The sequence below is a fragment of the Charadrius vociferus genome, unplaced genomic scaffold, assembly GCF_000708025.1.
Source record: "Charadrius vociferus isolate BGI_N301 unplaced genomic scaffold, ASM70802v2 scaffold505, whole genome shotgun sequence".
NCBI classification, from domain to species: domain Eukaryota; kingdom Metazoa; phylum Chordata; class Aves; order Charadriiformes; family Charadriidae; genus Charadrius; species Charadrius vociferus.
In genome coordinates this window covers 22,143-86,202 of record NW_009648645.1, presented here as the reverse complement: position 1 = coordinate 86,202, position 64,060 = coordinate 22,143, and the positions used below count along the sequence as shown (strand labels likewise).

General features: G+C 41.0%; 2 protein-coding genes across 2 annotated transcripts in view; both read right to left on the bottom strand.

The window, feature by feature from the left end:
• SMC5 (structural maintenance of chromosomes 5) overlaps positions 1-1,173 on the bottom strand; it is a 56,744-nt gene extending 55,571 nt beyond the window's left edge. Inside the window, exons 1-2 of the mRNA XM_009886407.1 lie at positions 1,120-1,173; positions 3-31 (exon numbers count right to left, since the gene is read on the bottom strand). Of these exons, the coding sequence (XP_009884709.1) occupies positions 3-31; positions 1,120-1,173 (83 nt within the window). The remainder of the gene's footprint in view (positions 1-2; positions 32-1,119) is intronic.
• Positions 1,174-3,368: 2,195 nt separating this feature from the next.
• Positions 3,369-33,192, bottom strand: MAMDC2 (MAM domain containing 2; the record flags this gene model as incomplete). Its single annotated transcript, XM_009886406.1, has 12 exons — positions 3,369-3,911; positions 4,243-4,327; positions 5,383-5,642; positions 9,274-9,426; positions 11,042-11,135; positions 21,380-21,645; positions 22,526-22,672; positions 25,556-25,649; positions 28,552-28,808; positions 31,059-31,196; positions 32,143-32,227; positions 32,927-33,192. Coding segments are annotated over 12 exons (1,907 nt in total), but the record flags the coding sequence as incomplete, so codon positions are not given.
• Between the last annotated feature and the right edge of the window lie 30,868 nt (positions 33,193-64,060).

Sequence of the window (64,060 nt, the reverse complement as noted above, 5' to 3'; positions counted from 1 at the left end):
ACCTCTCTGGGTTTCCTTTCTTTTTCTTAACCTTTAACAAAATAACAGAAAAAAACACTGTTTACAGGTGTTACTTCAGAGATCAGGGAGTCTGTGGGAAGGATGGATGCCCTTTAGAAACGATCCTAGAGTAGTGTGTTTGTGTGAAATTTTGGCACCTTGATTGCAGGGCAACTACTAGTGTCACTGAGACTCCTGCAGATCCCTTACCTTCCCACATGCTTTATTTTTTTTCTCTTTCAGACCAAGTGTTCCTGATCACAGAATCACAGAATTTCCTATATTGGAAAAGACCCGTAGGATCATCTAGTCCAATCATTAACCTAACACTGACAAGTCCACCACTAAACCATGCTCCTGAGCACTATATCTACACGACCCTTAAATACTTCCAGGGACTCCACCATTGCCCTGGGTAATGCGTTTCAATGCCTGATTTTCAGTAAAGAAATTTTTCCTAATGTCCAATCTAAACTTCCCTTGGTGCAACTTGAAGCCATTTCCTCTTGTTCTATCACCTGTTACTTGACAGCACAGGTCGACTCCCACCTCTCTGCAGCCTCCTTTCAGATAGTTGTAGAGAGCACAAATCGTCGCAACTAGCCAAAGCTCTTACGAGGGATGAGGAGGTTGATTAAGACTGCTGAAAGACAGAGATAAGAAACTACTTGAGCTTAAGTGGAACTAGGTAAAGGAATTGACCCATAACTAGAGTGATTTGTCCTAGAAAGGTTACAAGGAAAACAGTGTTTTTGCAAAATGAACCAGATACCTGACATGCGGAGGCTTGCAAGGCCACCTGTACCTAAGCAACTATACCTGTAATACCCTCCAGAGATCAAGACTGTCGCAGTAAAGGCATCAGAACAGCACCTTTGGGTATGGACGCAGCAGAATTGGGACCAATGAGGAAAAAGTCATTTAAGGCAGGTTGCTTCTTTGAGGGGAAGTTAGGTAGACAAAGGGAGGCGCAAGAGCAGTGAAAAGGTTGTTCCAGATAAAGGGAAAAAGGTGGGAGGAAAAATTAAGATCCGTTGAAGAATGAAGGGGACTTCTGCTCCAACAGTATGAGTGCAGATGCCCACAGATAATAAGGCTGATCTGCACGTCCAAGCCCACCAGGACATCAGCCAGCCTCTTTGGATAGCCCACTGGACTCTCCACCAGGTCCATGTCCAGAAGACTTGGTGTAGAAGAATAAAGAAGCCTAGAAATGCACCCTAGTGCATGTGGTATGGAGGGGAAAGGATAATAAAACTGAAAGTATGTCATTCATAAGACTTGTGATAATAGCTTTGTAATAGCTGTGTAATGGAATGCAAAATTGTGTCACTGTAAATTAGTCACATTGGCATGTCTGTTAGTTAATTAGAATATTAGTTGGTAATGTCTTACTTAATCAATAAAAGTTGTAGTCTCCTAAATCAGTTATGTCTCAAGCTTGCAGACCAAAAGGGTAGAGTTGGACTCATTAAGTAACACTGACTTCCAGCTGAAAGAGAAAGAGGCAGAACCATTTCAACATGTTCCCACTGGAGACTGCTGAAGAGATCTGTTTTTCCCAGAGTTTGTCAGAGAGTGTTTTCCAGGATCTGGTGAGTATGGATGCTGTTAAGAGCTGGAAAAAGGAGACAGCAAAGGCCACAAAGTAGGCAGTGTTTGGACCAAGAAGGGCTCTTGAAAGAAGAGAGGGTTTCCTATTTGGACAGAGCTGGTGGGATGTTTTTCATGTCCATAAAACTGAAGTTTGCCAGAGGAGAAATCTTAATGCACCTTCCCTAGTTTTCAGATGTTTTGCAGCCATTCTTACACTAGTCTGTGAATTTCCTATTCTATAAACTGATACTCAACAGGCACTAAAGTAATGTAAAGCCACCTTTCAAATTCTCCCTCTGTTCTTTAACTCTTGCAGCAGAAATGGGTGGAAAGGTGCTCTTGTTCCCTACTGAAGGAAGAACTTAAGCTTCTTTTTTGCAGTCAGGACAGTGCTTCATGCCCTATGGATAAATACTACCCTTGGTGGTATCAGCAAAATCATCGTACAAGTGAGGTGTCTAGAGAACGCTCAATGGAGAGCAGAATAGAGTACTTCCATATTCGTGTCAGCCTAAATCTGATTACTTTGATGGAGTGAAGCAGAGTTGTATAAATTGTTAGAGATGGGAATCCAGTAGTTATTCTTAGTGCTTCATTTCATTTACAGAAAAGTCCCATCAGAAGTATGGAGAACCACCAAGCCTGATGATTTTAACCACTTCATTTTCACTTGTTTTCTGCTTAGATAATTTGTTCTGAATGTTGATACCAAAGCATAAGCTTTACAGAACAACTGAAAAACTATATTGGCTCTTAGGAAATAGTGTATTGTTTCTGGTTGCTTTCATTTTCAGAATAATAGCCAGAGTGATGCATTCAAAACCAGCTGCCACTGGGGACTGTAAGTAGCTAGGGCAGCCAGTTAAGATGTCAATTCATTTTGTCTCTGTCTCTAGAAAATAATAAGCTGCTTCAATCTGTGTGGTCAAATAAACACATTAGTACCAAATGTATTTAATTGAGCAATCTCTTCAATTGTTTGTGTCACCAAAATGAAAACTTACTAAAGATGCAAGGGGCTAGATTGTCACAGGTGCTGTTGATCCTTATAGGCCGTTAGGAAAAAAAGTATACTTTGTTCTGAAAGGAGCAAATGCTGTACTCACTTTTCAGGGCTCACATCTTGTAGCACCAGCTTGAACGTGATGGCTGTAAGAATAATTGTTTTGGCTCAATACAGGAACTTCCTGCAGCAGATCAGATTGCTTTCTGTCAGCTGTCTTAGGTGATGTGACCCACACATTTCATTCTCTTTGCATTCAAAATATTGAATTCAGGCTATTATATTAGGTTCAGTTGTTTCTTGTTACACTGATAACTATAAAATCTACAGCAGAGCAATAAGATGATTTTCCAAGTTACATTTTATTAGGAAGTTATAATAATTTCAAAACAAAACCCTACACACAAACACATATAATCTAAAATTAACAAGTTGTGTGAATTCAGTTTCCTATAATATTAATGCAAGACATCTGTGGTAGCGTAAAGCATAGGTACATTCTCTGTGAGTGTACAAACTGAAAAAATCCCCAAGGCTTGTATGCCAGAAAATACATGGCTTCAAAGAGTTTCATTTCAAATAGTTCAAAATGTCAGCAGCTTACACTGAATTATACTGGAACAGTAAAAGTGAGTTGGTTATTGGCAAGGACAACAAATATATTTGTTATAGTAAAAGAATACAAAACCATAAAAAATTGCCAGCAGAGTGTTAAGAGTTTCCCAGAGAGATTTGTCATCATGAATAATTGCACTTAACATGTTGGCTATTACTAGTAGCTAATACTATTTTCTTTATTATTTCAAAATATTTATAATTTCCTTAACAAAAATCCATTCTGTACCCAACACAAAACATTCACTGAATGCAGATTTAAGATAACACAATATTGGATTTTAATTGTGCACCTTTACTTTCCTCTTTTTACCTATATACCAGAAAGGTCGGGTTTGTTTTTTATTTTAAAAAAGGCATTAAAAAGAATGATCTGTGCAAAATGGGAAGCCTTTATATAATAACTGATACCTCATGCAAAAGAGAAAAAATATATAAAAAAACAGTCTAAGAAGCCCTGAGTCAATAATTTCATTGCAAAGGCAAGGAACATGAGTGCTCTGAGTTCTTCCTATACATTGGTGCATATTCAAACCAGTCCAGTATTTCCTTAAAACGTATTTTAAAACAGACAGTTTGTGCAGTTTCTCACATACAAATCTTCTATGCACTTCATTCCTTTCAGCAGACTGTATTTAATACTCAATTTCGTTTAAGCTGTCAGGATAGCCTGATGAGAATTGAATTTCTTCCACTTCTAGAATACAAAGAAGAGGGAAATACTGTAATCATTTTTATTTTTATCATATATAAGAATGCATAAGACAGAATGTAATTACCACGCTGGATTTAAATGGGACTGCCATATGGTTTTTAGAAAGCATTACAGCATCTTTACTAGTCCAGATTCTGAGTATGGTCTTGTGTCTTATTAGAAAACAAAAATTCTGCACTAACTCAGCAGCATGATACTAAAGTCAGATCGGTTCAGTGATAAATCAAGGGAAGAAGTACCACCTGCCTAATTACAAAAAGCACCACGAATTGCTAGGTGTCACCTGAAAGAAATAAAGTATGTTTAAACTTACCCAAACAGGGTCCTGCCTGGAACAGAATATCGTCAATAGCAGTGTCACTTCTCATTGATACACCGCGGATTGCCTCAAAAATAATCTGTGAAGGTAAGAGACAGCTTTTCATGAATCCCGCAGGAGGAAGGACTAAATACCCACGCAGTCTGTTCAAGGATCTAGCATGTCCTGAAAGCCTGCTTCTCAAAAAGAAACTTGTGTGCCCCACCAGTGGACTGATGGCCCTGCTCAGAGAATTTGGGTGTGTGCTATGCCAAAGGAAGCCAATTTGTTGTTACAGTTTGTTAAGAAATTGCTGTGTGTTATAGACCACTGATAAATTTTCTCTAGTCCTGTAGCACTTCTATTTTGCTTTTCAGCCCAAGTGTGTCTCTGTGTGTTGCCCATATACAAACAACCCTTGAGGGGGAAAAAAAGCATTACAATATTATGTTGTGGGCTTGCTGTTAAGCTAAACTTGCCTTTCAGTAAAAGGTTTATTTTTTCCTAATTAATTTCCAGGCTCTTAAGGCAAAGTGATTAAAAAAAAACGCACAACATCTTTGATTAGTGACCAGTGCAGTTTTTGTGCCCAGCGCTGTTTCAGTCAATAGCAATTTCAGCTTCCTCTTTGACAAAGAAACCGAAGAAGGCTTTGTCTCTGGCAATAAATACTGAAATGATGGCACTGTTGAAACCAAAGGCAGAGCTCTGGCTTTGCATCATCCCTTGCTCTTGGTGCCACCTCAGAAAGACCATCCTGCAAGAAGCAGCCATTTTATCACAGCTTTGTGGTTATATGAAATCTAGACAGGGCTTTAGACAGCCGTAGGAAAAGAAATTCCACAAGTGATCTAAATAAAAACTACCGTTACTGACAAGACATGATGGGAAAACAGCATTTAAATACTTAAAATAAACCCAAACCTTTGAATTAATGAACTATTTTCACACTTGCAGCCTATTCATGTCTTTAGTAATTCCCTCCCTACCTTCATTTGTAAGAAATTATACGTTACTTGAGCTTGTTCAGGTGTCCATTCAATGCTATCTACATTTTAAGATTTTTTTTATATATATACAACCCAAACTTGGATTCTAGCATGTAGTTCAGTTCAATATTCCATTTTGGCTGCTTTTTCTTTGTTTTTTTCTTACCTGGTAGTTTCTATCACTTTCATATTCTATCAGTCCCCTTAGCCATGAGATGCTTTGTTCCCCCGTCCTCCGCCACAAAGGAATCTCTTCATCATCACCTTCCTTTTTTAGATAAACACTTAATAATCCAGTCCCGGCTCCATACATGTGATAGAAAAATGTCAAGCACTGTTTTCCAGAGGATCCTCTTAGTGATCTTGAAACTAGGTATGCTCTCTGCCCATAGACCATATTGGATGCCTCTATATACATGTAGTATCCTTAAAAAGATATAAAAGCAAATATTAGGAAAGTAGAATACATTCTCTCAGCCTGTTAATTACGCTCAACATGCTCATTATATAAAAAACTATGATTGAAAGTTCTGATAAATATTTTTATGCCGTAGACCGTTACATTTGTGAACTGTAATATTTGTGAAATTGTAATAATTGTGTAATGTAATAATGGTAATATTTGTGAATGCTAATGTGATAACACTTAAAAATTTGTTTATATCTGAAGAAATACGTAGCAACAGAAAGGAATACAAAGTAAGAAAAAATCAGCCGTTCTTAAACCAGGAACGCACTCTGACAGAGGCTGATTAATTGGAATTCAGAGACAGCTGCAGGTACATCTGCGGGTATCATTTAGGCAGTGGTTGGAGCTGATGCTATTAACAAAGCAAATGAATTGAAATACCTTTTTTAAATCACATATGACATCAATAATATTTTTCTTTCTGTGATCAAAGTGTGAAGACACAAGTGAGGAAAACTAGACTCTAGAATCCGTGAAGGAATGAAAGATTGTCATGAACTCTGATCTGTGGAAAAATTAGTCATTAATTGGTGGCAGGCAAATTACGGCCCCCTGCCCTCCCCCCCTCCATCATTCAGTTATTTCCAAGTGGAGCAAACTGAGGTCTGTCTTAAGGCTGAGGAGCATCCCCACGTCCCATCTGCTGCATATGGCAGCTCTTCTGTGTCTTGGGACGTACACTCTGCCAGCAGGCAGTGAACTCAGGTCTTGCAGCAGCTCTTCGTGCCCACTGCTCCCTTTTTGGGGTGTTGGAGAAAACAAGCTGCCCTTCTGCCACCACAAGTCCTGGTGGTGAGATTGACCTCAAGGGGAGAGAGGATTCCTAAGGATCAGTGAGGCAGGAGGAAAGCTGAGAGCAGCAAGAGCAGCCAGTGGATACTCGGGTTGTCCCATGATACTCAGAGTCCTATCATCTACACAAACCCATGCTGAAGACATCCCCTCTAAAGCGGGTTGTAGTTTGGTGGTAAGCAGCAGTAGAGAGAAAGGATGAAAAGGAAGATTATCTGCAGCTGTAGGTCTGTAAAGAAGAGATAATTTCGTACAGTGTGTTGGAGAATTCCCAAGGCTATTTATACCAAAACTAGTGCAAGCCATTGCGAGGATTTTGATGTTCACTAGGCTTAAAAGCTCCTTCAGTTAGAAATCAAAACCTACAGCTCATACTACAGTATAATAAATAACTTGCCTTTAGTTCTAAAGCCTGAAATTTATTATAAACTTGTTGGAAAGACTAGATCAGCTCTTGCTTTTGTGAATTCAAATCCTTGTATTTCTCAGCACATCTTGCTGCAAAGAGAGGTATGAAATAAGGAATAAATATTGTTGTCACAGGCCAGACTTAAAAGATTCTGTTGCTTCATCACTTCTTAAGTCAAGCTATCAGTCTCAGATCTCAGAATACTTAGTGATCTACATAAATTGAAAATTGGTCTAAAGTCAGTTTCTGCTTTAGAAATCAGAAAATTGTGCTAACATCCCATTCCTTTTCTTGAGCAAGAAACTCTTCAAGTGTTGCTCCTACTGTAAGGAGAAGATTATTGTCCTTGGAAACACAAGAGCTGGAATATAGGGTATTTGAAAGAGGAAGAATAAAATATATTATCTAGGGAATAACCAGGGGGGGGAAAAGTATCAAACAAACCTGAATGTTGAATTCTTTTACGGAATTGAGTTTGGTTACCTACCAAAACAGCCAGCAACTTTAATGTAATGTCCTTTTGGATTATATCTTGTAGAAAAAGAAGGGTCTGCCAGACAATACAGTGATGGCCTACAAATGCCTCTCCAGGAGTCTCACACACACTTCAAAATAAAAATCCTCAAATGAACTTCAAAAACTGTTTGGAAAAATTCTCACATATTTTAAAGCTGGTGAACACACGTCTAGCTGATGCAGAAGAACTGGGCAGCACAGGTAACAAAGACAGACAGTATGTCATCTAATTCATTCTAATGATGTCATCTAATTTTTAAATGGAAAAGGGACAAGGATTTCAACATTCCCTTTTGAAAGTCATTCCACAGCACAAAGGTATCATTATTGGGAAAATTTTCTTGATTTGTAGATAGCCTAGGCTTTCTACATAGATAACTTGGCCAATAGATCCACTCAGAATATGGTCAGATTTTGTAAGTAATGTTTCTCATTTTTATTTCGTAACACATAAGAGACACTTCAAGATTTAAAACTTAACTTATCTCAGAAGGCTATTCATATTTCTACCCAGAATCAGTACTGTTTAGAATTAAGAATGGAAGAACATAGTTTCTCGGTGATCTGAAATTTCAAGCCAAAGAGAAACATTCCCATCTGTATTCTGAGTTCCACATGTAGGATTTTGGCCAGTCAGTCCCACACACCATGAATTTCCACCTCTCTAGTCAATTTCCATACCTTGCTCAGGATGCAGCTATTACAGAAATTTTACCAGGAGAAAGGAAAGGGAGATTTTGCTGAATGTGCACAAAGCCATCTTTTTAGATAAAGAGATCAGAAACAACACAAAACAGTTGTTATTTTATTAACGAGAAGCATTTGTTATTTTCTTAACTAGAAACAAAACAGTTTTCCAGAGTAAATTCAATTAAGCTTGCATAGAGCAAGACTTCATATGCACAGCTGAAATAACTATGCCTGGTAAGCTGCTTAACATGATTTACGCTCCATCACAGTTGACTTGACAGAGTAATAATAGCTTTTGGTGAGCCCTTTGAGCAGGCCAGCTGCTTTTGTAATCCAGCTAAATTTTTTAACAGACTGGATAGGTGGCTACAGTGAATAAGACAGCTTGTCCGCAACTGACTTTAAGACTTGTTGAAAGAATGCTAGCTGCTGTGGAGGAGGGCACATCCAAAGGCCCCAAAGGCCTTTATAAAACTATGTAAGCATTTAAAGTTCACAAGCCTTAGGGCAGTTTCATCCAACATACTGTGTAAGTCAGTGGAGTTGTTACCGAGGTCCTCTTCTGCAGGAACGTGAGCACCCAACACAGTGACACAGTTCATCATTTCCACTAGTCACCAGGTACTGCCCCCGGTGTGGGGGCAATTCTGATGCAGTTTTTTGTGCACTCGCTCATGATAATGGGGGCCCTACTTGCCTCAATATTTAAATTACAGAAGTGAGGGTATGGAGCAGATTTTTCAAGAGAAAGGGTCTGTGGCACCTCTTTCATTATCCATATTTTCTTCTAAGTTCGAACAGGAAGGTGCTGATGCAAAAGAGCCCCCAGCCACTTGTCTGCATTTTAGTTTCAGGGAATATTCATGTAAACTAGGGGTTTGGAAGAAGGCTTTTCTGCAGGGTCTGGAGAGTCATCCTGTCCTTTTATTTTTTCCCAAAGGAAAGGACTACTTTAGGACATGAAGACCAAATTACCGGCTTGGTTTGCAGGTAATTCAGATTAAACATCACATTCTCAAAACCATCCGTGGGTCCCTAAGAAACAAGTTTACTTCACTTGATTAATAACTGATCTGAACAGAACAGTAAAAACTTTCTCTGTGTTTTAGGTTATCATTTCAAAGTATTTTTGACTAACTATCAATCTCTGTTCTGAAAGTTCAATGTGGAGCTTAACTCACCTACCCCGGTAGTGTGGTCTCCTTTCGGCCCAGTGTAAGACGTGGGAGTTGGACCCCTCCTCCTGTGCCAACTCCCACGACCTCTCTTCTTCTGGGTAAACACACACTCATCTTTTTCAAAAGTACACTCTCCAGGATTGGGCGGCAATACATCTATAAGGAGAGGACGTTGTTTAAAACTGCAAATGTATTAGACGGGTATATGGAGAGATTAAACAAGCAACGTATCGCATTCACTCACCTGCTGAAATCACTTTTATCGACCTAGCTATACTTACAGCAATACGAGCTTACAAAAGGTAGCTTCAAAAAGATGTACGAAATTAAATTTCATTTTCTTCACAGCTTTGGGGAAAGCTGTGCCCTAGTCTGGCTCACTAGTATGTACTACTATTCTTTAAAACATCTCATACAGTTTATTATCTCATCAGAGCTCTTACTCCACAATGGGCTGTACCACTGTAATTTTCTTCACTACTGTGGCACCCCAAGCAGTTTAATGAGCTCCAGCATGTATAACATGCATATTACATGAGTCTTGTCAAAGATTGGAGTTTCTGCGATCTGAAATCAAAAGCCACATTTAGCTCTCTTATGTTCCCTTGGCACCAGATTCTAATACCACATACAACAGACCACAGAGCTGCAATTACCACAGTATTTTCATTATTTCAATGCTATGAGATGATGCAGAAGAAAGTTGACAATTCACATGCTCACCAGGAAGCTTCTGTCAGCTTTTCTGCTATAATCTGAATTTGTAGTTCAGGACTAGACACTGAGTTGCTTTCACATTTTGGAATGGAGGAAGCCTTGATACCTCACATACTCTGGGGCAATTTTCAGGCATTTTTTTTGCTGCTATCGCTGATAAGTCCCTTTCAAATTACTTTGGAACTACGTAAGACAATTATTGGAAATGCTTTAGAAAAATGGCATCTTGTTTTATACATGTGACTTCTCTCTGTTCTGTAATGGTTAGCTGCCTGAATGCATGAAATCCAATCAAAGGAGGTCATTAAGAAGTTCTTATTACATGGGAATATAAATGGCATGGTCGATCAGGCTCATCGCTATTTCACAGGCATGGCTTTATTCCGAAGAAGAATGGGATTACAGATTGTGCCTGTCTCGTGAGGGTGGTTTCCAAATTAGGATACAATTGTTGTATTGTCAAACCTCAAAAAAACCCAGAAGAGGGAGTTTGGGTGAGTTCAGAGAGGTTAGCATGTGCATGTCAGAGGGTAAAGCCTTGCCCAAAACCATTCAGTTCCTCCCACTACAGGAGGGAGAGTTGGGCTCATCGTATCTGTCTTCATTAGAGAACTGCAGTTCAGACAAGGGACTGTCTTGGCCATGCACAACTCTACTTCTGGACTAAATAGAATAATGCTATGTTTTGAAAATAGTGCTTTTGGGTCCATTCCTGTTTTCCTAAAAGCCATTTGAAAACTACTTTCCCCTCAATCGGACTGTTGGGGTTTTTTTTAAATTGTAATGCTCCAAAAGGAACGTTGACCTATAAATAACTGCAACAGAGCCAGTGAAGTCAATTAGGAATTAGCTAGTACCCCTATGAACAAAAACTGGTCCTTGCTGTATGTATGCTGCTGCAAAAATAGGATTTATGCAATATGTATTGGAAAAAAGAAAAGAAAGGAAACAACAGTGTGATGAAGGCAGCTGAAGGCTTGGAAAATGAAGGTATGCCATGAACTCTTACTAAAAAGGGTAGCAGCTGTTGGACAACAAATATACATGGTCTTACCAGCAGCCTGGCAGGTCCCCAGGCTCAATGACACATCATCCAGTGCAACAAGTCCACAGTCCCAGAAGCTTTTACACCAGCTGACAAAGACAACCTGCAATACATGAAAGAAGTTTCAGGCATCTAACAAAAGCTGGCATGGTTCAGAGTATGAAATCTTAGATTTTTCCGAATGTGCTAATAATTTTGACATCTACAGAACAGAAATAATGAATCCACTTTGTTTTAGCACGTACTAATTCTGCCAATGACTGAAATTTCAAATCCAGTGGGGTTTAGATGTATGTTTTCATTCAATAGAAAGAGTTTTCTCGCTTCTATAGGCAAATGATGTATGTCTGTATGTAGTTTCCATTTTATTAGGACAGTGTGTATTTTTTAGTGTATAAGCAAACATGATTCACTGAGGCTATTGCAGTTTCTCCCCCCAAAAAAGACAACGTGAACAGTTCAAATGTCCTCAGCTATATTATCCTTAGAACCAGGAAGTTTTACCCATGGAAAAATAAATTTGAAAGAGTAATGCAGAGTGATGGCCAACAGACATGACCGCAGCAAGAAAACTAAAGAACAATAGAGATGAGATGAAACTACTGCATAAAATGGGATTATTCAGAAATGACACAAGGCCATGATATCATACAGCAGGAGGCTGGAAAAGCTAAGCTTCATTCATAGTGTTCACAAGAATAGTGTCCAAGATGTTTCATTTGACTACTCATTAATTCTGCCACAGACTTTACAAGTCACTCATGAGATGACAAAATAAAATGTAAAGTAACTATAAGATTCCCAGCTGCTGTTCTCCCAAGGTTGACACAGATCTGTTTGAATTACAAATGACACAATAAGGTTTATTTTGTGAACATACCGCTGGCAGATTTCTTTGCCTAACTACTGCAAACCATCTGTCTGACCACTGGGGTTATGACCATAATTTGAGAGGAGCTTTTCAAAACAATTCCTTTGTGATGAGGTCTGAGCGAGTGACTGGAGACAGATGAGTGTCACTTCTAACAATTTCATATTCCGCAACAACTGTAAACACCTCAGTTACATATTTGAGGTTAAATGCTGACTGACAGTATCACACGGATACAAAAAGGTTGTTAAAAGTCATTCACGCATTATTTAATAAGTCCTCTTTTAACAGGCTCAGTAACACCTTCAGTATGTTCTTCAATTACACCGAATTTTGCTAGATTGCTTTGCTTTGTACTATATATTTACCCATCTCCTTATAAAACAGCCTGGGACATAACTCCACTTTAACCTTTGAAGCACGTATGGGTTATGCTGCCCAGGATGGAGCGATTTCCAGAACCATTTTCCATTCAGTGCCACCAATCCTGGTAACAGTGATGACCTGTCTTGTAAACTGTTACAGGTGTGGACATGAGGAGTGCCCCCGCACAGCACGCACAACTGCTCAGTGTACAGTAGCCTAAAACTGGCCTCTTTTTTTTTTTTTTTTTTTTTTTCCTGTAGAGCTGCTCTCTATTTTTAAGGTTTATCAGGACAAAAATTGTTTCCTACTTTGTAAGTTCATTCTCACAAAACAGGCGCAATCTATTAAAAAATGGTAGCATCTCTTGGAATAAAGAATACAATAAATACTGACGTTGGGTGGACGTCATTCACCAGACTTTTAATAAATGCATTCTGGTGAACATTTGTAATAAACTAAAGACATATTATAATCCTAAACCCAAGAATCTTCAGAAAACCACACATGAAAGGGTGAGGTCAGTCCTCGTTTGTGAAACAACATTTCCACACTGTAGAATCATGTTGTAAGTGATGTTTTCCTATTGACATCATTGGGAGCAGGATCAAGTTCTTTATTCTTAAATTGCAATAACTTGTTCCATACAAGGTATGTAATTACCCATTGGATCCTGAAGAAAGCCCTCCATTTCAAAAGCATCACAACAATAACTGGTGGTCTCTCAAAGGCCATTGAACCCATAGCCTTTGTACAATCAAAGGATTGATCTGTTTCAGTGACACTTGTAAACTTGTTCAGCTTTGTCATCTGTATGTAGCTTTAGCATTACTAATTCTCTGCTTGCTTTTTGTGGTGTTGAGTGACACGCTGCCATGAGCACAGGGGTGGAGTGAGGGAGCTTGTGTTTGGGAATGTGGAGTTTCCAGTATTAGCTATAGCAAATGTACCGAAATTGTCCATTGTCCCCTCAGCTTATTTTGTTGTTATATTCTTGATTTAGTTTTAAGCAATGGGGTAGAACATATTTTTATTCACAGGTCAAATTTATTCACTCTTCTTTTGTCCTAAATATCCTTTTTTTTTTTTTTTGTCATAAAGGGACGTCTTTGACTATTTGAATTTTAGCTACCAGATTTTTATCAATTTGGATTTACTCAGCTACTTATTTTCACCCCACATCAGATCCCTGAATCCTTTCTATAGTCAAGATAGGACTAATCTCATGATGCTTTACATTTGTTCTTGTTTTGAATGAAAATATTTCCGAGGTTAACTATTCCAAAGGAAATTTTTATGAAGTTATCTCATGCCTTGGAGAAGAGAATAGAGGAGTCTTTGTGCTCAACTCACACTTTCTTCATAAAACATGACAGATGAACAACATACTAATTGTTTCAAACTAGGTAACAAATCTTCCTGGACTTGCATGCTATCTTGGAGGCTAAATTGAAAACATTATCCAATGCAGGCAGTTGTTGCCCGTGTTACTGAAAAATAGAATGTATTTTCCTCTCATGTCTCTTTTTGTTCCAATAAGAGGACACAGCCAGGGCATTAGTTTCCTTCCAAATCATTGCTCTGATTTCTGGAAGCTGCTTTGGTTTATTTTCCAGCGCTTAATCAATGTTCCTGGTTTACAGCCTCGAAGTATCAATAATTATCATTTATCCTGGATTATATCAGTAATGAGCAATGCCAGATGAGAACATCTGGTAGAGCAAGTGGGGTTTCACTTCTCCCATGACATGTTGGGTTGTGCTGCAGATACTGAGTGAGGCAGAAGGGACTTCTCATCCTTAGCACTCTGCATCTCTACAAGTAGGTGTGAGCTAAAATGCATGCATATGAAGTTCACCTGCTGTTGGAGGTAAGAAGGAGTAGGACATGCAGCAGGGTACCTCCATCAAGAAGTGTAAGGAAGGACTAAAGGGGAGGCTTGTAAAAGGATGCCCCCCAGATTCCTATGGTTCTGTGTATTTTCTTTCCTACTTGTTTATCCCTCAAAATATATCTCTTCCTCAATTAGAGAGCCAGAACAGCTAAACAAAAGAAAAACCGTGACAGCAGCCAAATCTGGTGACTTAAAAGCAAGCTATGCCTCTGCAGTAAATTAATTTACCTTATTCTATCCTAGTGAATATTCCTGGGTTTAAACTACATCCTGTGTATCAGTTTAGACACAAAACTCAGACTGTCACTTAGATATATATTTAGGCTCAATTTCTTAAAGGAGAACGGCAGTTATAGTGGTGTCTGAGGTGCATTTTTGTGAGAAGAAACTGTTGTAATTTCCATACAGTGACACAAAACTCTGTTACGAAATCCAAAAATAATTCAAGCACCAGAAACAAAAGTGTAACATGACACAAAAAAGCAGTCAAGATGTTTTCACAAAACAGGGTTCCTGACTTTTCAGACAGTTACATTAGTATAGAGCCCTATAAGCGTGTAAGCCAGGGACCCATCACTGGCACAGGGAATGGGAAAACCAATCTGATTGACCCAAGGCTGTTCAATACAAATGTTATCAAGTTAGCCCAGATTACTTTTAACTAGTTTAATTAAACCAGATTTTAAATGGATTGTTTTTCTTTGGCTTAAACAGTCAGAAATTCATTTATCAAGAACGCAAGAAAGATATTAAGCCAAAATTAGAATGTCTGCAAGCTTCTGTCATATAAAATAAATGGATTTAAAATGGCATTCGCCCGGCAAGTTCAATTTCTTGCCATGTAAATGCAATGAGGTTCTGTGGGAAAAATAATGGATTATGAAAGCTTCTACATAAATAATTGCATAACATTGGTAATAAGTTTGTGACATTTGAACAAATATTTTTGAAAACTTTTCCTGTCCAAGGCCAAATGGGTTGCAGAAACAAACAATGGAAGAGAAACATAAAGCTAAAAGAACAACCTCGGGCCACAGGCTGTTAATGCTACATCTATATTCACTGGATTGCACTGTCTAGTAGAGAATACTGCCTGCACGGAAATGTACATAAGACACTGATATCCTCAGCTGTCCCCCAGGGCCCTGCTAGATTTCCACAAATCTGCTATTATAGCTCTATCTTCTTTTCAGTGCAACAGTTTCCTTGGCTCTATTTATAAGAGGGAAAGGTTCTTGCCTTTAGACTGAGGACTCTTGTCAGATGGTGTGGCATCATAGTATCACAATATTAACTACCCAGAACAAAGGTTGAGAAAAAAAAAAGGAAATGTCAGTTAAGTATCCCACATACCGAAAGGAGGTATGTAATATTTCATGCAACGTATCCCCTTGCTTAGCTGCTGTGAAGATGCAGGCCACATAGGTAATATTTTCTAACCTGAATAATTTTTACAGTTTCCAGTAGGTTGTTTCCATAACTGTGTATCAAACACCACAGAGAGTGGGGTACACATTTTGCATGCACTAATCCTACTATATACAGGCCCTGATGTTCCTATTTTAAATAGGCATTTTCAGTGACTGTTCTTTAAGAAATTTCTTGTTTTACAGGTGAGAGAAGGGAGGACAGAACGGCCATACTATAAAGCTGCAGCTCATTCCAACCTCTTTAGGTTGCATACCTTACTGTGGGAAGACTGATCAAGGGTTGTGTCAGAAGAGCACCAAAGCTCCTTTATTTGACACAAGTGAAGGTTTTTCAAAGGACAAGGAGGAGATGAGGACTAGGATGTCTGCCCTCCTGCACTTGATACCTGCCTGGAGAACTGTGTCCTTTACACTAGTGACTTGGTCACAGGGATCTAGGACTTCATCGTATATCCAAGATTGCGTTGGTCATTTACCTATGTCTTTGGTGGACAAATGGGAGACACAAATTTCTCAGCAGCAAAGAGAAATGCTAGAATAATTTAATATTGAGCATTATCACAGTGATGATGTGAGAACAAAGGTCCAAAGACCCTCATATCAAGCTTTAGGAAGGCAGAGGAGTGACAATGGATCTTCAGTGAAAACAGTACAAGAAACAAATCAACCATAAAGCTATTTGTGCCATTATATTGAGTTCATCCCCCAGAGAGCTAGAGAACTTGCTGAACTGGAGGTCACACCTGTACCACTGTGTTTATGGTCACTGTGATGTCTTTTTTGCATGAATTTCCCTAATCCCCTTTTAAATGCGTGTATACTATTGGCCTCCACAGCAACCTGCAGCAAAGGATTTCAGTGTTTAGTCATTCCCCAAAAAAGCCCTCCCTTTTGTTTGTTTTAAAACATGTAAATATTGAAGCGCAACACCCAGTCACTTGATTTTGATTTCTCACAACTGCAACTAAAATTAGTTACGGAGGACGAGTGAAAACTAACAGATGAACTCAAGAAAAGAGAGTGAGGAAAAAAACCATCAGAGACGAAGAAAAGTAGACTGAAAGACTTAAACCCCAAGAAATGCTGCCACTACTCTGATGAAAGCACGGTGGACTGTTATGATGCCAGCTGCCTTTCTGAGGATTTTTTTTCACCTCTGTGGGAGGCATTCAAGCACGAGGTAACATTGCAAAAATTCACATGAATGGGTAAACAACTTCTTTCCTTTCAAAAACCTGATCTTCAGAATGGTGAACCAAATCTAGCAGAAATGAACAGAACTGATGTAAGTAGACCCAACTGCACTCAAAGCTTCATTTTAATCTAGGCATTTTGCATAAAAGAAATATCTTTCTATGGTGGCATATACGCACAAACACACACACAGAATTAAAATGCAGATTCTTGCTTCACAGTGCATGTGAGCATCTCCAGATTACGTATGACATATGTGAATTTTTCCTTCAGTTACCTCTGACATTTTCCTGCCATGTATTGTCCTGGAAGATCAGTTCCAGTATATTCAATCAGATTAAAAATAATCTTCATATTTCGGACTCAGATTTTTATGCTGCCCTTTAAGAGGCTTATTCAACAAACCATGAAGGGTTTCATTTATTTTAATAAATGTTAGAATATTTTTTTTCATTTCTTCTTTGTCACATTTATTCCCTGGGCACTACACAGTATGAGAACAATACTGTATGTGTATAGGATCACTTACACTAACTAAAAGAGAGAGTGCCTCAAGTACAAATTGACAAATCAGGATTTTAAATTTCTTGCCTTCTTGCTAGCATTATATAGCATATCTATTTGCAGTATGTACACATATATACATATATATATGTATAAATATTTATGACTTGATTAGCTGGATCATACTACCTAACCTTTTCAACATAGTAGTTTCAAAGTGTCGTATTAAAGCCTGTTGGCCAGCTTCACGTTTCCTGCTCACAGAACTCAAGCCAACAATCTGTGCCAGACTGCAGTTAGCTAATTCAAAAGGAACTTGCAAAAACCATTACACAAACCAAGGGATGAAAATCTAAGCCTTTTTCTTTTCCTGATGCAAACAAATACCTTATCAAAATGAAAACATATCAGATGGGGTTTTGTGTTGTTTTCAAAGCCTTGCAAGTAGTATTCCAAGTAGAGGAAAGATGACGGACATAGGTAATCAGGTATTTTAGAACAATTGTTTTCTCACGGCAAAATCATTAAGACCTTCAGGACTCTCTGGCCAAAGCAGCATAACGACTGCCTCGCTGATTTTACTGGCCATTAAGGAACTGCCAGGAGACTATTTACTGTTTCCACAGGCGCTGACCCAATCTACAAGTCACACCTAGTAACCAAGAACTCAATCAGCCCAACTACTGTGCATGCCTTAGAACATCTTATCATCCAAGTCTAGACATGATGCATCTCAGAAAACAATATGATAGGCACATCAGCCACCACATCTGTATTACAGGAAAGGTGGTAGCTCTATCTTATTTTGAGACCACCTCACTCAATTAAAAGACTGTTTTTCATTTGCTTATAACATTGCCAAGATGCAATGATTTCAGCTCAGACTTTCCATGCTGGGTCCTTGCTTCAGGCTTGTTTTGGACGATTTAAGCCAAAACATTTCCATCATTTCCGAGAACAAGGCTAGGAAAAAAGGTTTTATTTTGCCCCTATTTAAAAAATTCTTTGAAAAGCTTGGGCACTCCTAGGCTTTGGAGTAGGAGCACGAAATGTGTCAGGGTTCGGTCTTTGTGCCAGAACTGTGCTTTCTGTCAACTCATTAGTTTTTCAGAAACTAAAATTTGTAAGAACTGGGACAAACAGGGCACACAGACTGGGACATGGACAGGATTAGAGGGAAAAAAAATGGACTGTCCAGAGCTGAGGAGCCAGTAAAATGGGGAATCGGGGGCAGTTTGCTGCCTCTCGGGCAGGATAGATACGACAAAGATGCATCAGTGAGGAGGCAAGAGACTCAAGGGCAGGTTGGAGGAGACAGGACAAGAGAGGTCAGGCTTCAGTGACCTTGTTCCTCTCATGTTTCTCTATACTGTCTCTACCTCCAGAGCCTGAAGTGTAATCCCTGACTTGCTCGTTCCCAGCACTCCTTGCTGTAAGGTAAAATGTGCTCTGATGCACCTCCACGCTGGCCTGCATTGAAAACTGCCATTGAAATGAGTGTTCCTAGTCGGCTATTTCACTAGGTCCTAGGCAGACGCATTTTTACAGAGAGTTAACCTAAGTGTTTACACAATGCCACACGGTGCACCTTCATTTCCTTCTGTTGGCTTGGAAAAGAAGAAACAAACAAAATAAAGCACAAAAGGACTTTTAAAAGTATTAAGGTAGAAGAGTTGGGCATGAGATTGCAAGGAAAAGCCAGAATCAGGTTCACTGTGCCACTTCACTCAAGCCTGCTTGTGAATGTCACAAGCAGACAACCTGGAACTACACCAGTATTTCACCATTGCCTTAAGGCAAACAGACACACACTTTGACATCACTCCTCTTTTGTATGCTACCTTCTCAGCTGTAAATATACATGGATATACTTTTCCATACTGACACGCCTCAGAACATCACCCATTGTCTTCCATGTACTATTTGTCTAAGGAAAACTTTATAAACTGATTGTGCGTGTACATACATAGCCATGAGGAAAACCACAAAACTGTTATACAAAGTTCAGCACATAGCTTGTGCATGATTTATTATGGAACAATGGCATCTACTACACATGCAAAACTGCAGCTTAATCACCATTCTAAACCTAATTTAATCTTCCAATCTAGGAAAAAAGACAGTGTGGGAGAACAGGTTTAAACCAAGGCTTAGACAGAACTTCACACCCCTGCCCAAATGCATAGTTATTTGGTTTAAGGGATGTCTGCAGTATGATATTCTGAACACATGCCGAGTCCTTTAAAGCCCAATGAATCTCACTTTTTGTGATATTTGAGGAATATCAACATAAACATTTTGCAACCTGCTTCTGTGGGAAAGAAGGCTCTCCCATCACAAGACGTGAAGGACCCACTGAAGGTGTCTGAGAATTGCCAGAGGACAACAAACCCTCCTACTGCAAACCACAGGGTTTCTTCCCTCCTGCAAACCTTCAGGCTCAGAAGCAGGAAGGATATTCACTTCTTTATTCTTCTCTGTGCTGCTGTCCCCATCTGTTGCTGCCTACAGACAGACTGGTAACTACAGACATGAAAGCTGCAATTCACAGAAAGCTTTCCATCCCAGGCAAGCTTCTTCACAACTGTTTTAGATATACTAATTTCTAGGAAAACATAAAAATAGTTCTTCATAAATTCATATGGGAAAAGATTTTCCATGTAAATGTCAGATGCTAAAAAACCTGCCACCTCCAAGGCTATAAACCATTTTTAACAGTCATGCTCAGCTGTCATCACTACTCATACAGTGTATTACTCTACACAAGCTACCGAACATTTTTAGCAGTAATAAAGAAATACATAAACAGAAGATAGCAAAAGTATGTAATAAGCTTGCCCTTTTAACTAATAACTTTTCGTTATTCAAAAAAAGAGAAAAATACTTTTCTGCAAATATTATGGGATGATACTATGAGAGACTTTTCTATCATGCACTTGCTGGGCAGTAATAAAATTCTTTTTTCAAATTATTACATTTTATGCATAAAAAAATCTATCAATTTTTAAGGTATCAGATATCTGAGAGAAAACAGTAGCCAACAATTGGGACCAAAATTTTCATCATAAATTTCCCTTTTAACACAATTAGACAACTTTTTTTTTGGTGAACTTTTTCTTTTACAGTGTACTTACTTTGAAGAAAAACACTTTTTTTTTTTATTTTTCCAAGAAAACTTAGATGCAATAACTACTGCAATTTCAAAAAGTACTTTGTAGTGGGGAAATTGCTTAAGATATTTGTCTATAATTCAGAAATACCTGAGTTACAAGACAAACTTTTATTCATATGTTCACAGTACTATCACACTGAAAAAAAGCTGAATTTATCTCAGTGTCATCAGGTAGCAATCCATTGTTACTCCTTAGATGACTCACAAATAGTGGAAATCGACTACAGAAATCAGGATAACTGCAGAAGTAGCGCCTAGACAAATTTGTGTAAAAGTCAGCCTCTGTAAAAGGAGTGGAGGTGAGGAGTAACAGCAGCTTGAGGACTTACTTAGGAGGTGATGTGAAATATTATAGTATTCTTATGAACTTGCTTGGATAACAAATGGATCTTTCCAACCAGATGCTGCAAATACTTCAAGCTCTAAATTACACTGACTTCTGGCTTCATATTTTAAACCATTGGTTGAATTTAGGAAAGTAGGATCAGGTCCTCATTTTGACCAGAACTTACCAATACTGACATTTTAGATTAATTAAAATCTGTAATTAAGTACAGTGATGCAAATCATATAGGAGACAAACAAAAATGAGTGAACGTGGAGCCTGCTGAGAAATCGAGACACAACCGGCTCTCATTAGAGCTCCTCAAGTGAAATCTCCACAAATAGTGTGACTCCAGTTGAGGACACCAGGGCAACACTGCCCCGTTCCTGGTACAAAGTCCCTTTATCGGGGGTCCCATGGGAGCCAGGCTGAGAAGAAACACTCTGCTCCCCATCAGATTGCCTGAGGAACTCAATTTCACTTTGCAGGTATAGCTCTCTTAGGGTTAATCCCTGGATAACAAAGAACGCTGGGAGGAGAACACAAGGAAAATCTCCGTCCAGAATTCAGCATATTTGAAGAATTGGCTCTTACCTTGCAAGGCATAGGCTTTTTGAAGGAGATTTCAGCTTGAGTCCAAACTCCCTTTGGAGAGTCCAAGACGGACCAGATTTTTTCTTGAACGACATGATTCTCCTCAAAGATATAAACAGCAAGAGTACCACTCATTTGGAAAAACCCATATAAGGCATAAAAAAAACGCAGACAAAACTGCAAGTTTCCTGGCAGGGTTGGGCCATACAGACGTCCAATGTACCCAGGCTGTGATGTAAACTTTGTGTTCGCCAACAAGTAATAACCTGCAAGACAGCACAATTATTAAGTATTTCTAATACACAATTAGCACCGCTGATTTGTTATTAAAGCAGCTTCCGTTATTGCATCAGACTTTGGTTATAAACACGGTTTCTACTGGCAGGAAACAGATTATCACACTCTGTTTGAAAGGAAATAAGAGTTTTTCTAAAAGCATCCCCGCTACTTCAAGATAAAACTGGCACATGGCTAAGTTACCAGAAATAAGCACTTTTCAATTTCACACTGAAAAATTCCCTGGCCTGCTGGCCTCACTGGAAACCTGGCTGTTTCAAGGGTACTGCTCCGAGACTGAAGAATGAAGGACAGGGCACAAGGCCTACTATTCCCTGCAGCAAGTATAATGAGGTGAGACTTTAGCACATATGATTAGGAACCATGAATACTCTACGCAAAGAGATGTGTGAGTTTCAGAACTTTTTAGCAGGCCTTTCACTACGTGGCTTCACTACACAACATTTCACAGTTTTCCCTTAAAAACGCCGACTATCCTAGGCCTGGAAGAGCTAAGACCCCACCATTCCTCTATATGAAAATCAGTGCATTAAGCTACTATTATATTTGCTTGCATATTTTTGTAGAATCATCCCTTCAGTCGCTACAGACCAGTATAGTGAAGATAATCTGATTCACAGCCCTGTGTGACAATTCAACAGGTGACCTTCCCCCTTTACATGTTGGGAGGCACAGCCAGAGTCCCAGTTAAGACAGCGTGGTGTACACTGATTTTCAATGGCAGGGAGCTGCAGTGAGGCAATCTAACCAGTGTGCCGATGGCGTTATTTAATGTGAGCGAACAACGACACAACAGGTTAACCTTTTTATCCAGTTTGACTCTTCTAGTGAAAAGGAGCTTTGATTTACCAAACCCAGTAGTGTGATCTCCCGCTCTATACACATTACGCTTCACTTTCACTCTGCTCCATCCTGGGCCATCTTTGTGATCCTGGTAAAAATTACACAGATCTTCCTCAAAATTGCAGCCTGCCTCAGCAGGATTGAAAGGAGTTCCTAAAAGATAGATGTGTATGTTCTGTTAGGAAAAGCACAGTATAATAAGCATAGGTACTTGAAGCACAAGCATACCAAAAATAGTCTGTTTCATCGTTCTTTCCATTACAGAAGATGAGCATGTGCAAAGATGTTACACATATATAGGGCAAAGTCACAATATCAAACTATCAATTTTCTACTGCAAGTGGGTGTTATTTTACTCTCAGCTGGAGCTGTGATTTTCCTCTCACCATGGGCCCCACCATGTTCAGTCACCAAGACCTCGACCTCCAAATCTTGCAAACACTCCCTAATAGTACAGCTCGTTACTTAACTGTTTTCTAACATTTCCCTCTAACATTTCTAACAGCACCATTTACAGTGAAGTTGATTAAGAGCTAGGCTAAGCTCCCCAGCCCTGCTGATGGCTCCCTCTTGACCTGCAATGTGGAATTCATGGGTCAGGATTTGCTTTAGCCTGAAAAAAATCCCCCTGGTAAACGGGTGCTTTTAAGTAACACACTTCTGTTTCTTTAAAAGCCTTGGTCACTTGTACCAGATTCTGGGTGAAGGAGGGGCACCACCCAAAGCCATCGTGCAATTTTTGGAGTCAGGAGCTGGTGAGTATTGCTCCACGGCAGCACGCACGACCCTTCTGCACAGAGGCTAAGAGGGGCTTCCCAGCAAGGGCAGGGACACAGGCGATCAGCTTCAGGAGAAGCAAAATTTTGGCACTGGAGAGATGCCTGTGGTCTTTTCTGCCTCAAATAAGCCAAATCTAAGCACTGCCCGGGTGTCTTCCTCTGCCTACAGAGAAAAAGGAGGCAGCCCTGGCCTCCCCCTGCTGCTTCCCTAGCTAAATAAAATGCAGTTGGAGCATTACCAGGTCCATGCAGCATTAAAGATTCATCCTTTGGAGAGCAAGTTTAATACTCTGGTACCTTTTCCCTCCATTTGGCTAATATTGAGACCTTTGTTGACCAAAACTTCCAGAAAAATAAGGAAAAAACTTAATGCTGCTATATACACTGCTATGGCTGACTACAAGGAGAGTGAAAATCTCTTGTTTTTTAACATCTCTACTCACAACAATTGAGGATAGAAATAGGAGATAAGCCTGAAGGATTGACCAGCTTTGTTGTAGTTCAACAAAATATAATGAAAATGATTGGTATTAATTTCTCAAACAGAAAAATACCCCATCAAAACCTCAAAACCAGAGCGAGTAGGCAAAGCTCTAACTGAACCTATTTGTCCTGGTTTGAGGTAAAACAGGACCCAATTTTGTTCAGTAACTTTACTTCTTAGCTGGGCTTCTTCTGACTACTGAAATTAGCAGCATATTGTGCAGACAATATTCGCTCTCAGAATGGTAAGACCTATGTTTATAGCTGATGCCCAGGCATGGTATGCAGAGAGGCTCTCGCTTATACTTATTGCTATAACAGCCAAGGCCAACCAACTTTGTTATTTGCCCCGTTGGAGGGTCAGAAGTGGAAAAGTGTAGAGGGGTCCCACCTGTGGGGAGGTGTGGACAGGACAGGTGACCCAAAAGTGACCAACGGGGTATTCCATCCCATCTGCCTCATGGTTAGTATAAAAGCTGAGGGATCAAAGGGTCAGTGCTCTTTCTTCAATGGCCAACGTTTGAAGAGGGATAGGGGGGAGCATCTGCCAGTCCCATCTGGGGTCCCCCACTTCCCCAGTAGCTGATTTGGCCTAAACCACGACACTGTCAAATTTACCGGTCAGAGTAGACCTGACCTTGGGCCATGACAGCTTGACTAAATCAGGGTTGGGGCAGAAAATACTATAAAGTTTATCCCATACCTCAGCGCATATAAGCCATCTGAAAATTAAAATGGAAAGCACAGATGAGCACACAGCTCCAACCCATGGCATACTGCAATCATAACTTGGAATTTTTGTTGCAAAACAAAGCAAAAACAGAACAGGCATTGAGGACTTAATGAAGTCCTGAGCCAAGAGTCATGGATTAATAACATATCTGGAATCTACCTCCTATTGACCTTTAAAGGTCCCTTCCAGCCCAAACTATTCGATGTTGATACTTGAGCAGTGCAGGTAAAACTAGCAGAGAGTCCAAGCAGACAAAAAAGGGCAAAAGATCTGTTTCCTTCATCACTTCAAGACTTCAGCCAAAAGTTCAAACTTGTGACTGAAAGAATGGGTGAGCTCAGTGGGAAACCACTAATCTACTTTTGACTATTGCTACAGTAAAACCCAAGCAACCAGTACACAGGTACTTAAGAGGCTGCACTCAAAAATAACAAAGTCCTTCGTCCCAAGTGCCTCTACAGCAGAGGTCACGTGGATTCAGCTGACTTCTGCTGCTGTGAAAACCTACTAAAATCCTGACAGGCATGCCACTCTCTGAGATAAATAATACATCCTGGAACGGTGAAGGCAGGAAGGCAAGGCTCCCGTTTTGGCTCTGAAGAACACCTCAGGGCGTGTGGCATGGAAGAAGATATTCCCTACATTGACAATATTGAAAAGCCCAGGACATTTTCTTCCTCATACTGTCACACCTGGGAAAATCCCCCGCTCTGCAACAGGCCTGCAAGTGGTAATTTGTTTAAAAGCTGGGGGAGGACGGGGATGGATGGTGCAAAACCCACATTCAGTCCAGTGCTCCAGTTGCAGATCCTTGAGGCAAGGTGTTTGGGGGGAAAGCATTAAGGACTGGTTTCCGTATCAGATGAATGGCATTAGTGTTCATCTGCTGTTTTGTCGCCAGGAGGAAGAGGAGCCCAATGGCGCTGGTCAGTTGAGAAGGTAGCATCTGCACATCTCTACCAAATATTGCAAATAATGACAAATGGTTCAGAGGGGCAAAGGGGGAAAACAAGGAAGGTAGGTAGCAATAAGAACTCATACCTGTCTGATTGCTGCAGTAAACCGGAGAGAAAGAAATGTCATCAAGGGCAACGTAACCTCCCTTGGCGCTATTGAAAGCAACTTCAAATATTACCTGGAAATGATAATCATTTGTTATTCGTCTACCACATACACAACAATAATTTTGGTACACATCTTTGTATTACAGAATTCTGATTGGATGTCCCAGACAGACTCCAGGGCATCTCAGACAGCACTGCAGGTGTTGGGACAAATTAAATTTTGTCACTTATTAGGGATACAAATCAGAGCCTGACCCTGGCACCAGATCTTTGCCCAATCAAGGTCAAGGAGAAATCAAGGGGAACATAGCTCTTCTGCTATTTTATGAAACATTGGCTTTAAAGATAAGAGTAAGGCTACTGTACCATACAAAGCCATTATTCAGGGTCATCAGTCTGTATTGAGTATAGCTCCAAAGCTGTCTAATTATTAGTGTATCTAGAATCTATCTGGATCAAGAGCTAAAAACAAACTGTGGATTACTCTGCTGTTACAATATCAAGTTTTACTGTTTTCTCTAAACATTTGCAGATGCTGAAACCTGTGCCTTGGCATCAGCTGGCAGGAAAGATTTCCTTTTAAGATTGCTTAAGATTACTTAAGAACCAGAAAAGCTATTGCTTTTTTTGTTTACCACAAAAATCAAACAATGTTTGTACTTAACCATTCCCAAGGGACATAATTTCCTCAAGTGGAGGACAATCCATAACTCTTGAGGAAGCGTCTTAAAATTTCTCTTAAGTATCAAAGCTCTGAGTTACAGGAAAACTTTGAGAAGAGGCCTGAATTACAAGGCAGCCCCAGGGACAAAACAAGGATATAAGGACAAATGCTTCCAGAGTGAGGTCCTGTTCAGTGAAAGCAATGCCTCTGATGTCTTGCCTAGGGATAGGAGCCAAACTAGGAGAGCTGTGAAAGAATCCTGAGTGGTCTGCTTTAGCCAGATGAAACAAAGAGGAAGGCACTCTTGAAGCAAATGAAGAAATTATCTGCAAGATTTAATCTTATGTCTATAAAGTGATCTCTCAAATAATGACCGTGTTGGTTTACAGCAGAAGTCACCTAAAGAAAGAACTGAAGACAATTTTTCAGTTCTTCCCTCACACTGCATTCCTTTTTTTCTGGATTCTTTCTTTCCCATTAATTTGTCTAATCAGCTTTTAAAACTAATCAGAATAATGGTATCCATATTATGCTGTGGAAGGGAGTTTTACAGTTAGGTGATTTAGAAAAAAATCCTCCCCTTGGTTTACTTTAAAACTGCTACCTGGTAATTAAGAATTTGGAATAGCAACATAAATTATGAGTGAAAGGGAACAGTTAATCTTTTCTGTGTCAGTCATGATTTTCATGAACCTCTGCCATATTCTACTTCAGTCAATTTTTTTTTATGGGCTGAAAACTGTTATTTCATCAAGGTAACTTCTCCATAGTTTTGATTTACCCCATCTCCCTCTTGTAGTTCTAGGATATTCTTTTTTAACTGCGAGGGTTGGAGTTGCATACTCTGCTGAACACAGGGGTACCCTGTGCATTCATCCAGTGGTACGACATCCTCTGTTGTGCTGTTTATTCCAGTATAGATATTTTCCAACATTCTGGATGGTTTTATGAATGCCACTAAGAACTGAGAGGATATTTTCACAAAACTAATCAAAGTAATGCCAAGCTCTAAGTGATCATTCATTAATTTCCATCTGTAGCACTAGGACTGGTTTTACCCTTCCATGTTACCTTATATTTGTTGAATAAGTAATTCACTTAGCATTCAGTATTATGAGACCTTATTAGATCTAATCTCCTTTCCTGTACCATTTGAGGTCTGACAATTCAAATGGATGACTTGGTCACTGACTTTTCATAGTATAAAAGGACTATATAACATCTGATTAAAATTAGCTTTACCCCTTACAATTTCTGAAAATCTACAGGCTTATGGTGAATTAACAAATACCTTATGTGGAGTCAAAGCAAGTAGAATGAAAGCCAATTTATTTGTAATCCTAGTATTAGAAGTATATATATATGGAGAGATTATATATATATATAAAAATTACATATATCTATATAAAATATATATTATATATATGTACACATGTAAGTATATGTGTGCATATATAATACAGATACACTGTTTAGTCCAATCATCTAAGATATTTACATATGTATTAGATATAAGAATATTTTACATATATATAAAGGCATAATGCATATATGTGTGTACGTATATATACACCCTACATATATACATCCACACACATTTTTATACATATATATGTGTGTTTGTGTGTCTATATATATTCATACACAGATATATACATATAGGATGTTGACACCAATCTTCTAAGGTTTGGGATTTTTTCAGTAAACTCTGGGGAATAAAAAATTTAATTTCTTTCTGACACTTTTGAAATTAATTATAGTAACCATAGAGAGCTGGCTTTCACATCTAAGGACTAATGTACTATTAGGACCCATGTTTGGACTCTATCTCATGAAAGTACAGAAAGACTGAATTGCAGGGTCACATAAGGCAGAGAATAGAACTCAAATATTTTTTTTTAATTTTTTCTTCTGCAGTGGGAGGCACGCATTATGTTATGATACTCAGCATCCTCAAAAATGGATCATCAAGTCACAGAAATATGGGACTGACAGACCTTTGACATTATTTAGTAGGAACTGAAAGACCTCACATTAGTAGGACTCTGCAACCTCCCAAGGTATTCTGTTCAAGCACTTCACCACCTCACTTCATCTCTGCTGAAAAGCAAGCACCAGTATGGAAAGTGATTCCTCCTTGACCCTTGTTGTTTCCTTGGACTAAGGAAACAACAGATCACCAGTGTCTTTATAGCCATCATTCAGATACTGGACGTCCACAGCCACGTTCCTGACTTGGTCTGAGTCGGCACTGGTGTCTGATGAAACCTGGGAGTCGTAACTGGACTGTACAGGAATGATTGCGTTACCTCCATGGGGTACGGTGCATTGAAGTCAACTTCTGCTAGCGCCCAGTCCGCACTCAGTGCACTCTCTGTTTTCCAGATCTCCTCATAAAAGCCACTAGTGTCTCTCAAGTAAACGGTAAAAACGATGCTACTCTCCTGCTTAAGTTGATAATAAAAAGATAAGCAGCCAGACATTGGGGCCGTGGTCTTTGGTGAGATTAGCTGGGCCACTTCCTGAAAATGTTTGACGTAAACAGAGTCCACATACATGTAGTGACCTAAAAGTATAAAAGAAACTTGGTATAAAGACACTCTGCAAAGGACACAACTCACAAGAATTATCAGGAGATGGGCAGGGATGAGGCATATATCTTTACAAACTGGACAACAATGGTTGATTCCTAGGAAATTTTAGTAATTCTAAGGGATTTTTTTTTCTCCTTTCCTCAACTTTTGTACAACCCAAAGCTGTTTAGCTAAGACACCACCGGCAAAACAAGTAAGTCTCAGCAATTTCTTAAGTCTTTATTCGAGACCTTCATATTAAAGAAAGTAATAAACTCTCTGAATTTTGGGAGCCATTCATAAAAAAAGTGTTACAACTGAGTAAATTCCCTCCCTCCCAACAGCTCAGTATTTAGTCTTTTTCCAAATACAACTTTTACTGAGGCAACCCAAGTAAATGAACAAGACTGTGAGCTATGAGTTTCCTCATGTTTTACTCAGCAGTTCATTTAATGTATCAAATGAATTGGCAAATAACATTTATTCTGCACATTTCACTGCTTGTGTAATTCTGCTTGGTCTATCAAAGATTTGGTTTCAAAATGTTTTATCTTTACTGAATAGATTGCTTTTTCATAAAATCCATAAAAAAGACTTTTGGGAGAAGCTAATCAACAGAAAAATGCATTACAGATTAGTAGATGCCCTCCCCACAACAGCCGATACGACGAGCAGGATTTTCAAAGGGTACAGCTTCTCAGACTAATTTTGGGAGAGCTAGCTTGATTTAAACAGGACACATCCATGTGCACGGATATACTGTGCATCTGTAGTTTTTCTTCTACACTCCCAGGAACACAACATCAAACAGTGTCAGCTGATGAACGGAAAAATGGTTCTTCACAAGTAGAAAACTTAGAGGAGAATGAAGTGTCAAACTGATGAGGTACTTCAGCAGGGACACTGCAAACTGTGCCGTTAGGTTTGCATCTACACCACTACATTAATTAGCTAATAGTGTTCTCAAACCTGGAGACGTCACTTCTCACTTCACTCCAGTGGAAGGAGGCGAAAGGGCTTGCTTGGCTATGGGTGTTCTCCAGCCTGTTCGCTGCCAGGGGACTGGTGACACTTCAGATGTACTTGCCTGAGAACTTCTGGGCTTCATTTTTGCTCTTGCAGTTTTACCACATTTCATAGCTTAATTATGATTTCGCTGGCTGATGTACCTTCATAGCACAATTCTTGCAAAAAGAAGGCTCTTCTGTGACTTTTGGCTTCTTGGGGCCTTCTCAGTCAATGGTCAGCAGAGAGGTTTGGTGTGAAAAAGAAACACTGTGGCTACAAGAAAACAGATCCCTCCCAGTTGGTGGCATTTCCTGTCACATACAGTATTTTATTTATTAGGTAGAGCCACTGTCTGCTGTTGAAGTTGTGTTGAGTTAAACTTCCATCAAAATTTTACCAGCATGTAGGTGCCATGGGCTGACACTCTGTACTCAACTCACACAATTGTGAAATAAATGAAAAGGCACAGCGGCATGAGTTAAGGAAAGAGGATCAACCCTGCTTTCCATGATGCAATTCTTTGCACCATCACAATCATCACGTTGTCTGAGACGCGCAGTGTGCTGCAGCAGCCAGATCTCCTGACCGTCACTTGTCACGGTGCTTCATGCAACACTACATCAAAGGCTAAGACATCTCCCAACCCTTCTCTATGACTATGTAAAACATTCTCCGAACAAGGTGGCCTGGAAAAGTATTTCATATGGGGCAAGTGCTGAAAATCCTTTAAGTCCTTACGGCATTCTGCCTCCAATGGACTGTATTAACAACACCATAGTTGACCAAAAGAAACCAAACTCCTAAACTGTGCAATTTAACCCGAGATTCTCCAAACGTATGTCCATCCCTTAGCTTTCCTGCTCAACTTTCCCAATAGCCACTGGAAAGAAAACCCCTGCCAGACGTACAGAGCAGTGGTACAAGATTTTAAAACTTACTGTGCCCATAGTTTTAGAATCCACAGAAAGATGAATTTTCCCCCTCTCCATCCAAAATTTTATTCTTACTTTGAATAAGAATAAAACCTTACTATAAAGCTTACACAAAACTTGGTGTGAACATCTGCAAATTCCCCCCACCTTTTTCTAATCCCTTTTTTTCACGTAAGTAATTCTTACCCCACCCAATGCCAGGAGAAAGGAAAGAACTCACATAATAATTTGCAGTCTAAGAGTCATACATGGATCACAGACTCAAATCTTCCCCTATAATTCTGTTTTACATTTGTTGCTTACCCAGTTCACTATTAAGTGTGTGGTCTTTGGGCAGGATAGATTGAGAATTGCGAATGTTCCCTCCACCAACAAACCAGTTGACATTGGGGTTCCAGCGGTTCACAAAGCCACAAAGATGATTTTCTTCAAAGTCACATTCTGCAATTGCAGACATCACCAGCTCAGTGCACACATTTTCATGACAGAAACTGGAAGAGAGGCTATTGCTAAGTGCTGGCCTTGTTTTACATATGGCAGTGCAGATAACACCTATATTTATAAAAGTGGACATGGCACTTATAATAAATGGAAGAAAACTTAGCCACAGTTTTTGATCAATTTTTGATAAAATTCTCGTTTCCATCCTGTTCAGCCTGATCTATCTTTTTCATTATTTGGCAATACAGGAGTGCTGTAATTTAGAACCAAATAAAATAGATCTAAAATATACCACTTATGAATTAGTCAGAGCAGAACTTCCACTTGTAAATCAGGGACGGCTAGAAGCAAAGCAGGGCTAGTATTTCACAGCGGTAATGAGACTACTTCGTTTCCTTCACAGAGCCAAAGAATTGTGACAATTTGGTTGGACTCCATCAGAGCTCCGCAGAAATGCAAAGGTCTCCCGGCCTCCTAATGACTGAAATTTTTGAACTTCATCAGCAGTTTTTTGGCAAATGTCATGAGGAAATAGCAGTAAGTGTAAATATCAACAGAGTTTTGACTCTGCGGCCTCCAAAATGCCAGCGTCAAGAAGCACAAGCAGGCAGACAGCAGAAATAATGTCACAGCTGTTGTGTCCAGTATTTGCAGCAGTCTAGTTTTGTGAAAATATAACACTTGTTCCTGCTTGAACAATAAATATCTTCAGAATGAATTATTGTATGTGAAATGTCTATATATATCACAGCAATGGGTGAATAACAGTACATATTAGTGTGTGCAACCTTAGCTTAAAAAATATATCAAATATGACAGTCTATGTTTCAATAAGGAAAAAGCCATTGCCTTTTTTCTAAACCCAGAGCTTTAATTGAGTTTTAAAACTGCCATCAAGACATTTTTTCTATGCAGACAATATGGGAGCTGAGCAGACACTACTTACCAATACAATACCCAGGAGTTATTTTAATTTCAAAAACTGCTATACTGGCGGATTTATCTTGTCCCATTTCACCTTCCAGTATGAGCTACACAAAACAAAACAAACCACAAATTTTAGGGTTTCAGTATTTCCATTATCACCCTGGACATTTAAACAGGATAAACAGGAGAACAAAATAAATACATGTGGGGGACTCATCATCCTCACAGTCAGGAGCAATGCTTTTGCTGGAAGAGCTTTGCAGAATGCATTAAAGATGGAGTCAATGCCCTTCCTCGAGGACAGAAGGCATGCTGAAGGACAATGAGACAAAGCCAAAAAATCCCACATTTCATATAAGAGTATGGGGCTCCAGATTCCTCAGCTGTGGCTATAAAAAGCGTTATTGTGAGAGATGCGATGTGATGGGTCTTGGGTAGAAATAATCTCCTCTCAGCTTCTGACTCCTCCCAGAAGGGCCCAGAGGACAGGAACAAGTGAGTGCAGCTGCTGACCCAAGACCTGGCAGGTCCCGTACAGGACACCAGCAGCTCCACAGGGCTGCCACGAGCTGAGGCGTCCTCGCTGCATGGCTAAGCCAGCTGTGCTTTCCCACACATCTGCTGGGAAGAGCACTGACTGCCTGACTCGAGCCACCTCTGCTCACTGAGGACTGACTCCCATGTTGACAGCCCTAAAGGTGAAAGCCAAGAATAGGATCCAGAGCAGAAGTGTTCCAAAAGCTGTCCATACACCCCAACCCCTGCATCAGAAAGCCTGTGGCATCTTCTAAAGTCGGGCTTACCTTGTACTTCTTTGTGCTGTTCATTAAATCTAAGCTAGCTATAAGCCAGCTGTCTGAGGGCTCCTTGGCTGACCACAGCAAACGATCAAAGCTCTCTCCTTCCTGCCTCAGGTACAGGTTGAGCCTGGCGGGATCAGGCGAAGGCTCTGAAGTCGTTGCTATCTGATAAATCAGTCTGATGCAGCTCCACTCCTCAGAGTACAGCTCAGGGCTGGACAGCACTGCTTTCTCACCCTCGTAAGATGTATCCACAGAAATGTAATGTCCTGGGAACAGGCACACATCAGAATAATAAATGTCAGAGGCTTTGTTTTCACCTCCCTGGACAGAAGTACTCATTTACAAAGGAACGGTTGTTCTGGGGCTAGGTTGGGAGATTGAGACTGCCACTCATTCATTAAGCAAGTAATTTAGCCTTTTGATATCCCACCGTACCCACACAAACACCAGTTCATGTGTCTCACAGCATTTTTTATCTCAATTTTAAAATCATTGGAAAACTTCAGAGAAAGATGTTTTATCAGCGTAAAGCAGATTATTAAGTAAGTATTGCCCTCCAGAAGTGATAGCCGTAGACAGATGACTTGATTGACAAGATAATTTACACAGGCAGGAATACGCTGCAGGAATATTTAGTTGTTTTACAGATCGAAACTTTTTAACTTCACTTTTATAGTTTAGATTTTAAAATAATACTTAAAAAACACATTGCAGCCAAAAACTTCTAAAGCCTTTCTGGTTTCAAAGAAGAACATGAGAAAGACACTCTTAGGTAGTAGAACTAACACTTACAAATCTGCTGATTCAAAAAAGCGCTAAATGTAAAGCTACGTTACATTTAAACATATCAGCAGTCTCAATGGGATTATTTCAAAATTACTCTCTGGATGCATATTTTAGGAGCAGGACCTGAAACATAACCTTCTCTGTAAAAACAAAAGAAAAGATTCAATGACAAGCTAAAAATGCACAAGGAGGACAAAAAAATGCCAAAGAAACAACATGCAAAAAAAGGAGGCAACAGTAAATAAATCACAGTGAAACAAAAGCCTGGTCCTGGAAACTTTACTAACACATCAAAAACAAGATCAGGAGAGTAAAATGGGATACAAGAGTCACAGAAACCTGGAATGCAATACCAGAAACAAATGAAACAGAGAGAAAGAAAATTTAAAAAAAAAAAACCAACAAAACATGCTACGACATCCATGTCTGAAATATTATCCCATAGATGATCGGGAAAATTATTCTTTTAATCTAGTGGCAATGTAAATCAGACAAATCCCATTCCTGATACTAGTTCTCAGCAGCCAGTCTGCAGTCAAGATCTGTAAGAGCTGTCAAGGACTGTGTTGAGTTAGTCCTTCACCCAGCAGCACATCACACCTATCCTCTTTAGACTCCCCAGAGCATGTATTTCTTCTTTACTCTCATTTCACTTGACCACAGAGCTTGTCTCAGTTTCCACACATTTGTAAGCACTTGCTGAACTTAGACACATCAGCAGTCGGACTGATGTTAAATGTATTGCTTGCCTTTGAGGCACATCCTCCCCTCCCAAATCCTGCCTGAACCCTCCAACTCTACCAAGCCACCCTGGGGTGGCTTCCCAGGAGCTCCCCTATTGCCTTGTCAAACGTATTCGCTCCGATGTGGAAAAAGTCATCCACATGGACAGTCACTGCCAAGGCAAACAGCAGGTACAGGTCTTGTCTAGGAGGTTCCCGAAGTTCTCTCCCACACACCCCCAGGAAGACGCCAGGAGCAGGCAGCAGCTCTTGACAACACCTGCATCCTTGGGCAAGTGCATGTTAGAGCATCCCCCTGCATCTGCTCCCTCTCTCACCTGCAGATGCTGTGCACAGCAACCCATTTGTACTGTACATTTTTGTCTAACAGATGTAAGATAAATGATTGCTACTTACTTAGGGTGTAGATGCAGCCCTAAGGAGTATAAGGGGCTGTGTAAATACAGACAAGCTGCCTTTTCTTTCCCTTTTTAGGGAATGGAATTTTTTTTGCCTCTTACCATAACTTCTCTTTATATCTGCTGTGTTTGGTTTTAGTCTCTTGGAGGAATATACAAAATCACTGGTTAAGTACGAGTAACTTGTTACTGCAGCAGCACATGAAAGAAAAATAAATACAGGAATAAATGTTTAAAAATAGGCACCTAACATGCCTGCCAAATACTTAATCTGCCACTATGTAGAATGCGAGTGCATAAAACATCCACTCGCATACAGATATCTAGTTAGTTCATAAGAGTTACCATCCACAGCATTTATTTGCTGGCATGTGCTAGTCCAAGGTATGCATATTTTTTCACATGTGTGGAGGATAGAGGGAGATCACCAAAGCTCTATCAGAAGTTGAATGCTTCTCACACATTTGTTTTTAATTGATATAAGCGGCAATGTCCAGTTCAGATAAAGAATTTGTGTTCTTAGGCTAGTCTGAATTTGGATCATTTTGCTTACAAAGAAACCTACAATTCAGAATCCATGCCTGGCAATTTCAGTTTAGATTTCAGCCCTATTTTTGTCAGCATTTCATGAAAAACCCCATAGGAAACAGAGCCTTCTTACAATATTCATCTTTTTTTCTTTTTTTTTTTCCAGAAATAAATTAGTGTCGACACAGGAAAACACATTCACATGAAGACCTCAAATTACCAGCTATAAGGCCTAAATGCCTGCCTGGCTTTAAGACTTAATTATAACTAGACTAAGGTTCTTCTACAAAAATAGTGATTTAAAAGAGAAAGAAAACCTCTTAGAGTTTCCAGTCGGGATGATTATGTTACTATAAACTTGAGTCTGTCTTCTCTGTTTGCTGTACACTTGCTCTCACTTGGTCTGATTCCCTACTGAGCAAAGATCATGAACTCTCTTTTTAGTCTGGGGGGAATGTGGGGGGATTTGGGGGTTGGTTGCTTTTTTAAAAAAGATTAATTTGACCCATTCATTAAGTCTCCAGAAACAGAGTGCTCTCACCCCCAACCTGCTAATCAAATGATCTTCTGGAAGTTTAAATGTGTGATTGGCTCCACTGAAATCAATGGGAGCACTGATAGAGAGCTTTATGCATACGTTTAAATGCTTTGCTAATCAGGATCAGGCAGCCTGGCACTTTGCAGGATCAAGCCAGAAAATGCTAATGTTAAACTTCTTCCAAATGAATGCTGGCATTGACTGAATGGCCTTTATACAAAACTGTACTTCAGTAGCAGCAACAACATGCACCATTGCTGCCGAAAGGAAGGTCCCACAATGCAGACCTCAAGGACTGACACAGAGCAATTGTGAGAGCAAATCAATGCGAAGAGGGGGTTCCTTGGAGTAAAGAAGCAGACGACTTTCCACACAGTCGATGGAGAATTTGATGAATACACAGTGCTGCAGTCTGAAATCTCTCATTAAAAATCTAAAACGCAGCTTCACTTCGCAGCATGCCACACGATTTTTTTCCTCAAAATCCTCCTCCTCCAAATGCCCATAGCGCTTAATTTGGAGCAGTCATTTAGGAGTTATCAAGAGAGGGCTGCTCTTCTAAGTCACAGGAAAGCAAGAGAGGAAGTCACAGAATGTTAGGAAAAGCCTGATGGCACAGAAACACAAGCGTAGAATTTCTGGCAATTACTTGCTCAGGGGGTAGAAGCAGCCCTACGTGGTAGAAGGGGCTATGCAAATACTGGAAAGCTGCACTTCCTTTCCATTTTTAGGGAATGGCATGGGGTTTTGCCATTACAGCGATGACACCCTACAAGCTTCTTCATGGGCAACAAAAGCCAGGGATGGCGAACTACCTTTGATTGCTGACAGCGAGCAGTTCCCTGGTGAAGGCAAACACCTACAGCCAGGAGAAAGGATGGGAGAAAGGGGACTCTCAGATGTATTTCCCTCATCACTCACTCGCTACTCAGGCTGGCGAGTAATGCACTTTTCACCCACATTCCTATAATGCTGTTTACCTTACTGTATAACTTCACTGCCTTCTCCTTGACAGCTGAATCAAACTGTACAGGACCAAGCATGTGTTCATCTTACATTCCTCCCTGTCCAAGCAAAACATTGAGCCCATGGGGGATTGGGACCCAGAGTTTCAAAACTGTCCCTCCTCAAAACCACTATGCATTGCGGCGGTAAGACTCACAAAAACGAGAGCTTTCTGTATGCGTGTCTCTCATCTTGCTGCTGTAATAAGCAGTTCCGAACAGAGTCTCTCTCAATTACAGTTGGTGATACATTAACTCTATGAGTCATTCATCCAAGTTTGTCAAATCTGTATTTAATTTTTTTTTTTAAATTTACTTGCCAAATAGGCATCAGTACATCAGTCAGCAGTGATTATATCAACGGCTTAGGAAAGGGGGGGTCACAATCAGCAATGCTACTTTTTCCCCAAAACAGTGCAGAACCTACACTGATTGCTTTCTCTGTAAATAACTCAGACAAGAAAAAATGCCAAACACTGGGCTAATAAACTAAATCAAATTCCATTGACAAAATGAAAAAACCCAACTGGGATAACTAGAATTACCAGTTAGCTTTTCAACGATATATTTCCTCTGTAAAAGTTTGGAAGGGTAACCACAGACATGTTAGACCCTTCGTGGGGTTTATAATGGACACAGCTGTTTGCTTAGTTCAGCAACAGTGAAGCTCTACAAGAAAAACTGCATATAAGCCGTGAGCTCCAAGAGAAACAGTATTAAGGAAATATGAAACAAAAAAAGTTTGGCAATTTGCATTCAATTAGGCAATCATTTATACAGAAAATTTGCAAGAAATGTCCTAAAATTGCCACTCACGTTTGGATTTTCTCTGTATTTCCCATACAGAAATAGGAGAAAATATTACAAGGGTTTCTTAGGAGAAAAAATGATCTACTGATACCTTCTCTGGAATCTCAGTGTCTGGACTTTGGGTTGTTTTTTTTTAAAATATTCTACTACCAAAAAAAAAAAAAAAGGCAGAACAGCAGTTCATTTTTTAGGACCTGTTCAGCCTTCTTACATTTCCGAGAAAATTTAGTTAAAACTATTAACAGTACTGCCAGAGAGACAGAATTTTGCAAATTAAGTTTGCACAAGGAGGCTATCCCTGGGTACAGATGAGGTTCAGATGAAGGTTCAGAGTTCGATTTAGGAACACAGAAATACCTTATATGAGATTTTGGGTGAACCTGGGAGATGGCTTGTGGCCAAATAGGAAAGCTTCAAACTCAACAGTCTACTTTTCCTTCAGTTTCTTTTCAGTAGAAAGCAAACTTTTCAACTAAAGCAGACATTTTTTGCTGACAATTTGTCTTGAAAACCAGAATTGAATGGATCAACCTTATACATGTCCTATCTATGAGGTTTTCTGAAGATGATTCTTCGTCTAATCAAGAACAGTCAACGTGCACTTTGGCAAGGCTTTTTGGAGCTATAGGGTGAGGTGGTATTTTTTTCCAAATTTTTTTTAGGCAATGTCTTGGGAAAGCAAAAAATTGCATGAGTAAGTGACTTTTTAATTGGAGGGAAAGGTTTTGCCCTACAATTCCATGAAGAAAGTAAAAGAAATCCCCAAACCAATGAAACACATAAAAACCTGCACAAATACTTCAGCTGGGGCCACAATATTGTGCTGGGATTAGAGAAGCAGCTTGAACTGCAACTATAGCGGCAATTTTTAATGACAAGTCGAACGAATGCAGTTTGGAATACTTTAATATCTTTCAACCTACAAGCAGACAGCTGTTATTGGAGCTGGAGGTCTTTGCAGCAAGTTTTGGTCCACACAGCCTTAAAAGCTAGGCAGCATCGGGCTAGATGGCACCGAGCCCTCACCCCAGTCCCCATGCTGCATGCTGTGGTCCAGCTCCAGCAGGGTGCCAGTGCCAGCTTCCAGCTGGCCGCAGGCTTCCCCTTGCTGCCCTCGTCTCCTGCCGTGGGTCAGGTCCCCTCTGGTCAGCCTCAGCCACAATGTCACCAAACCCAACACTCATCAAGAGCCACCAAGACCTCTTGTGTGATCAAGGTTTTTCAGTAGCAGCAGTGCATCCCAGGCAGCTGGAGAAAGCATCGCCTCTTGGCACCACTGCTGGACCGGGGAAGGTCTATCCACCACCCAGACCCCTGGGGGATCTGCCCAACACACCCTTCCCCAGCTTGGTCAGGCAGACGGCGAAGTGCGGCAACAGCCATATACCCTTGTGAGAGACGGTGTTTAACCACTGCCCCTCGGCCCTTGGGAGACTTGTGGCAGGAGTTTCTCCACCCTCAACAGACAGATGCACGGACGACGCACACAGGACTGAGTGGCCAAACCTGTCCCATGTGAACAAAAGTAGAGGCTCAGTCCCAAAACACCCAGGGTGGTGCCATGATTAAAGCTACTTGACTCCACCGGGCATAACTGGTATTTTCATTCCCAGCAAGCCGCAGATGGCTTTATTTCTGGTAAGCCGTTAGATTCACACCAGAAGAACTGCAGCATGGTATATGCTGGGACCAATTAGCATTGTCATCATAGGAAAAAACTTTTTGGTCTTTAAACCTCCCTGTCTCCTCCGTGGTTTCTTAAAAGCAGCTCTGTGAAAATAGCTGAGGGACAGAGAAGCAGAAGGTTGTCTGCACTTGTCTGCAGCGACTGACATGCACTGCCAAGGTCAAGGCTTTTCTTCCTCTTGTGTCTACAGGGGCCCCTGAAGCCTAAACCTGTCACCTTTCTGTAGCAAAAGCCTGCAGTCCTGCCTGGCTGGTCCCAGCTGCCAGACCCCCCCTCCCTACCCAGGCCAGGAGGCCACCTGAGGACCCCACAAAATCTGCCCCTGTGCTACTCCGCTCCTTCAGGGGGAACAATGGGGTTTCCAGGCAACTTTCACAAAGCTGAGTAGTATTTACTGGAAAGAAAAGCATTTTGTAGAAAAGCACAGCCTCATGCGATGAACACACAGGTGGTTCTGGGGCAGTCACGCACCTTCTCCAGCTGGAGGGACAGCCCTGACAACAGGAGCTCCCCCGGCAGCTTTCTCTCCAGCTCACCTTACTTTTACAAACTGAGCCTCTTTCCCAGAACTGACATTTATCATTTGACCTTTTGTTTGCTGCAGCCAGCAGACTGGACTAGATAGTTCGTGTTCTCCAGCCCCATGGGGATGAAACTTCAAAGGGTCCTTTCCCAGCAGAGGACTTGGATTAACCACCATCCCCACCTCCTGCCCTGCCCCTTGCTCCCCCAGAAAGTTCAGGAAAACAGCTGGTAGCAAGCCTGTCAAAAACCATAAAAGTAACACAATTAGCCCTGAAACACTCTGTGACTGCAGCATCTGGTCGCAGCTACCTACCACGCTGGCCGTGCCTTCCAGCACCGATCTGTCAGCGTGCCTGTGAAAGCCTGGCAAAGGTCCATCCAGCTTGCGCTGCCGTTTTCTGTTTCTGATTTAGAGGACTTGCTCCACTGCTCTGGGGACGCTTCAACTTGCATAAGCCTTTTTGGCAGCAACCGGCTCCTCTCCTTGCTCTCCCTCTTGAAGTCCCAAGATCCTTACATCATGCACCAACCGCAGCAGATCTTCCGTTTGCTCCAAACACAAGCATGGGGGTTTGTTTTCTTTCACAATGACCTCACAGATTTTTCATACACTTTTCAAGTTTTCTTTCTGCTTGTTCCAACCAACCCGTCAGTCCCAGCGAGCTGTTGTTCAGACCACTCGGTTCTCCTTTTCACGCTGTTCATTACGTAATTTTGACAACTTTTTATCTGCTGACACAAAGAATGCCAGGTTCTTCTCCCTCTGGTTTTCCTTGCAACAGCTCTTTCAAAAAGCCATCTCCATGATTTCTATTAGCTGGCATACTTGAGCAGGACGTAGGTAAGATTTGGAGATACAAGGTTCTCTGCTGTGAATTTCTGAATTGGAAAGAATTCAGAAAAGCCTTTTATGTATTCTTTGGCATCCTAAATCGTTTTCCATTGTCCCCAGTGCATGAGGACTATTAAAGATAAAAACCAGATAAACTAGGAATCATCAGGCATCTATTTGTTCACAGTGCTCACCTCTTTCATTACTAGCTCTATCCCTTTGCTAAACCATGTTTCCACCAGGATGAAGCACACAGGGGAAAGCACTGTGAGAACTCTTCCAGCAGTGCTGCTTGTCCCAGCAGAGTGCATCACAGGGCTGCCTTGCTTCAGCAAAATAATATGAAATTTCACTCCTACAGTATTCCCTTGCATTATGTTGTCTACTTACTTTGTTCATTGCTCCTTTCAATTACTTATGTAGATGTGCATGGTGTGATGTGGAGTATACCTGTAACATATTACGAGCTCTGCTTTGTGTTATGCACTAAGTACGTCTCAGCCTGCCCAAGGCAAACCTACCCATCCACAGTCCACACAGCTTTAGCACTTTTGTGAAGAAAAATTCATCAGATTTGCAACTCAGACCAAACTCTGGCCCGCACCTCACAGGGGAACCGACTTGAGGAAGTTGGTGAGCCACACCATGAGACAGGAGGCTTTGTGTTGTGTTTTAAGAGAGGGAGGTTTCTGGTGCCATGTTTCTTGAATCAGAGTGGCAATCACAGCCATGAGGAATAAGAGTTTGAGAGAGAGAAGAGAGAGATACTCCAACACAACCAACCCTGATTTAGTTGCCACATGTCAGGATTTCCATTAATCTGGAAGATCATGCTTTTGTGCTTCAAAAGCAAAGACTTCTTCCTTGGTATGCTCCAAAGGGGTTAAACTAAAAGCCCGTGGTACTCACCATCTAAGCAAAACTCTGAAGCAAACCTGCTCTCAGCCAAGGATACGGGAATACTCCCGTCACAGCAAGCAGTGTCCTCAGGAGGGAGAGGACAAGCGAGTCTCGGAGCCAGGGCGAGCAGGAACAAAAGTCTGCCCAGCATGGCTTGGGTTAGGTGCACGCGGGAGCGGGGTCACAGCCTGCAGGGGGGTCCTCGGCCAGGCTGCAACGCTGTCCGTGGGGGAAAAAAAACCTCAACCAGTAGCCTTATGGAGCGCATCTGCAAACCACAGGGATGCACGCAGTGAAAGACTATAAAAGCAAAACTTTTCTACTGCATGGATCTGCTCTCTCTGTGTCTGCCAAATCACTTAGCCTACTGCGTTACCCCGAAAGACAGCTCATCTGCCTAAATGCTTGTCTGTCTCTCCCAGCTACATCAGGTCAACTAATAAAATGTAGCCTTTCCCCACCAGCCCCGTCCCTCCAAGGAAAGGTATAAATGTGCTTGGCCTATATAAACTACATTTACTCCAACACTCACCTGAGCCCTAGGTCCTAAATAGACGGAAATATTATTTGATTTAAAAATATTTTAAATATTTATTTGGTTTCACTGACTTCAGAAACTGAAATCCTGTGAGTCTGGTTTCCTGCTTCCATAAGCTTGGTGGTTTTTTGGTCTTTTTTTATATCAGGATCGTTAGCATGACTTGCAGTCTCATGGTGTGCTGATCACAGATCTTACATCACAAAATAACAGACAGAACTGCTAACAGATGAGGTACATGTTTATATGCATATCCTGAAATAGCTGGCTACAGAAAGTGCTTACAGGCGAGCTAATCAGATCCTGACAAGTGCTAGCAGTAACCTGGTAGAAGGTAACCTGAAGGAATCAGCCTAGCCACACCATCAGTTTCCAAAAGCTGTTGGAGGTCTCTGTCTCGTAACTTGTTTATGACCAGCTGCTGCTGTGGCAGCCTCTAAGCTGTTTACTGAATGGCCACTCTCGAGTAATCCACTCTAAGCAGGAGAGCGGCCGCAGTGACTCATCTTCTGCCCCAGCAAGCTTCATCCTGGACCAGGAACATGCAATGGTGAAGATTCAGCATCTGCAACCACAAAACCTGCAGCCAAGGAACACATCTATGTTGAACATCACAGCCACCAGGACCATGGCTAATATTTCCTGGAGCTCTGCAAAACTGCATCCGGCAGTCAGCCACTTCAAAGATCAACACTGGTGGCTTCAATTTACCAGGGATGCTGCTCGGTGTGCAGTCCTGTACATCATTCCTGCCTGGCAGGCGGCTGGTAGCAACTGAGGACGTGTATGAGTGTGTACAGACAGACTGGGCCAAAACCCACAAAACTGGAGAATGGAGTTTTTCAAGGGTTTATCAAAATAGCCCCAGGTTAGGTAACTGTAACTTCTAAAATATCTCACGCATGTTTTCAGGGAATGGAAAGGAGTTTTACATTTCATCCTGAAATCTATATTTGCCATTTGATCTTTAAGTATAACCTGTTCTACTGTCACATGCATTAGATATCAAAACCCCTAAGTCCAGAGACATTTACCAAAGGATTTTTCATTCAAATACAATGCATTCGGCTTCCTGTCTCTGCCCTTCAAGCAGAAAGTACACTTCAAATGATACATATCCATGCCCCATGGTAGAGTACACCCATTGGAAGCAGAGCACAGGGGCTCTGGTCATACCCCTACTCCTGCAAGGGATCTCCTTTTGACAATCACGAATGACGACTTCTGGCTGAGTACCATCAAACAGAAACTGTTAGGACAGGCAAAATTAAACAAGATGTTAATTTCACAGCCCAGGAAGCCTGGAATTCAACCTACCAAGGCTACTCTGAGCTTTGTTTTTTCTTCTTCAATCATTACCCTTTTTGTTGAGTCGATAATTTTAAAAATAGTAAATGCTACAAATTGAAAGGCAGGAATGACAGCTCGCTTTGTGTTTTTTTCCCCCAGAAACTTGCACATATTTATTAAACCCAGAATGACTTTCCAGTTTTTACAGATATTATAGAAAATTGCACATTGATAAATTTATTGCTGGTCTCAAAATTCAGAAGATCCCAAAGTATTTTACAGGATGCTATGGGCCTCTGTGGGGAGGGGCTGATGCCCTACGGCTCCCTCCCTGCCCTCTGCCTCAGTAGTCGCAGTCTCTAGGACCACTGGAAGGAGATCCAGTTGTGGAGGTTTGGCTCCCAGCAAGACATGTGGAATACCCAGACTGACGTTTGTAAGGAGCACTCAGTGTCAAAAGCAAAAGACTCCTCCTTGTGCAAACTCCAGTCCAAGGGAACAAGAAGGAAAGGATGCCAATAAATGTTATGAATGTTTAGGCATTTAGATTTAGGAACCAGTATTTTGCTTTCTACAAGGTATCTAATTGCTAACAGTAATCAACAGAGTTTTGATACATTTTAGCTTCCCTGGGTTTGTGTTTTAATTGAAACAGCCAGTCAAATTCTTCTTTGGGACACAGTCCAAGTCAGCGAACCACCTTATACTTTTGAATTCATCTCAGGCCATCCGATGTCACCCAGAATATGCACAGGGCTCTGCCATCTGTCTGGCCCTGTCCACTCTTCACACGTCTGTCATGTCGTGGTGGCCTCTCTGCTTCCCCTTGCTAGGCAATGGTCAACAAACGAATTCCTTCAGGCAGCCCCTTCACACGCTCCCCAGCTGCCCTGGGACACTTGTCATCGCAGATGCTCAGAATTTATTCTTAACACAGGCCCTACATATTTCCCTGCCTCTTTTTTTTTTTTTTTTCTAGATAACTTTGGAAGCAAAAAGCTACTGAAACTTTTGGCAAATTTTAGCACTTACTGCAACATCATTCCAGTGAATATCCAGTATTATCCTCAGGCATTTGCTTAGCATACCCCAGCTCAACTGGGGTATGCTAAGCAAACGAGACACATTTATCAAACAGAAATAGCACTTGAGATACAAGCTGGTCATTGGAAAAAATCTATCAATCTGACCCTGCCAGTTCATGACACTGTTTCCTTCAGGATATCCTCACTGACTCCCATTTCACTGCCAAAGTAAGTAAAAGCTTGTCAAAACTTTCCAAACTCTTAGAGTTTATGGGCCCTCATTAGATTATTTTTTTTTTTTCCCCTAACGGATTATTAAGGCTATTAGGCCTCACTCTACTTACTTTACATCCTAAATATCCCAGGGTGATCACACAGATGTTAATGAAGTTTAGGTAAATCCATAAAACACCATTTAGATTAGCTTACCTTAGTGCACTTGGGCTGCCAAATCTCACCGGACACTTAACGCTACCCAGAGGGAGCAGTTCCTTTGCAAACAAGCACCCCAATTCATTGCTCAGAAAGTAACTTAAGGATGCCAAAAGGCCCCTGCAGATCCAACCCCGCATCCTCTCAGCTGGCTGTTAGTACCCAACAGTGGTCACAGATGGACTCTCAGGGAAGAATTAAGTGTAAAACAAGCACATTGAGATACTCCCTCTTCCACCCTCCCAGTCCCTGCTGCCATTTTTCAGCGTGGAGGACTGCCTGAGCTGGTTGTGGTATGGACTGTATCAACAGATGAGCCCCACGGAGCAGCATGTGCCTTGTACTTATTCTAAATAAAAATAACCTGTGCAGAAAATAAACCCTTGCAGAAATAACTTTGCTCTATCTGGCAAGCTTTGTGTGGTCTCTCTAAAAACAGTACTTAGTCCAGTTTTTCTGAGAAAGCCTCTCAGCATCCCATTTGCCATAAAGTGTAGTTCAGAAGTTATTTGAGACAAGGCAAACGCTGGAACGCTTGAAGGTGTTACCGAAGTTCATACAGAGTCAAAGAACACGTTCAGCGCCGGTCCCAACACATTTTCTGTATGTTTACAGTTTCCCCAGGAACAGTGAATTCTCTGCCGGCAAAGTATTTTCTGCAAACAGGCAGCCTTCGGGGGGAAATGGGAGCCAGCAGTGAGCGCTGGGTGCATGCGAGCGCTCCCATACGCCGCTCGCCGCATTTTGACAGTGCCGGCTGGAGTCCTGGCATGCCCGGCTGGTCACTGGCAATGACTCACCGCTTTCGCTTCTGGTGTCAAGAAACAGATTTTCAAGTCTCAAATTGTCCCGGCAGCTGATCCCACCAGTTTTGCCTGTTACCCTGCAGAGTCAGAAACTCGCGCTGCCTGCAGAGAAAGCTCGTTGTTTGCTAAAGAAATTTGCAGTTGTGCTCGCCCAAGGAGTATGAATGGACATCTCTGGGATTACAGGGGCAATTAACTCCTTATTAAATGTTAACAAGTGTCTAGGCTAGCTCCATAACCTTTATTTTGGGTTCAAATTTCACACATATGCTGCCTGTCTCCTAAAAGTGAACGTGTAGGATTGTCTTTTCCAGCCTCTGCTCCAAGCTATAAACTCAAATAGCACTGACAGCTGCTCTGCAGCCCACACAGAAAAGACATTTGCCATGAAACATGTTATCGGTGCAACTTTATGACACAGTCCCCAGCCTCTCCCTTTACCACGCATACTCTGGTTTGAGGTAAAACAGAACCAATTTTCTGTTCAGTAATTTTACTTTGCAACTAAGCCTCTTCTAACTACTGAAATTAACAGCATATTGTGCAGGAGAAAGGTCCATTTCCACAGCACAGAGAGGGTGAAACTCCCAGAGCTGCTGCTCCTCCTCCACACCTCAAAAGCTGAGAGTAAAGTAGGCCACAAGAGTAGCTGCTTGCCAAGTTTTATCTTGGAAAAAAAGGGAAAAATTTTTGACCCTTTGGAACTTGGAAAAAAAAAAAAAAAAAAAGATAACTTTTCAATGCATGATACTGAAATAACCCGGAGTACTGAGCCAGTATTTCTATAACTGCGGTGCTCTGTGGGAGGAAAACAAAAGGTCTCACACACCAGTTTTCAAAAGTCTGGTCTCTTAACACTACCAAGAAGCTGATCCAAATGGACCCAGTATACCATAACCTTCTAAATCTTCACATTTGTTATTTAGGCAAAAGTAATTTCACAGGATCAGTGCAAACCAGAACTTTGCTATAAAGATTTTATTTCTTAATTTAAAAAAGGAAAATGCTAGTGAAAGGAAGGATCAATAAAATACATCATGCAAATAGGTAATTAAGTTTTCTGTAAATTTTTTAGAAGCCAAAAAGCACACAAAGCTTTAGACAGCAAGGGATACAGCAGGCAACACACAGAAAGCAACCAAGCAGGTATATTCATATACATGGTTATTTCATTGCTTTTAAAAGTGCTTTATTTTATTTTATTTTCCACAGGATTTTTTTTTTGCCATGCTGTTTTTTTTTAAAAATCCACATAAAAAAAGAAATCAAAGTCAGCAGTATCTTTTACATTTTGCAATAAAGGAATTGTTTCTTTGCTATGCTTCTGACTTGTGAGGCAAAGTATAGGGGTTTTAACAGTCAGGAAACTGGCCTCAAGAAATGCCCGTGGTTGTTCTTGCAGCCCTCTGGGGAGGAAAATGTCTCTGCTTCCCAGCTGTTCTCATACCCATGAACCAAGCTGTTTCAGGAGAATATAGACTGATTCCAGCAGGGGAAGCATACAACAAATTTTAAACCTGCTTCCCTCCTCTACGTCCCTCTGCGATGTGAAGCCCAGTCAGGAGAAAATTAAATCCACAGAGCCATACTTGAAACAGAGCTAACTGCAGAGCTCAACCTCTGCTCAGCTATTTCATGAAAGAACAAACCTGTTGTTACTTTTTTCTGTCTCTCTCCACACGTAATTCAGTAGTATATGAGAGCTTCAATCCCGCATCAGATATAAAGAAAAGAAGTTTGGTTAATCATGACCTGAGGGATTGCTGATGGACCACCGGATAGAAACTACAAGCACAAGCTAAATTACCTCTTATATTAGCCAAAAGCTGTGGCTGCCTGCCAGATGATGAGCAATGACCATATGGCAGAGAGGCTGGCAGATAGGCAAGTTGGTGACAGGCAGAGGGCTGCCAGCTACCGAAACACGCTGCACCTTGGTGTAGATCTCTTGGTGTCTAATGTTTGTTTGTGGGCATGGAGGAAATGTGTCAGAAGAAGCAGTTGGCAACCTCATTTGGACAGGAAAGGAGTTCTCCGGTGCAGGATCTGAGGCAGACATGCACATTCCCTATGACTAGTTTTCGTGGTGAAAACCCATGAAGACATTCCCCACCAAGAACTCACCTACAGAAGACAGTGCATAGGCTTGCAATTGCTGGTGTGACCTGCACACTGCACAAATGCAGTGTCTCCTGTCAGGCTCATCACCTTCTTTACTTGTTTCCTGAATCTCCAGGACATCCAAAATACCCAGCATCAAAATTTCCTTCTGGGCACATTTTCCCTTTGAAATTTATATCCTTTCTTTTCTGGGAAAAAGGGTACATAAAAATTTGATGGGACAATGAAATAGTTCAGTAAGTCCTTCTTATTGAAAAGCAATGGTGGGCCACTTTTTAAAGATGCTTAACCTTCTTGTGGGAGTTCCTGGTTGTATCAAAACTAATGTGAGAAGAACCAAATTGGCCACACTTTGACAGCGTGTGGTTAATATTATCATTTATTTCTTCTGCAGAAGCAATGATGAAGGACATTCCCATTGTAGCACCATGGTTTGAATTTTCAAATAAAATCACACCTCACCTTTTTGAATGCCCTTCCACAACAGCTCAGAGTTAGGTGCCAGAATCCAGACTCAGGGAGGCCTTTTAATACAGATTAATTGCAAAGGAGAAGTATACTTTCTGCTCCAGGAGAGCTGAAACTATGTTTTTAGTTTGTATATAGTCATATTGTGTATTAGTACAAGTGTTGCCATAGAATTACAACATATGGAAACCTGGGCAACAGATCATGCAAACAGACATAATCCTAATAACGAAGTATGTAAACAACCAGAAAGCAAATTCCACTGCAACCAAACTGTACTCATCGGACAGACCTGTTGTAGTATATTTCTGTGCCAGCTATGAAAGAAACAGGGTAGCATAGCTGAATATAGAAATGAGGTTCAATAAAATTCCGAGCCTGGTCAAGATGAGTCAAATATTAATTACAGTATTCAACTAGTAGCCATTTGTTAACCTCAGGAAATTCTCAGATATTGAGAACAGTCTTTGATACAGAGAGATATGGATTTGATGTATGGACTACTCGATGGATAGGGAATTGACTGGATGGCCACACCCAAAGAGTTATGGTGAATGGCTCAATGACCAAATGGAAACCAGTAATAAGTGGTGTCCCTCAATGGTCCGAACTAGGATCAATACTCTTTAATTAATTTTCATCAATGACACAGACAGTGGGATTGAGTGAGCCCTCAGCAAGTCTGCAGACGACACCAAGCTCAGTGGTGCAGTTGATAAGCTTGAGGAAAGGGATGCCATCCAGAGGGACCTGGACAGGCTTAAGGAGTGAGCCTGTGCAAACCTCATGAAGTTCAACACGGCCAAGTGCAGGTGGGTCAGGGCAATACCCAGCATCAGCACAGACTGGGGGATGAATGCTCTCAAGAGTAGCCCTAAGGAGAAGGATGTGGGGGTACTGGTGTATGAAAAGCTGGACATGAGCCTACAATGTGCGCTTGCAGCTCAGAAAGCCAGTTGTATCGTGGGCTATATAAAAAGAAGCATGGCCAGCAGGTTCAGGTAGGTGATTCTCCCCCTTGACTCTGCTCTCATTAAGATCCTACCTGGAGTACTGCATCCAGCTCTGGAGCCCCCAGCACAAGAAAGATATGGACCTGTTGGAGCAGGTCCAGAAGAGTCCCATGAAAATAACCAGAGAGGGCTGGAGCACCTCTCCTATGAGGACAGACTGAGAAAGTTAGAGTTTTTCAGCCTGGAGAACAGAAGGCCCCGGGGAGACCTTCTTGCAGCCTTTCAGTAGATAAATAGGGCTTATAAGAAAGATGAAACAGACTTTTTACCAGGGCCTCCAGTGTCAGGACAAAGGGTAATGATTTTAAACTGAAAGAGGGTAGATTTAGATAGGACATAACGAAGAAATTTTTTATGAGAGTGGTAAGACACTGAAACAGGTTGCCCAGAGAAGTTGTGGATGCTCCATCCCTGGAAGTGTTCAAGGTCAGACTGGATGGGGCTTTGAGCAACCTAATGTAGTGAAGATGTCCCCGACCATGGCAGGCAGGTTGGACTAGATGATCTTTGAAGGTTCCTTCCAACCGAAACCACTCTGTGATCCTCTGATATTAAATATGAATGCATTTGTGGAATAAGTTGGTAGAATAGGAGATTAGATCTATCAGTATAGGCTATTTCATTACAGTTGGTATTTCAAAATCAATTCATTTAATTAATGTTAGTTGAAAACTAAAAATATGTCATCACTGAAGATAACAGCACAGTCAATTATTTGGAGTAATACCTATGTAATCAGTTTGTTTTGAATCTGACCAGGGAATAAGTTAATGTACTCACCTCCAGAATAACAGTCTGGAGCTGAACAATCTATCTCATGCTTGTTTCTGATGCTTACCAAAGTTGTCACAGAGCAGGTCTGTTCTCCCTCACAGCTTATTGCTCTTTAGTTACAGGTGTTTGCAGACACAGTGCTGACACGAGGCCGTTATGACCAGCTGCAGATGATGGGCAGCAGAAGCAGCTGGGATAGAGGACTCTGTATTTCATAATTTTTATAATTCTCTCATCTTTCTGGGAAAATTTTAAGGTTTGTTGTTTGGCAATTCACCTCTGTAAAGTGTTGGAAGAGCTAAAAAGGTGGAAAAGCACAGCTGTGTCTCCAGGTTAAATATAAAAATTCTGTGGTGCATATCAATTCCTATTTGACCTGGACCTCTTCAACATCGCTCTCTCAATAGATTTACTGTGGTCTAACTATCTAATGCCTCCATGACCTGAGACAATTTAGACAATCACTCTAGGCACTCATCCATGCCCTTGCATGGGGCTGTATGTCTTGCAGTCTTCAGGTAGCTCAGTGGATAACAGTGACCACAGGAGCACAAATGGGAACCCTGCAGCTGGTTTCCCATTCACATCATGCAACCTCCTCAGCAACGTGTCAGTAGAAGCACCAGTAAAATGTACAGATCCACCGGGGAGGTACAGCCTGCAAACACCTCTCTCCAAAAGATCTTACAGGCTGCCTTCTTCCATCAGGTTAGAGCGATGCGTTATTATGAGGACCCTTCAGACTGCCACCCTTCCCTCTCAGGGAGTTTCCTGCAGTACGATACAGGTCATACGCATGCTATACAAACTAGGATGGTACAGTCACCAAATTAGGAAAGGCCTCAAGAGCTAGTGCAGCTAGTTCAGCTAGTGCAGATGTCCAACAGGCAACAAATCCATTTTCCAGCAAGCTTCAAAGATTAAGTGTTTTTTCCTCTTTTCACAGAATCATTTGAGTATTTTCAAACCGTGGACTTACATTGAAACTTTTACTGCTCTGGGCTTCAGCTGGAGCATCTCCTTTCTCTCTCACTTTCTCTCTCTCTCTTGAGTTGTAAACAGAGATACCTAAGCTGACAAGGGGGTGCCACAGGCAATCTTGTAGTAAGCAGCTAGGTTATTTCTCTTAAGAACAGTGGAATAACTTGCAGGTTGACTAAAAGCATAGCAGTGAAATTCCCTTCTAGATGCATAACTAGCAGAAAACACAAAATGGTCTGTCAAAAAGAAAGAGTGCAAAAAATAAGCAACTCTGGAAAGGCTAACTAACAGAAAAATACTTAGCTGACCCAGCACAGGAAAAGATTATTGGACTCCTCTGATAGTTAAGCGGTGACTGATCATGTAACTCTATTTTTGGCTTCAACGCCCATCAGCTGTGAAGTCTACTCCAAATTCATGAGTGCTTTTTCGTATAAAAACAAACACTGATTAGAGCTCTTTGCTTTTTACCTACATGTGGTGGTACAAACTACACATACCACTCATCTTATTTCCATATATGACATCTTCACTGTGCAAAGTTCTCTCTTCTTTTTCAAACAAACTACAGTTACTGCCCTAATAACTCTCCAGTTTGACACTTAGTTTAGAACAAGCACTGGAAGTGGCTATATTTAGAGAACAATCTGGTATTGGTATAAATCCTCTCATGTTTCCACTTCAGCACACAAGAATATTCTTCATCAGGAAAGAAAGCCCTCTGCAAAAGGCCTTGTAAGAATTAAAATGCAAAGCAATGACTATATAGGAACTAGTAAAGACTTACATGTTTGAACTCCTCCTGCTTCTAACTAAACTTCAACTAATCTTATACAAAGCAATAGCTTAGATTAGCATTACCTAGCTACATGCATGCATATTTAAAATGTTACGTCACCCTACTTGAAATGGTATAAGCAACAGCTTAAAATGAAGCATTCCGATAGCTACATGTAAGTTTTCAAGGATATATATGAAGATGTTAATAACTGGTTTGCTGACAGTAAGCTGTGAAGCTGTGAAGCTGAATATGCAACTGCAGGTGCCGATGCTACACAAACCAGTATACTGACACAGACTTGTAAACAGACTATATTCTGCATACTGACAGATTTTATCATTGTTTGTGCCCTGGATGTTATCATGTCTCCAAGGCATATCTCTAAGGGGAAAAAATCAAGTAAATCCACTTTCCTTAAATATATTTATTGGTGTTATATTGGGTACACTTCAAAAATCCAGGTGCCAGTATGCTTGTATTTGCAGTTTTCATTTGTGTATGCATATGTACTCAAGCACTCAAGGCAGCCTTTACTTCCCTTTACAAGAACTTAGGAATTTAAACAATCACAAATTAGTTTACACTTAGGAAAACCATAGCCATTGATCTTCTGATTACTGGGAAGGCTCCAAATTTGTTCACTAGCTATGGGAGTATACTGCTGCTTAAGCTATGGCTCAAAGCCTGAGCAGTACTAAAAGCTCCTCATTTTCCTGCTGCCTGTATTGAGTACATTTTCTACCGAAGTCTTAAGGATGGCACCAACTGCAGGGTTCTATAATGGAAAATTAGTCACTGTAGTGTAGAGGCAAGATATAAAAACAATGGCATTAGCCCAGTTCTGGTACAGATTCTCACTGTTTTTCTGCCATAATCATGCAGGACAAAACTGGCCATCACCTGACACTTGGGTACTGAGATATGATGTTCCTGGGACAAAAAAGGTCTCAGTAAGATTATGAAACATGGCGTGACACATGGAAATGTGTCTCCAAGTCTCTGGTCTTCTGGTTCCAGCCTCTACTTAGAGCTTGTAAATTTTTGTGACTGCTTGCCACAAATGTGTACATGTTTAAGGCAGGGAATGCACTTCTCTGTACACCAAGCACTTGGCACATGGGGGAAGAAGAGAAGAAGGGATTTGCTAAGAGCAGACAACAGTAACAAATACTTATAATGAACTGCAGGTCAGCTTGGGGATACACGGCTTGGGAGAATCAAGGCCTCTATTTCCCGAACAAATGCAAGACAGACAGTGCAGACATCTGTGTCTGTTTCATCACTCGCCTGAACCTATTTTGATGAGCTGAGGGCAACTCAGGGTCCGTGCCCATTCATTCGTCTGCCTCCCTGCTGACTCCACTAAACAATGATGCCAATTACCGTCAACTCTGTCATACAGCCTTAAATGAACTCAACTCACTTTGGCTAAACAGCTGCGAGACAATATTTGCAGTCAAGGAGGTTCATTTGCAGAATGATCTGCCAAGAGTGATTAGATGGAGCAGAACTGTTTTGCTAAACCTTCCTCAGGATAACAACCATGTGTAAAACAGCACACACCAAAGACAAGAAGGTTTCAAATGAAAATTACTAAAAAAGTAGGAAATGATGAACAACAGACCTTTTTGCAAAATGCATCAGAGTATGCTACGCCTTAACTTATCTGTGTCCCATGAAATCTTGCAGCCATGAGCACTGGAAAACCTTAGCTACATGATAATCAAGACCCCAAAGTACTAGTAAGGAACAAGTTCTCCATATTCTGCTAACAACAATTAAGAGATCCTTCATCTAACAGGGGACCTACAACAAACTCTCATTTCTTCTCTTGAATGAGGGTGCAGAGATTTCATATATACATACACAGAAATGGACTCAAACATGTACACATATATGTGATTATTCTGTTTAATTCTTACCTTAAAAAGTACTAGAAATTCTCATGTTCTTCATTGTGGATGGAGTTCTCTCTGAAAGACCACTGCAGTAGGTCTTTTCTTAGCTTGCAGTCAAAAACGTGAAGATACCACAGAATTGCAGAATGGTTGAGGTTAGAAGGCTTGGATCAGAGGTCATCTGATCCAAGCCCCCTGCTCAAGCAGAGCCACCTACAGCCAGTTGCCCAGGACCATGTCCAGATGGCTTTTGAATATAGAATATCTCCAAGGATGGAGACTCCCCAACATCCCTGGGCAACCTGTGCCAGTGCTCAGTCATCCTCGCACTGAAAAAGTATTTCCTGATGTTCAGAGGGAACCTCCTGTGTTTCAGTTTGTGCCCACTGCCTCTCGCCCTATCACTGGGCACCACTGAAAAGAGAGTGGCTCCATCCTCTTTGCACCCTCCCTTCAGGTATTTATATTTATTTATATAAGATCTCTGGCTGAACAGTCCCAGCTCTTGCTGCCTTTCCTCATAGGAGATACGCTCCAGTCTCTCCAACCTAAACCATTCTGTGATTCTATAATGCTATGAAAAAGCAGCCATGCCACAGGACAGCTCTAGTTCTATACCACGCACACCATTGCTGCAGGTCATATTGCCTTCCCCATCAGCAACATGCTTTGCCTTGCCTTCCCAGAGGAAGAAAATCTTGCAAATATCAATAGTAATAAAACCAATAATAATAATAATTATCATTGTTGCCTCAGAAAGATTTTTAAATACAGAATACATTGGTTAAGCTCATTCGTTCTAACCTCTTTTATGAGAGGGGACATGCCCCTTTCTTTAAAGGAAAATAAACCACATTTTCCTATTGTCTTTTTCCTATTATATTTTCCTCCATTCACATTTCCTAGATGAAGTCCTTAACACCCAACACTGTATTTATGTATTTGCTTTCCAGTATGTATATGAACTTAAGTAAACAAAGAGTTTTCTAAACACAGAAAGCATTTCAGAGGCAACTCAAAAAAAACAGATGCTATCCAAAATTTTCTGCCTGAGATGCTACTATACCCAGTCATTGCAATAATGCTGTGCCATCCAACACCTGCCAACACCCACAATGGGAAATAAAGAGTCAGGGAAAAGTTAGTGTTATCTGCGACTCCCCAAGAAAGTCAGTGTTATTGATTTCCAAAGAAAATACCCCACAAACCAAATTATCATCACTTGAAAAAAACATAAAAGGAAGAAAAATTAAGGCACAACTTACAGGTTTTAACTCCAAAAGGCTCAGGCGCGTTCTCCTGACCGCAGGACTACTGACTTCCGAGGGATTTAGTGGTATGGCTCAACAGCCGCACGGACATAGAAAAGTATCTATTGCCCACTCATCCTTTCCACACTATTTCTCAGACGTATCTTCTCCCTACCCCATGCAATGAAGAATATGCGTTCCCCCATTATACCTGCTGGACTTTTGGCTCCCTTCCACGCTGCTATTCTCAACCTATGCCCAGAAGAACTGATGACTCTTCTGCAACATAATGGAAAATAATTGGAGCACTTCAGTTTGCCACAGCATAAAAAACATGGAACATGCTCCCAAAGGACCGTTCCAGTGCTCACGAACCTTGCCATACCCATGCAGACTTTAACGCAGAAGTGACTTTGCCTTACATCTACCTGTATGTATATGAGGCTAGCCTGTATTCTCATAGCCAGGCACCAACCTCATTATCTAACCCTGCAGTGAAGAGACAGCCATTAACATGATGTTTGCATCCCTTCTGTATTTCACAGAGTACTCATCCTACCTGCTAGCATCAGCCTTCTTCAAGGGGCTTCTTGAGTCCTGCTCATGATAGTTACTGAAAAGCAAAAAACTATGTTCCAGGGTGGAAGAAATATGGTTCAGCAAATGTAAAACAGGCCTATGAAAGGAGACACATTTTCACTTCAAGATCTACAAATGAATCAGGGACTGACATTGGACAATTCAGTTTACCCATCTATACATCAGCTAAGGATTTCTACTGCAAGTAGAAAGTGCTTTGTGGACCACTTAAAGCTTTACTGGAGAAAAGTGTTTACATAGTTAATCTAAACTTTGTTCTTAGGTACAGTGCATTAAAACATGATCTTTGATGTTTTTATCAGAAAACAGGGAAATCATCTGCTTATTCACAGAGCAAGTAGGATTGTTTGGCTTTCTTACCCTCCAGGCATGACTTTTGGCCACAAATGGATCTGCTCCAAACCTGACTGCAACAGCAATTCCCTAGACACCACTGTCACACAGAAACATGCTTCAACCTTTGTTCAACCACGAGGGCTAGACAAGGCAACAGTCTTACAGTATCGATCAATTGTTATGATGTAACACCAAAAAAAAAAAAAAGAGAGAATCTGCAAGATGGAGAATGACTTCCCTTGACAACTTTGCATCTCACTATGGTTTTGTATGCAGCAGCTGTAATCTGCCCTTCCATTTCTGTAGCTCTTCCCATTTCATACAGCTCTTCCAACTGTATGAAATACAGTTTGTGGCCCAGCAAATTTGAAGAAGCTCATCAAGTTACAATAGAGCCTCTTAAAGTATTTTAATGGTTCACTAATTGAAAACTGTGAAGACTTCGTTTCCTAAAAGACTTTGGCTGATATTTCAAATGGAAATCTAATTACCATGATTCATGGATATTCTCATACTAGGACGTGCAAGGTTTTCAAAACGGAGCAAAGTGTTAGCAACATGTAGCTCATACTTTATCAGAGAATACATCTATTTAAAACAACATTCAAAGCACACCAACACAATTACTCAAACTACTAGAGTTGTCTAATACACTGATCTTGAGCCATGTTTGCCAAAAGAGAATGTGTTGGAGGAAGAACCCCATAGCGTAGAAGAAACACTCTGTTAATCAAAGAGCATTTTTAAAGTGGCAGGCACTAATATTGTTATGTAAAATTGTAGGAATCTTTGTCTTGATTACTGTGTGAAGAAGGACTATCATAACCAGACTTGAATCTTTGGCTGCCCAGAACCACAGTGAAAGATGGGGCAAAAGATACTTACTATTTTAAATGGGAGTGATAAAATAAGTTCAAATGATATGCAGGCTTCTAGGCAATCAAAGCGTTGTATGAAGTTACATGGAAAACTATGCTGGCCTTTTACCTGGCCTTCTGTAGCGTTACTGCTACAAGGTAATATTAAGACAGTAAAAACTGAAACATTAAAGGAAAATAGCCCCTTCTTTTTTAAAGCATATTGTCTTCAGATCTAACAGTAGAAGGTTTGACCCTGCTTGAAAAGTTTAATCAGTCAACTAATTATAGCATTGTGTGTATTGCTCTTGCATACAGTGGCTGCAGATGAAATATCTCTGAAGGTAATATAATGGGAGAACTAGGGGGGGGCGGGGGAAAGGAACACAAGACAACTAGTTGTAACTGGTCTTGGCTTATTTTTTCAATAAGCTTTCAAAGATTTCCACTTGATAGCATCCTATAGAATAAGATTACTAGGGCATTTTCAGGGAAATTCTATTACAACTCTGAACAGTCTGTACCATATGCAAGGTGAACAAGTCTTTTTTAGTAATAGAAACGCTTCTGAAATGTCTGTGGCCATCCTTCAGCACAAGCACAAGCTTATTTTCCCTCGCTACAGATCCTGACCCACATTAGATCTTGACCAAAACTTATACTGAAAATTGACAGCACTGAAAATACCTTCCCTTCCCTCCAAAAAAAAAAATAAAATGAACTGGCAAACAATTGGCTCTCCCCTTCATTTTCAATGTGATCACATATGTAGTGTAATATGCACAATGACCACAAAGTACTGCCTGTCAGCAGTTTTACTACTCAGTAAAACTCATGCCATGCATGGACCCTGAAATACCTAAAAAGAAACTTTAGTTCGATTTGTTTAGGTCTCTCATTTTTTTTAAGAAAACCAAAAATATATCTAGCTGTTTTCAGCAAGTGATTTTGCATGTTTGTACTTGTACTTTAGCAAACTTCAACAATATTTGCAAGATCAGTATCCGTCCTGTTTATAGCAGAAGCTGAAAACATATTATTTAACTTCCTATTAATGCAGAAGGTAAACATACACAGCGAGACTGATTTCCGAAGCCGGGGCCCTACCCTTCTCCATCAGAGCCAGACACAGCAGCTGTGATTTCAGGTGGGAAGCTGCAGCTCAACCTCCATCATTCGACTGAGACATGCCCAGATCCCTGCAGCCTTTCAAGCAAACTCTGGGTATAGTCACCTTGCGTACATGTGCAAGCTGCAGTGGTGAGACCGTATTCTCTCTGGGTAGAGACACACGCTGCTGCATTATAAATTAAAGCTAGTTCAGGTTATCTCCAAACGAGCCAAAGGCTCATACTGAGTGGCTGCTACACAGATGCCCAGCTAGTTCACCATGTAAACATGCAGCATTTCGAAACATGAAGTTGCAGTACGATTTTTAGTAAGTGTGGTTTACAGTGCTGTATCAGTGCTAGGGAATCATACAACTTGCTCCGCCCTGCTAATGAGTAACAAACCTGGTTATCTGGAGGGAATCATTTTTTTGTCTGGAGTTACATGCAAGTTATTTGTTTGACTGAGGTGATGATAATATTCATCAATGATGATCTGGATGAAGGGATAGAGTGTACCATCAGCAAGTTTGCTGATGACACAAAACTGGCAGGAGTGGCTGACACACCAGAAGGCTGTGCTGCTTTACAGCAAGACCTGGACAGGCTGGAGAGTTGGGCAGAGAGAAACCTGATGAAATTCAACAAGGGTAAGTGTAGGGTACTGCATCTGGGGAGGAATAACCCCATGCACCAGTACAGGTTGGGTGCTGACCTCCTGGAGAGCAGCTCTGTGGAGAGGGACCTGGGAGTCCTGGTGGACAACAGAATGACCATGAGCCAGCAATGTGCCCTGGTGGCCAAGAAGGCAAATGGCATCCGGGGGTGCATCAAGAAGAGTGTGGCCAGCAGGTCGAGGGAGGTCATCCTTCCCCTCTACTCTGCCCTGGTGAGGCCACATCTGGAGTACTGTGTCCAGTTCTGGGCTCCCCAGTTCAAGAAGGACAGGGATCTGCTGGAGAAGGTCCAGCAAAGGGCTACAAAGATGATTAGGGGATTGGAACATCTCTCATATGAGAAAAGGCTGAGGGACTTGGGTCTCTTTAGTCTAGAGAAAAGAAGATTGAGGGGGGATCTTATTAATACTTACAAATATTTAAAGGGAGGGTGCCAGGGGGATGGGAGCAGTCTTTTTCAGTGGTGCCCAGTGATAGGACGAGTGGTAACGGGCACAAGCTTGAACATAGGAAGTTGCATCTTAACATGAGGAGGAACTTCTTTACTTTGAGGGTAGTGGAGCACTGGCACAGGCTGCCCAGAGAGGTGGTGGAGTCTCACGCTCTGGATACATTCAAAACCCGCCTGGACGCTGTCCTGTGCAACCTGTTGTAGGTGATCCTGCTCTGGCAGGGGGGTTGGACTAGATGATTTCCAGAGGTCCCTTCCAACCCTGACCATTCTGTGATTCTGTGATTCTGTGAGTTGGCCTCCATGACCGCTCCCAAATGCTCTTTTGCTCTCCTACAGTATTTTGATTTTTTTTCAAATTCTAGTGGTAATTGATCTACTTTCCGTTGTTTTCATGCAAAACAAAGTCCAACCTATTGTCAGGAATTGCAGGTATATTCAGTAAACATGAATTTTTTAACAGCTGTCCTCCCTCTCTTGTGGCCAGCCTCCATAGCTCAGCATAAAATGCACTGAAATAGCTTGTTGACTCTCTAAGCACTGAATCACTAACAGCTGTATGTGAAAATACAGTTCTGAGAATGTTACTATCCTGTGGAGGAGAGGAATGCTTTGAAACTCATCTGTCATGCAGTGACTCACTGATAACAATTTGGGATTCGTTTGTTCTCCTGTTGCAAATGGAAAGACAAGACTTATCAAAAGTGTCACGCACAGGCAGCTGCTGATGAAGCCCTCTATGAAGATAAAGTGCTCTTGGCCATCTTTTTTTGCACAAGACCTGCCTCTGTAGCTGAGCAAAAAGTATGCTAATAACTGTAATTTGGGCATAGTTCAATAAAACTGCTATTGCCCAGAAGCCTGGGACAGAAGTTATACCTGGGCAAGCGAAACATCAGATTTCCTACTGGTATCAGCAAGACAAGGGAGAGGCTGAAGCATGGCTGAATGCTACTCACACATGGTACTATTAAGCTGCTGGTGACAGACTGAACAGGAAAATAGCAAGAATAAATGAGTTGGTAACACAAGAGTACTGGCTGAGTAGTCAAAGTGGAGTGTACAGGAGAAATGGCACCAGAGGTGAAGGAGAGGAGAAATAAGAACACGAGAGTTTAAGTGTACCACAAGTATGTGAGAGTCAGCCTTCTTTTTTTCCCTCTTGGGAGTGACTAGGAATGACAATTGTCACTTCAAATGCAGTTATTTTGGCCAGACAGACAAACATTTTAATTACCAGGTCAAAGCAAAACAGACTGTATGCCAGTTCTAATGGCTTCTCCACTCCATCAAATGGCATTCGGGGCAGAGATGCCCAGGCTACAGGTTTGGGAGACCCAAACCAATAAGCTTGCATGGCAGGGCGGATTTATCAGCTGAAAATCTTGCCAGTGAGCAAGCATTGTGGTATGTCAGCCTGGTTCTGCCGCAGCTAGGTACAAGCTGGTGCAAGCCTCCCTGGGTTACCCTCTACTTTGCTCCCAATTACACAGGTATCACAAACACGTGAGACCGCTTGTCTCATCTTAGGGTTGTACAAAGCCAGCAACGTTACACCTTTTTTTTTTTTTTTTCTTTTACATTTTCAAATTGCTTGCTTTCCTATGTACAGGAAAGTACTGCAGACAGATGGAAGGAAAACTGAGACTACAGACGTGCCAATCTATCTGCCAGGGGGGTTGTAACAAAGCATGACACGGCACACATCAGATATGAACTGTGCTTGCTGTGCAACAGAATTTTGGATCACCAATGATTACCTGTTTCATTACTCTGCCTATTACAACCAAATGAGGCAGCATTCAAGATGAGAGCGCTTAGGTCAGAAGAGGTCAATTTTAAGTCATATGGCACCAGCTGTAAATACAAGCTATTTAACTGGTATGCAGGCCGTGTTTAGATTTGAGATTCCTTGTGCTGCGGCTCTCATGCCTGACTTATCTGATGGCCTGGGACTGCTGTCCTGTCTCTTGACATTATTTTCCATCTTCAAACCATTTTAAAGTGTAGCTGTATGATAAGCATGTCCCAAAAGACAAACTTCAGTTTCCTGACACTGTTGTTAGTGATGTTGCTTGCTTACCTGATTACCACAACCTGTTACCTGATGGGTGCCCATTTTGAGTGTATCACTGAAACAGAGTCTTGGACCAATGCAGCAAAAAGTTGGCATGTTATAAGGAGAAGAAAATCAGGCTATTTTTATATATATCATAATTTATTACATCACTCTTCTGAGTGAAATCGATTTCCTCAAAACCAGGACACTTTTCAAGGATGAGTATCCTTTGGAATACTGCTGAAAGAGAAAACATCATTAAAAAACTCGGAAATGCATGCTATTAAAATACATCCTCGGAGACATGAGATTTGAAGTAATATATGCTTTCAGAATTTTAGAAGGAAAGCAACACACACACAAAATTTACCTTTAAAGTTGCCAATGACTATATGAGAGCAAGATGCATACGGCTGTATCAACTACTAGTTGTAGCTTTAGCAGTTCAGTGCCACATAGCTCATTAGAGATGATCGACATGGAAAGGTGCTTGACAACACTCCACAGAAGAGCAAAGGTGATAAGGACACAACTGTACAAAACCCATTGCCACTACTACTAAAATAGCTCCAAGTCCAGTGCAACTGGCAGTGCACGCGCACATCTAACAAGGATCACTTGTTTTTTGGAGCACAGTGCTAACATAAAGAACCCCTCTTCCCTATCACTTGCAGTAGTAACAGAAAAATTTCTTATCTAATGCTTAAATCCAGGCAAGCAGATGCAGCACAGCATACTACATTAGTGAAAGTTTGAGCTGACAGGCCAAATGCACATTATTTGTAGCTTTTTTAAACTGGTCTCTGTTAAAACAAAGGGAGACTGAGAACAAAACATACCTGCAGATACAGGCACAGAAAATGCTGTACAGATATTCTTGGCAAAAACGTAAACAGTGTCCAGAGTCACAGAAAAGATGTGCCATAGTTATTGTGTCTGAAGAAACCTACCTATAATAATGCTACGAGCAGGATGTTCTTACAGTCTGGTTGTGGCTTTCTCTGTGCTGGACAGGGCTGGGTGGAAAGCAGAAAATGCCCAAATCCAACCCTACAGAATGGCTGCAACTGATGTAAGGCTGTGTCTCCTACTGACGTTTCAGGCAGGTTTACGTGGTTTCTTTTGTTACTCTACTCAGGATTAGCAGCTATTACATAGAGAACCTTCCTTTGGTTTAAAGTTTGTTTTACACTTACAAAGCACATGTGTCCTCTGAAATAAATGTGCAATTTGGTTAAACAAAATCTCAAGGTTATTTGATTAAATTCTATCATACAAAGTTTTTCAGTATGTATTAGAATTAACCAGGTTTTTCCCTTGCACCACATACAGTGCTAACACAGAAGAAAACTGCTGTGAAAACTGGCAACTATGCACCTGCAAAGCTTTATACCCCAATGTAAGTGGACACAACCTCATGTTAAATGTACCTGTAGGTGTTAGTGGCAAGAAACGCAGTATTTAAGTTCCTCAACTATCTCTAAATACCACAGTAGTGATGAATATAGTTCTGCTTTCTAAATTTCTCATCCGTTAGTTGGGTCCAAGGAGTTTGATCTTTGTCTTGTGTTCTGTACCTGGATTTTTTAAAATAAATTAGCTGTTCAGAGGCATCATGGATGCACGAATATTTATGATAGCATGCCTATATGTCTGAAGTTAAAACAGACCATTGACACTTTGGTTTATGTGTACTAGCAAATCACTTAAAGCTTGCATTTCTTATCACTGGTCCATTGATCACACAAAAATTTATCATCAGACTTCAAAAGCAGGATTACGTGATGATGCCCTTCTCCTGAGTAACGACGTCACTGTGTTTCTTGTGTAGCTGGTATCCTACAAACACCCACATCATGAGGCACATCACGTTTGCATGGGATTTCCCAGCTTACACTGAAAACAGAACTGGCACATTAGGAAACATGCTGCCTCAAGCACAATGCTATATTTACCCAGCCTGGGCTGTGACCTCCACCGAGTGTGCTTCCTCAGCCATAGGTAAGCTCGCGAGAAATTTATATCCTCAGCTGTTTCTGTGTTTTACATTTTTCTTTGCACAGCAATTGTCTGTTAAAAATTATTATGATTCTAAAATGCAAACACCAAGTTAGCAAATGACTGACTTAAAAAACTGACAGTTAAAAAGAGCACCTTGATGTTTATACTCAAAGGTCCTATTCCTGAATTCAGAGGCACGTGAAAGAGCTTGAGGCTTACAAAGGGTTTCAGTGAAGCAGAAATTTATGAGAGCACAGATCCACTGGACAGCTATTATGGCAAAACGCCTGATTTGTTTCTTGTATCCTACAAACACCCACTTTGTTAGGGTCTGATTTGTCAGTCTTGAGTAAAGCAGTAAAGACTGAAACAGCTATCCGGTTTAGCCATGACTATTTTGGTTAGATTTTCCTATTGCCCTGGACTAAAATGGGGCCTAAAATTCCAGTCAGTTACAGGTATCAAAAATTTAGCTAAAAAAAAAAAAAAAAAGATTAAATAAATCTTTCCAACTATGAAAGTTCTAAAATTAAAACAAAAAAAAAATCTCTTATCCCAGAAGTACCAGAATACTCAAGAGAAGCCAGAGACATGTAAAACAGCAGTCGAACCTTAGAAACCTACTGGTTTAAGTGGGAATGCATAGCTGTAAACAAAAGCAAAAATTAGCCTCACACTTCCTTTCTGTGCCTGGCCCATCAGAAGATACTGGCTTCCTTGGCAACCGGGCAAAAAACTGTCAAGTATGGAGTGGAAATTTCTGGGCAGGATTTTAGTTTTATTTACATCCTCTTGACAGTTTGGCATAAGACCACACTACTGAGAGATTTACAAGACAAAGGAACTTGCACTGCAAGTCAGATAATCCCTGTAAGAGATTTGCGGTATATAACGCTAGATTACAAATACTATTTCA